The 72,089-nt window shown below is 32.7% G+C and overlaps 6 protein-coding genes across 10 annotated transcripts in view; 2 read left to right on the top strand and 4 right to left on the bottom strand.

Annotated features, from left to right (window-relative positions):
• Window positions 1–654, bottom strand: part of LOC106111791 — a 1,221-nt gene extending 567 nt beyond the window's left edge. Inside the window, exon 1 of the mRNA XM_013293945.1 lies at window positions 1–654. This exon is cut by the window's left edge and continues 567 nt beyond it. Within this exon, the coding sequence (XP_013149399.1) occupies window positions 1–654 (654 nt within the window).
• Window positions 655–6,481: 5,827 nt separating this feature from the next.
• LOC106111781 (transcriptional repressor scratch 2-like) lies at window positions 6,482–8,338 on the top strand. Its single transcript, XM_013293934.1, has 2 exons — window positions 6,482–6,521; window positions 6,905–8,338. The coding sequence occupies exons 1-2, from the start codon at window positions 6,482–6,484 to the stop codon at window positions 8,002–8,004; spliced, it is 1,140 nt and encodes a 379-aa protein (XP_013149388.1). The 3' UTR covers window positions 8,005–8,338.
• A 10,242-nt stretch (window positions 8,339–18,580) lies between these two features.
• Window positions 18,581–44,035, bottom strand: LOC106111983 (JNK-interacting protein 3). 3 transcript variants are annotated; one of them, XM_013294208.1, is made up of 23 exons: window positions 43,003–44,031; window positions 41,980–42,289; window positions 41,284–41,471; window positions 40,117–40,255; window positions 40,001–40,036; window positions 38,663–38,680; window positions 36,917–36,968; window positions 36,636–36,795; window positions 36,078–36,200; window positions 35,446–35,570; window positions 33,645–33,807; window positions 31,082–31,224; window positions 30,319–30,482; window positions 30,002–30,156; window positions 29,408–29,557; window positions 28,669–28,743; window positions 28,171–28,303; window positions 27,218–27,401; window positions 26,663–26,823; window positions 26,015–26,175; window positions 24,967–25,243; window positions 24,108–24,356; window positions 18,581–21,776 (listed from the first exon to the last, which is right to left on the bottom strand). In XM_013294208.1, exons 1-23 carry the CDS (start codon window positions 43,330–43,332, stop codon window positions 21,658–21,660), a joined length of 3,615 nt encoding a protein of 1,204 aa, XP_013149662.1. In that variant the 5' UTR covers window positions 43,333–44,031; the 3' UTR covers window positions 18,581–21,657. The 3 variants fall into 3 exon arrangements, with proteins under 3 accessions (XP_013149662.1, XP_013149664.1, XP_013149663.1); XM_013294210.1 differs by lacking the exon at window positions 43,003–44,031 and adding an exon at window positions 42,805–42,922; XM_013294209.1 differs by lacking the exon at window positions 18,581–21,776 and adding an exon at window positions 22,828–22,926 and having other exon boundaries at window positions 43,003–44,035.
• A 223-nt stretch (window positions 44,036–44,258) lies between these two features.
• LOC106111987 lies at window positions 44,259–45,654 on the top strand. Its single transcript, XM_013294220.1, has 3 exons — window positions 44,259–44,368; window positions 44,603–44,833; window positions 45,436–45,654. Exons 2-3 carry the CDS (start codon window positions 44,629–44,631, stop codon window positions 45,648–45,650), a joined length of 420 nt encoding a protein of 139 aa, XP_013149674.1. The 5' UTR covers window positions 44,259–44,368; window positions 44,603–44,628; the 3' UTR covers window positions 45,651–45,654.
• Window positions 45,655–50,412: 4,758 nt separating this feature from the next.
• On the bottom strand, window positions 50,413–62,684 carry LOC106099197 (activin receptor type-1C). Of its 2 annotated transcripts, none has more exons than XM_013277670.1 (10): window positions 62,326–62,684; window positions 58,990–59,107; window positions 57,629–57,747; window positions 55,925–56,155; window positions 54,109–54,339; window positions 53,698–53,865; window positions 53,428–53,600; window positions 52,979–53,212; window positions 52,135–52,274; window positions 50,413–51,698 (listed from the first exon to the last, which is right to left on the bottom strand). In XM_013277670.1, exons 1-9 carry the CDS (start codon window positions 62,423–62,425, stop codon window positions 52,149–52,151), a joined length of 1,500 nt encoding a protein of 499 aa, XP_013133124.1. In that variant the 5' UTR covers window positions 62,426–62,684; the 3' UTR covers window positions 50,413–51,698; window positions 52,135–52,148. The 2 variants fall into 2 exon arrangements, with proteins under 2 accessions (XP_013133124.1, XP_013133115.1); XM_013277661.1 differs by lacking the exon at window positions 57,629–57,747 and adding an exon at window positions 57,984–58,135 and having other exon boundaries at window positions 62,326–62,683.
• A 1,596-nt stretch (window positions 62,685–64,280) lies between these two features.
• The window catches only part of LOC106112028 (chitinase-like protein EN03), an 8,253-nt gene continuing 444 nt past the window's right edge, over window positions 64,281–72,089 (bottom strand). Inside the window, exons 2-10 of one of the 2 annotated variants that reach the window (XM_013294261.1) lie at window positions 68,169–68,419; window positions 67,840–67,972; window positions 67,483–67,653; window positions 66,444–66,612; window positions 65,785–65,915; window positions 65,391–65,516; window positions 65,186–65,227; window positions 64,865–64,964; window positions 64,281–64,604 (exon numbers count right to left, since the gene is read on the bottom strand). In XM_013294261.1, coding sequence (XP_013149715.1) covers window positions 64,493–64,604; window positions 64,865–64,964; window positions 65,186–65,227; window positions 65,391–65,516; window positions 65,785–65,915; window positions 66,444–66,612; window positions 67,483–67,653; window positions 67,840–67,972; window positions 68,169–68,419 — 1,235 coding nt within the window. In that variant the 3' untranslated portion in view covers window positions 64,281–64,492. The remainder of the gene's footprint in view (window positions 64,605–64,864; window positions 64,965–65,185; window positions 65,228–65,390; window positions 65,517–65,784; window positions 65,916–66,443; window positions 66,613–67,482; window positions 67,654–67,839; window positions 67,973–68,168; window positions 68,420–72,089) is intronic. The other variant, XM_013294269.1, reaches the window with a different exon arrangement.

Below are 72,089 nucleotides of genomic sequence, written 5' to 3'. Positions count from 1 at the left end.
CCGGTCTTTAGGGGACCGCAGTATTTTCTGTATTTGTGTCAGGGGTCGGAAAATGGTCCTGATGCTATATCTCCGGCGTAACAGGTGACCAATTCGGTCCGTTATCCCCCGCACGTACGGCAAGTATGCCGGGACACGCTCAACATCCTGTGGCCGTCCTTTGCTTGATGTGTTTGCAAGGCGGTAACTCTGCCGCCAATTATAGCCGTTGCTCTCTAACACCTGTCGTACGTGTGACAATTCCGACTCAATAAACTGTGGATCACACAACCGAAGCGCACGGTTGATCAAAGTGCGTGGTACTGACGACAGATGTGAGGGGTGATGGTGTGAGTCGGCTCTTAAGTAACGATCTGTGTTGGTCGGCTTTCTGTATACCGTATGTACAAGATTTCCAGTGGGTTCCCGCTTTACTAGAACATCCAAAAACGGAAGAGTTCCGTCCGTTTCCTCCTCCTTTGTAAATACAATCTTTGGATGTATACTGTTCAAATGGTCCAACAACAAGCTTAAGCCTTGTCTTGTAACAATGGCAAACACATCATCGACATATCTCCACCAGTATCTGGGTTTGATTGGAGCCGTTCGTAAAGCGTTATCCTCAAAATGTTCCATAAATATATTGGCCACAACCGGTGCTATTGGAGAGCCCATCGTCACTCCATCCACTTGCAGGTAGTAATCACCTCGCCTGTCGGTGCCTACACCGAATGTTATCACGTGAGTTTAGCCGTGTTATAATTTATATCATACAGCATCATTCATCTGTACTCTACTTGCAAAACAAAAAGGTATCAAAGTGTTAGCGTCAAAGTAATTCACTAACAAACAAAATTAAAAAGTGTAGTGAAAACAATTTGAATACGACAACGAAAACATGAACACTTCGGTAAAATCATAAAGCTGTATGGAGCCCTGAAGGCTTCAGTTCTGTAAATGCAGCCATTGTGAGAAGGCAAATACTTTTGAGGAACAAATGTTCAGAATTTCAAAGTTGCGGCATTTTATGTAAACAACATGTTGAACTTGCGAGACCGCGGTTCGCGCGGCGCGGCCCGACCGCTCAACTCAAATATTTATGTATAGGTACGTGTGCTAGACGAAAACCAATGTGAACTGCATTTACATTTTAAACAGGACTTTATATATGAATGTACTTGTTTAAAGGAAAGAGATTGTTTTTAAAACAAAATTTATATTTTTGCAGCGCTGTAAAAGAGGGTGTCTGAAATAAGGAATTTATACGAACTAGGTGGTACTAAACCTGAAAAAAAGTTATCATTCCGAAATAACCAAAATAAGATAGATATTCCTTCCAAGTAATTAGATATTTTTATATACACTTGTCTTCTCTTTATCTCGTATAAAAAATCGCACCACTTGAATTATTTAAATCTTAATCTCTAATGATTTAGATACAGTTAAAAAACAAATAGACAGATACCATCTTCTGCAGCATTATACATGGAAATTATTAAATACAACACTAGCTGTTCCCGTCCGATTGTGCGATTTCATCAGCATAAAATTATTTTATTGTTTACATGTGTCAAATTGTCAATTGCAAATGTCAAAATGACATGACATGACAAAACTTGTCAATCTTGTTTCCTTGATATTGGCAGCAACTTATGGTCCCAACATCAAGGAAACAAGATTGCCAAGCTTCCCACATTAGGGTTTTTATCCAAAATATTTACCCCCTAAGTTTAATGGCGTGAAAATATATAGCCTAAAGCATGAAGTAAGTTTTTTATAAAAAAAAAATATTCAAAAAGATGCTGTAATTGCTGACATCTTAGGCAACAAAGAAGTGTGTGTTTACGCTTTATTATAATAGTATAGATTATAATATCAGTATATAAGTATAATAAATAAAAAATGTAATATTATAACTACAATAATAGAGCTATAAGGCTTTTTTCCTTTGTAAGACAATGTTCAAATACTCGATATGAAACTACTCAATCCGACGGTTTGAAATTCAAAGACCTCACGTTCGAAATATGCAAATATAAAACTATGATAGGTTCTAGCAAACGCTGTCACTGTTCGTTTTTGTGAAATTGTACTACGTTATACCGAAGTTAGTTACGACCCGCGGTCACTAAAAAACCAATTGCAAAAGCAATATGCAGTTATGATTACAAAAAACCGAGTTGCGTCCAATTATGTTAGGGCCTTCCTATCGAAATGTGAAATACGAAAAAATCATTACTAGTACCATACGTGGTATTTTATATCTCTACACACAAACTACATACAGCCATATGTCAATTAATCTTTTTCAAAATTTGATTTAAAGAGTCCGACAAATAAAAAACTTACAACGCACGTACGTACGTACGTACTCGTACTGACCAATCAAATCAATTAACGTATCAAATATTGTAATACTTGTATTAGAACATTATTGATATCTATATTTTTAAAGAGAATGAGTAATAATGTTATTATAATACAAGTGTTACAACAGTGGAAACTCATCATTATGTTATTTGATAACAAAAAAATATGCAAACCGTTTAAAATTCCATAATTGATTTTCGATTGGCGAGGTCTGTCGACATGTGCTTCGCAAATTCATCAATTTAATTAATAAACACGATAGTTCCCAGAGTTTTTCAATTAAAACCACAATAGCTTTTCATTTAAACGTTTACGTTTGTACAACGCTTTTTCGACGCTGGTAGAGAATTAAGAGGGGATTCAAAGCGGAATGAAAATCATAATTTCATTCTCTCAAATTATTCTCAATTGTGAAACGGTTTATACAAAACAATTAACGCCTGCATGAACATAAGTTTAGATATTAGAAGGTTTAACTCAAAGACGAAATTCAAGTGTGAAGCGAACAAAGTAAGCGGGATTTGTGGCAAATTATTTTACATAAAGCCACCGGGAAAGCCGCTTACATTTGACGCGAGATAGAAATACCGCGCGGACACCTGCGAGACAAATGCATTGACACAGCTAACAAAGCTAGAAGTTTAACGTCCTAGATAAAGTTGTTACCACTACACAGGCAAGGGAATGAAACGACAGAATACAACAGAGTTTCGAGCAATAGCAGACAAAGCGATCCGAGGTCCGTTCCATTTCAAATTTTCCTTCTTTTCAACAAAAGTTTCGTTCATTTTTCATCAGGGTGAGCTCGATAAAAACGACTATTACGCTTAACCGCCTACTGAAAGGGCATTAGCCTGTCTTTTTTAGCTAAATTTGAAGAAAGTCCGACATCGTGAAATGTCTCTCACATAATATTGACAACGACGGACTTCAATTATTACTTTCTTGATATTAATTTTTGCCCCGATAATGTTTTTTGAGATATTCTAAAGATGATATTTTAAATTTACTTTGCTTAGGTGGAGTCGTTGTCAAGCTCTGGTTTAATAATGTAAAAAAAATTAAAAAAAATTATTTGTAGAAGTAAAAGGTAAAATTTACATTTTTTATTGTATATTTAACTATAATACTTGTGATGCCTGTTTTACCTAATCCTAGTAAAATGTAATATTTTTAATAAGCATAGGTGATTTTTACAATTTTCTACTGATGTTATTTACAATAAACATTATTGTTAATATGTCATCATCATCAGCTCACTATACGTCACCACTCTGTTGTGTATAATCATAAGCAAAATGGAATATGTAAATTATATTATCATAATTTCTTTGGGCATGGCCTATGCAGAAAATAGGAAGTACTGATAAATGACAATTTGGTTTTGAAAGCGGAATTATATGCGCTTGTAAAAAAATAAATGACGTTAGAAGGAAAACATATATAACCATCAACTCCCGCGACCCAGACAGTTTTAAAATTACAATTTTTTATTCAAATATGATTGTCCGTCGTGTGCCAATATCGTTGAATTAACATTTTGTGCAGCCGTGGCACAAATCATTGCTGTTCCTGTCAATATCAACCTCGTTTTAAATTCCAACAACCTAAATGCTCTTTAATGTTTAATAATCTGGTCCGGATATGTCCATCATCTAACGTATTCTGTAATGCCCTTTTGTGTAATACTTCGTATTTTGTATATGAAAGTAGTAACTCTTCAATTTCGCCGCATTGTTAACTGATCATTATGAACATAAGCGACTATTTAAGTTACCATTAAATGAATACGTGTAGCAGATAGTATAATTTAATTGTTTCCATGTGAACTTCTCTTGTTTTAATCTGCGGACGTTGAAAGGGTACAACGGCGAGAAATGGACAAAATACATTTACCCTATGCATTTCGAAAACAATACGATTAAATTTACGGCTGCGTTACAAATGCTCGCCGCGGTCTCGCTATTGGAATAAACAAGCGACACGGATTCCTGTTTATTATTCTATGAATTGCATTCGTGAATCAAAAGTGGTTTACAGATGTATTTATTTATTATTGTCCACTCACGATAGTCATAGCAATCGTAGATAATATGATATTTTTTTCTTTATAATTGAGTATTGATCAAATAGTATTTAAAGAAAATCATTAAAGGATTTTTAATTATTCTTTCATTGGTTATATTACATTCACGAATTAGGTTATTGTAGTGAATTATTTATTATTATTATTTATTAATAAGATAAATAATCAAAGTACATATTTATGTTTATATTTATAGGCGAAAAGGAACCAATTAGGCAAAAAAGCTATAAAAACATCGCGTAATTTTTTTGTAGATGGTACGGAAATATAATGCAAAATGTTTTATAACAAAGAGTTAAATTCTAAATTATTAATTAAATTTAATTTATGAAATCATAGTATCATGCTGTTAGTAACTAAAGTGGACTACATCAGTGCAATATCCAGCAATTTAGAAGCGATCGACGTTAAGTAGGGAGGGCAACGATTATATCGGGCGTCGCATCGACAAAATGTAGAGCCCGGGTAACAGGGCTCGTTTTCAATTAATTGAATGACGTCAATAAATTGAGACTAGCATCAGCTGATTTGTTTGAACACCAAATTGAACTAATGACGCGTTAAATCTATTTAGCAGTTACGGTTCATGTCCATAATACATATATGGTTTTCACAAATTTTACAGGACAATTTGTGAAATATTTTATTGAGTTATGTTAGATTTTATGACAGACGTTACTAGTATTTTTCAAAGCGGACGATAACGTTCCTTTGTGGGCGCTGGAGGCTTAGAAGAGGGCGGCAAGGGGCCAGAAAAATTGGGGGGCGCTGTGGTTTTAATAAATGTTAATAAAAGTTTAAAAAAAATAATTAAAATGTTATAACATTTACTTCATAACATCACTACAACACAATCAGAAATAACAAAATTAAAAAAAACAGCAAACATAACATACAGTAATTACAAAACAATAACATTGTACTCAAATAAAAAATATAATGAGCATTACAGTGCTGACCGGATTGGGTCCACGCTCAGCTTTGAATGCTGTCTGTTACTCACTGAAGTACCCAGGGCTGATCTTCCGCGAGTTAGACGACATGACTTTGGGAACTTTTTGTGAATATGATTTTGACATACTTGAGTGTTTAAACAAATGCCTTCATTTAGTGAAAGCTTGACATAGTTACAAAGTGTCAATTATATTTTGCAACAATAACAAATGAATATAACAAACCGTTTTTATTTAAAATTGCTTTGCATTTAGTATCAACATCAACTTGCAACTCTATGAGCCATTTCATTTGAAATAACTCCCTTTGTAAGCATATCCTATTTAACACAATCCATACTTTCTTCGGTCTTCCTTAACCATTATAACCATCTTTATTCATTCAATATATGCAAACATAAACATTTTAGAACGGTACAAGGTAAAGCGCTGCTATGTAACCTAGATTTTAGATATTATGTAATTTTCTCAAAAGTTGTGATATGTATTTTTAAACAAATATACTGTTGTACAGATGTGATCCGCGCACAAGATTATCTATCGTTCGTCGAAACGGTTTCCATTGCCTAATCCCCAGCTGGGGAGCGAGTTTCATTTACTTTATTCGCTCAGTTGTAATCTTCTCTATTCGCAAAGCTTATGTCATGACACTTGGATTTCTATTTATATATATTTTCCTTTATTATGTCGACGGGGTAAGTGCTTCGCCTGACGCTGGCTTAAGTGCTCACAACACAAGAGTGTTTGTTCATTCGCTAACGTAAGTCACTGACAATTCAGGTGGCTTTACATTTCACAATTTAAATTATATTTATTGTACTTTAGTTAATTGCAGTGTATAAAATGTTTAAATTACTCCGAAAAATTGGTTTGTAGAATTCGTTTTTTGTTTCAATTTTTAAACGCTCAGTTCTGACAGTTATAAGTATTCTAATCGTCAGTTGAACTGCTTAATTCAAGTTTTGCTTCCACACACACAGTTTTAACTGTTAGAACTGAGCGTCTGTACCGGGTTTACTATAATGGTTGTGATTTTGATATGTATATTGTAGCAATGATTTGGTCAGTACTAGTAATTGTGAAATGGGGAACAATGCCGTTGATTCATAAGGTGCGCTTGAGCGTAAAAGACGGTACGACCGTTATTATTTCTCTTCCGCACTTCACTTTTTGAAAGTGACTTGGTAGTTAGGGTATTGCAAGGAGCGCTACAGGTTGTGCGCTGCGCCACAGGTTGCCTGCAAGTTATTAACGAAGGCCGCGGACCTTCTGCCGCGCACCCCTCGCGTTCCCCCCGCGCGCGGCTTACGCCGGCAGCCCCGGTCCCCCAACGCCCCGACGCCCCAGCGCCTCACACCACTACTGAAGCAACCTTTACGAAATTTTAACGATTCGTTCATATTTTTGCGACAGCATTTTACAATATATTTTATAAAAGATTACTTTCCTACTTTAAGAAGAAATTATTGACTAAGAAAACGGCAGCACAGAAATTAATCAATTTATTTGTTTGCAGGATACACCGACGAGCAGCCTTCCACGCAATTTACGGCACAGCTTCCGTGCGAGGTGAGGCCGGTCTTCGGCCCCGGCACCGTCTTGCAGCCGGCGCCTCAGCCTGTCTCCTATGCCCTTCTGCACCTCTCTACATCCGATCCGTCTCAACCAACTTTCTTCCAAGTACAGCTCCAATCTTCGCCTATCTCCCCCCCTCCGCCACCGGCGAGCGGCACGTCTCTTTCCGTATGCTACACCAGTACGGGTGCAATATTGTCTTTGCCACCGAAAAAGAAAGATATTTATCGCCCCTACTGCCTCGGGGATCATGCGTTTCTACACCGTGCAGAGGAGGACCTCAACGCAGCACACGCGATACTGGATTTGAGTGCACACGCTGTATTTCTATCGACGCAGCCACGACCTGAGCCGGCGCCTCCCGAACCGCCGCCTGCACAGCCAGACCCTCCGATTCCGGAACCGCCGCCGGTCAAGCGGACTAGAAAGACCATCGCTTACACCTACGACGCTTTCTTCGTAAGTGACGGTCGCTCAAAGCGACGCAACGTTGTCAACGCCCCGGAGGAATGCGCCCAGCTGCCCGAGCAGAAGTCCAAGTACACGTGCAACGAGTGCGGAAAGCGGTACGCAACTTCTTCAAACCTCTCCAGACACAAGCAGACGCATCGTAGCCTAGACTCAGTGGCGGCCAAGCGTTGCGGTGAATGCGGCAAGGCATACGTTTCGATGCCCGCACTCGCAATGCACGTGCTTACACACCAACTGTCCCACGTGTGTGGCGTGTGTGGCAAACTGTTCTCGCGGCCCTGGCTGCTTCAGGGCCACCTGCGCTCCCACACCGGCGAGAAGCCATACGGCTGCGCTCATTGCGGTAAGGCGTTCGCCGATCGCTCCAATCTCCGTGCACACATGCAGACACATTCGTCAGATAAAAACTTCGAATGTTCGCGTTGCCATAAGACTTTCGCACTCAAGAGCTACCTCAACAAACACCAGGAAGCAACTTGCGTGCGCGAAGACGAGTCGGCGCGCGTGCTCGAAGAGGAGCCGGCGCCGGCCGCGGCCTTGCCCGATCTCTCCGACGCCGCTACCGAGTAGTGACCGCCTCACCACTCGAGACGCATCTTGGGACCGTAATCTCTGCCGTATGTTTTACATCTTAACGTAAAGTATTACAATATGAATTTAGCTTGTTAGAACTATATTAAATGTACAATTTGCAATAAGAAGAGGTCACGACCAGCGCTGCCGTCGATGAAGAAGGAGCAGCGCCGGCCGGGGACTCGCGATCGAGCAACGTTTCGCAAACAACGAATCACGTATGAACCCCGTAGCGCCGACAGCGGCGGCATTAGGCCGTAGCGACAGACGTCCGGATTAACATTTAGTTATGTATATAATTATCTATAAATTATACCCTTATATACATAGAAGTAATGGAATACGAATAAAACTAATATCTTTTGTAGGTGACTTTTACAACCGCAACGTAGGTTAGAGAGTATTACGGTGTAAGTTAAGCGTCTAGATGCGAGAGCCGAGCGCCGAGACCGTGCGGGTAGGGGCGGAGCGCTCGGGCGCACGCGTCATTTGTCTCGGTAAAGAACTTGCCAAAACTTTCCGTCCGAAGCTCCGCAGCGCCGCCGCCATAGCGTCGCCGTCGCGCCGCCATGGCGCCGCCGTCGTGCCGCCATCGCGCCGCATTCGCACCGCTAGCGCGTCGTTATCTGCAAATGTATGACAACACGCCGTATGACCTACGCGCGTCTACGGATACAGCTACGGTATCGCCTGAACTGCGTAGCAGCGACCTTGCTCTGGCCGCTCTGCTTGGGGAACTTTCGATATGAAAATAATTAATATAGGGTAGTAAATCCAAAATAAATAAAAACTCTATAATTGCGAATTTAGGTATGTATTTATTTTTCGATAGTTTACAGTATTTGTTATATGACTTTAAATTTGATATGTTCAATGTTACTTTTATATAAGTCCCATGAAATTGTAGAATTTCAGATTCAGATTATCATTTAACTAAATTACATAAAGTTTAAGACATTTGACTTTACTTATGACTTTAACAAACAAAACATAGCCGTGAAATTGTTTAGCTACAAACTTCGAAATGTCCCCAAGTTCATGACAGTGCCTTAACGGCGAGCAGTCAAAGGTACATACGTATAGGTCCCGGGACCGTCCCGCGCTACGTATTAATAATTTAGTATAAGAAAACCTCTTCCACCTAGCCGCCCTTACAAACAATCTAGGAATTCAATTGTAACACGCGATAGTTGAACACGATAAATGGCCATCTGTAACAAACCCTTTGTCAATAAGGCGAAAGTCACGAACGAATGCATAATAAATGACACGACATTACAAAAAAAATCGTTATAGCCTTGGCCTAAGTCAAGGATACGATTGAAGCAAACGATAAAATATTTCTTTTTTCATAAACACAATAAGAATCACAACTAAATAAACAATCGACTATTAAATTAAGAATGTTTCCAACACAATTGCAAATAAAGGCCGCTATAGACGCTCAGCTTTTACTGACTGTCTCAATAAAAAGGTATCTACTATTATTTTATTTTACCACAGTAGCTTATCGTCTAATGAGGAAATATATACACCATAGATAAAGTAATGTCAACAAAATGCGACATACTTCAACGACACGTGACTGGTCTTATAGAAACGTAGGCCACGAATACGCACAACGAACGCTTGATCGTCGCATCGCAAGCATTGTTGCATTTGTCGCTCATATATGACCACAGTCTGTAATAGCACTACATATTATACATAGTTATATAGTTATATTAATAGGGCGGCGTTTGGGACAGGTTGAACTGCATGAATCAATTAATAAGCCTTTAGTTTGTGCGAGTGTTTAGAGACAAGTCAAATATAACTGGCAATAATTTAACGTAATTTAAGATAGTGTTAATTCTAGGTTTAGGGAGACGAGCACGAGGTGTTCAGTAAGAAATGGGTATTCGAAAAAGCAATAATAAAGTAGATATTCAAGTCGCGCACTGCTGTCATGGAGACGCTGCAGACTTTTTCCTACCTTATCCTTAGAGTTCCCTAGTTCCAGTAGTTCTCACCCTATTCTCCCCGTTCTCCCTCCTTCTTGGAACACAATTCCCCATTCCCAACAGCACTCTTACTCTGACTTAGCTATAAATAGCGATAGATGGAATTACTTTCCTTGATCCGTCACTACGTCAACCTAGATAATTCCACAGTCAATTTATTAAGGAATTTAATTTCAATTGGTCAATTAAAAAAAATCCCTTTTATAATTATATTAACGATTAATTTATTAATTCGTTATTTTGGATTTCTAAATTGGTATTAGAATAGTTTTTTCGTAGTTAATTGGAATGCAATAATTATTGTCAATTTAAAAGGATAGCAATACGTAGTTGATGAAAGGGAGATTTCTCATTCCTAGTTATTATATTCCTCGAATGTCAAGTGATCCGACTCGACGTAGACGTAGTGCCACATAAACTTAACATAGTATTAAATAGCCTAACATTATATTCACAATAAAACAATGTATATTTACCAGACAATGGTTGCGCGTAATAAGCAATATTAGTGTAAGCAATACTTTAGGGTGAACGTAGTTTATGTTATTTTTTAATCTAATACATATTTTGGTAGATATAGAGGTTTTGGTGCTTGTGAGTACTTACTATATTTAAAATTTTTTGAAGTGAATCTAACATCGAATAATGTGTAAACAATTAAAATTGTGATAATTATTTTCAAAATTATGTAAATAATCTGTTAAAGGTAACTACTGAATGTTACAAACCCTTCAATTACGCATAAAAAAAATTCACGCGTTTATTAGATTTAAGACACTATTGTGTAGAAATTAGTTTATGTATCTACGGGGGGTGTTCAGAAAGTAATGGGAATCAAACATTTTATGCGATGTTTATGTTAAAATTCAATTTAATATTCTATCCTTATCTCCAAACAAGTCGATAAATTTAGTCCATTCTTTTTGTAATCGTAAAAACCACTCGAGAAAAATATTTTAAATCTGTCAAAAAGAGTTTATCACTACTAAAGTCATTTAAAGTCAATGATTTAAATATAAGTAGCCTGGGTACAGAATTACAGGTTGTGCGTTTGAACAATTCGAATCCTGCTTTTCAAATCACTGCTGTTACAATATCAGATTGTGCGTGGGCACATTTCTCTCGTCAAACAAGGGTTTAGTTCTCAATTTTCCTGTCCTTTTCATCTTTATTTCGCCTCTCTATAACTGTTGAAGGCTAACCATATGAAAGCCCAGTAATCTCAGCTAAAAATGATCATATGAACCGCTCAGATCAGCTAAAAGATGAAGGCTAAATGGGATACCACTCCTTCTTGTAGTTTTTTCAGTTTTTTTAGCGTTATAATAAAATGTAAAGTGAAAGCTTTGTACACTTTTTTAAGGAATTGCGCGAACGGATGAATGAACGAGAATTTTGACACAGTTAACGTTTATGAGAAGAAGATGTGTGTATTTGTAATCAAAAATAAAAAGAATAAAAAAATTATAACTTGAATTTCGATAATTGGGTGACCACTTTTTATTATAAATTCTCCATTACTTATTGATTGCTCCTTGTAGATATTTACTCCATCGCAAAATTCCCAGCGAGTCAATTTCTTGCTGCCCAAATTACACTAGTTGTCACATTATTTAAATTCTCAGTAGAAATTGTAAAAAAATGCTTTTAAGAAGTTCTGAGACAAATATATTCAAATATTTATACTAACGTTATGGTAATTGTAGGAATTATACAGTAACGATTAGTATTAAAGAAACCAACTTATATACAAAAACCTACATTTAAATGTAAATATTTCCCCGTGTACCAAGTTCCCTTCTTTACAATTTTTATAGACTTAGTATGTAACTAATAGTATCTTAATGAATAGCAAAATCATTATAATCTTAGATTTTAATGGAGAAAAAAAAACAATCTACTTTCATACATCCATACATTTGAAGCCGGCAAATAAATATAATTTAACAAATTCCATAATGCGGTTTTGCGAATTGGGACAAAGTTGAGTATTCTCTACGGTAGCCATTTGCGGTGACAGTTGGAAGGGAATATTAACCCGAAAATGAAGTTCATTTATGACCACACTTCCGTTTGTGCTGTCCAAATTTTCATGCAATTTATTTGCCCACGAATTTATACAAAATAATATCAACATTTGTTCCAAAAATTTCATTGAAATATATAAGATCCATGTGTCAACATACATATATGACAACCTGGTATGACACGAAAATAATCAATAAAACCACTCTATAATATAATCCATATCGAAAACTAAACTCTCAATAAAAAAACTAGCTATAAAAAAATTTTACAAAAATTTCGAAATTAAAATTTAAATATAATAAATTGTCCAAATAAGAAATCTATGAGCAATATTAAAATTAATGAATATTATTAATTAATAAATCAGTATTGAGCAATAAATTGATACGTATTGTTAAGATTAATAATTATATTACTGTAACGGAGAAGCAATAATTGTCATGGGTAGTCGGCGGCATTGTATAGGTAATAGAGACTGCAATCGAGTGATATATATGTATGTTAATACTGATATTATGAGGTAACTAAACACCCTGCGAGCCTCCACAAAGCTTAATATACATATAATATGCGTCCGTTCACAACAAACACAAATTTTTAATGTTCATATAATTTATTGTGTTATTTTTAACTTTACGCTCGTAAGTCATATGTGTTCTATGAATTGATTTTAGTTAAATTATCTAAGAAACATTTGCAGGCCTTTATATTACATTATTATAAAGAGATCTTTAATATTTTCTTGAAAAGAGCTTAGTCATTTTGGACACCAGATTACATAATATATTTCTTCCTTTATTAACTTCGGTTTTAAGCAAATTAAACTCAACTGTAATCTTGCTGTTTGTTTTGATAAATTCTGTCTTTAGGCTTATTGTGAGTAGGGAATAGTAGACGGCCTCGATGCGTCCACAAATCGTAGCAAATATTATACTTTTAACGAAATTTATTATACATAAGAATACATTGAATGTGTGAAAACTATCTATACACTAATACTTATAGATACACAAAATGTAAATGTTTTATTATAATTTATAGTACAGCTTATTGAATATTTAGATATTCATGATAACGAAGAAATTATGTGATACGAAATTAAAAGCAATAAATCAATTAAGCAATACAATCGTAATCGAATAACAACGAAACATTTTTTGATATTAATTCAAAGTTAATTTAAGTGATAGCTTTTATTGATGGCGTTTAAATATAAGCAAGTTTACATAGTTATAATATTGTTCGGAGATGACGGCGAAGCTATTTCGATAAGAATACTATTTTACCACATTCAGTTGTAATTTAAAAGATATTTTCAGAACCCCTTCCCTTACCTACTAATATAATTCGATTGTAATTAAATTCTATGTAAAATGTAAATAACATAACGTATGTAAAATAACTCACGTAATAACAAGACCAAATAAATAACTCCAATAGTTAATCAAGTAATCATTATGTATCATTTCATTTAAACATATTTGGTACTGTCTAAGTATCCAGAGGTGTATAAATCTAGTAATAATAAAGATTAGGCAATCTAGTCTGAACTTAGACTTGATATTTACACTAGATGTAGTCATGGGTTACGATAAAACATGTGATGCGTTGTAGTAGGTATGCGAGTGTGTAGAACGTATATTTAGAAAGAGATTTGTTTAGTAGACTAAGCACAGATAGGATCAGCGTGAAATCAACTTGGCCTTAATATTTTTTTGTACGGAATAAGCATTCGATATAAGATTCAGTGCATCGGTATGTTAAGAAGAGTCTATTCGAACGGTTTAGATCTAGTGTTTTTATTATATTCTGTAACTACATACTTTTAAAGTGAAAAAGTATATAATGCTTTTTATACATGAATGTAAGAATTGGATTTTTTGTATTTTCAATAATTAACAATAACTACATAAGACAACTTTATAGGTTCAATGTTACTTTACAGATACATCAAACTTAATTTTTTAAATATAATGTGTTCGTTTTTATATGTGGCTGCAATATTTTGTTATTTGATAATTTCACACTGTTGAAGTTTTGCAGTTTCTAACAAAATGGCATAGTATTGAAAATTGCTTAGTTAACATTCGAATATTTGTAACTTGTTTTCGCTTCAAACCTAATTTTGTATATAGTATAGTATGTATTGTATTATATAAATTACCCCATTTACATATATGCGTAGTACGTCAATTTTTTATTCAATTATTCCTTCCTAATAAATAACTATATACCAAAAGTACCTACAGACTTAGTAAGTTATATCCATTACCATATACATAGGATTAGAGTGAATACTGTAAGCCGTTATATAACGCATTCTCATATTTTGTTTGAAGCAAAATGTTCAATCGACGTCTATTGGAAAAATATTGTTCTACTTTGTGTAATGTTTTAATTTTGTTTTATATATTTTTACTAATCATATAAAAAGTAACATTTTATTGAAATTGTAGCGTTTCATCTTAACCAGAATACTGGATCAGTTCCTACAAATGTAATGCTAAATTTTAATCTTTTCTACTAATTGTTCGACGAAATTATTATTATCCGTAGACTATTACATATAATAGAAATAGAACTTTAATAAAATAACAATTTCGAATTCGACGAATGGAATTGCATAAATTAATTGCTTTTATTTAGTGAACATTTATTGCAAATTTGTAAACAACTTGACGTATTTTTGTCAAATATATAAGAATAACGATTTAAAATAGTGTTATTAAAGCTATAAGTACTAGGGTCCAGTGCGTTACGTTGTAATGTAGGTTTCGCCTAGGTAACTTAGATATACTGTACATTTGACGTTACATTGTCGTCATGATTATAAATGCATATTTAATTTTTCAATAAGTCACGCCGATTTGGATAAAAAAAAACAAACGATGTGCGACCTAAAAAAGTATGCTTGTGTCAATGACCTCGATCTATCAAATCGTTCTGAAAAATTACGCATTAATTTATTTTTTTCAACCCATAGATTCAGATTGGAAATAAATACTATTTTTTAAAAATCTTTGTACTGGTAATTGACATCTTTTTTTAATTTGTGAGCATGAACGTCACATAACGAGAGTTCATTCACCGTCTTATTTAAAACGTACATTGACGGTAAGATTTACCATTGCATGAACATGGGTCCGAAAACCAGCGGACATGTTATTTGAATGTCAAACAAGCCTTTTACGACTTTTTCTGTATCTCGAATATTTTTAAATATAATATAAATATCGATAAATCTAGACTATCGGTTTGCATATAACAAGATATTCAGCATTCAAAGAAATCAATGCTACTTAACAAAATCTTTTTCTGAATTATTTTTACTAAGTTAACGGAGGAAATATTTCGATGAAATGTTATGAAAAACGGATGATGTATTGTAGAAACTATACCTTATAAAAATGGCTCTGTAACGCCTCATTCAAGTATATATCGTAGAGTAAGTAGCGCACAAAACGTGTACAACTCGTGCACAATAACGTAAAACGCAAACCCACCTAACCAAGTGGGGTTATCTCATATTCATGTTAGCCTAACGAGATATATTTTGACACTGTGATGTGGCCCGGTGAGAGCTGTTATTGCGTCTAGTTCTGTCAGAAGACATAATGAAAACGAACAAGTCAAGACTGAGCTAAAGTCCGACAAGAATTGATAGGGTGCCGCTAATGAACTATTGGGATTTAGTTTCACTAATGTATCCACCGGGTCAGAGTTTCTCGATCTAAACATTTGTTTTCTAAGTTTATGTTTAAACGTGTACACAATAAAATAGACACGATTACGTCATCGAAATCAGGTATAATGTTATTGTGCACGAGTAATGAAAGATAATGTTAAGATAAATCATACCCAAAATGTTATGTATACCTAATGAACAATATTTAAAATGAAAACAAACATTAAATGCTTAGTCAATTTTTGTTTATTGTCAATTCTTAATTGATATATCAGTAACTGGAAAATAATACAAAATACCGTGAAAAAGTTCTATGAATGATGAAAAATATTTCCACGACTCGAAGCATACTGTGCAATATTGATATTTCTAAAAAACAAGTGTCAAAATTGTGAAACATTGAAATCTCTTTGCAATATTACTCTATAAATATTTCCGTTATTTTGCATTGTGTGTATTATTTAGCTTTAGAATTGTTTTTGCAAATGAACCATCAAATAAACAGTAATGTATATAATTGGTGTTTTATTTACATCTTAATTTATGTAATACTACCCAAGTAAGTATCCAATACTTGTTTATACCACAACAACAACAACAACAACAACAACAAAGAATAAAAATCAAGGTTTCGATATAAATTTCATAGCAGTGTAATTTCGTATTTAAGTGGCCCGTTGCAATTGTCTGTTCAAAGTAAAGGCTTTCCTTCAAGTGTCTACATGTCATGTGTTTATTCCCACAGTTGTTAAAGAAATTAATAAATCGACATACGTATATCCGTGCTTGAATTGAAGTTTTCACATTTAAATAGTCTGCATGTGATTAAAGTAATACCAATCGTCTTTTCTATCATAAAGGAATCGATTAAGTAATTACTAAGATATACTTATGACTACTTGTAAATTTTACATGAAATAATTACTAAATCTTACTTAGACATACTTCATAGTCATACAAATATTAGAAAATGCGAAAGTTTAGATGGAAGGATGTTTGTTAGAGCTTGTAGCCTAAACGGCTGAACGGTTTACAATGAAATTTGGTATAGATATAGAAAACAGTCTAGAAGACACATAGGCTAAACATTTTTTTTTAATTCCATGCGGAGGGAGTCGCGAGCGGAAGCTAGTAATATTATAAATGCGAAAATTGAAATGGATGGATGAATGTTATAGTTTGTAACCTAAACAGAACGGAACTCTTCGGAATTTGGCATAGATGAAGAAGACAGTCTGAAAGAACGCATAGGCTTTTTATTTTTTTTAAATTCTATATTGACAGATTAGCGGGTGAAAACTATTTTTTTAGATAAATGCATAGATAGATGGATGGATCCTTCTAGAATAAATAAATGAATCTCGCTGAAAATTATTTTTGATCGGCTTCCCAAAAGAAGAAGGTACTCAATTCATTTGTATGTTTTTTTTATATATATATTACACCCCAGATTATACAATACTTTACTAAGTTTTTACAGCGTGAATGAATTTTTAAAAAGTCTTGTAATAAAATTTACAAAATAAGGAAAAAAGTTATTTTTCTCGCATGTATTCGGTGAAATGTTTATTGCAACTGGGCCAACTGCTGAGGACAGGCTGAATAATTCTTTTGAAACAAAACATCGTATACATTTGCATCTTACATTGTAAGTTTTGTATCGGACATCAGAATGACACGTGACATCATTATCATGTACATCTATTAAAATAATTTTCAACATCTGATCTTTATGATAATGGGATATCGAAGAGGAAATTTCCACGATTCATATGGAAGTATTTCAGGGTATTTGTATTAAAAATAAATAAAAAAAAATCCTTTTATTTCCAGCAACTTAGTTTACATAACAATTTTTCTTTTAATTGACTACTTACACATTTAAAAGTTTTCGAACTAATTAAACTAACGATCTATGGATGTAAATTACATTAAAATTAAGTAGACTAGCTTTTTTTTATATCTTGGAAGTTGCGGGAACCTCTTTGCGAGTAAAGGCCTCCTCTAAAGGAAGTGTATACCAGAAAATAAATTTTTTATCTTTCCTTTTATTCTCTTTGAAATAGTAGACAACAAGAATATTCTACAGGTGTTTCAGTAGTGGAAATTCACGGTTACTAAGTATCTTACAACAGCTTAAAGTATCTGTTGCTGTTGCACAACATCGGATTCGGCTCGGTTGTAGTTGTGGAGGGAAAGAAATACTAGTGAAGGGCACTGTACACTGTTTTATGCAATAAACTTTAAAACTGCATACGAAGTAACTACTATCAAGGTTATGAATTATGTACAATATAGCGTTCGTTTTTGACACAAAAAAAGCCATAAAACAAAAAAAATAATTTTTAACAAGTTTGGTGTTATTTTCGCGCCTAATACAGCCATAACCTAACATAATCGCGTCTATAAAACTGCAAGCACGCTCATTGGACTTTACTACTAAAAGGTTAATAGGTAGGACATAGGGTTAGTCGCAAGGCTTCATTTATCCCTGTTCAAAAGAATTTAAACTTGAAGTAAGTTTAGAAAGTTCCTTAACCATTTTCCTAACTTTTTGAGTACAGCGCCATCTATTGGTACAAGAAATGTCACGTCTAAAACCGGTTCTAACTTTGTAACAGTATATAGTTTGCGTTTTTAGTAATTCCGACAATATTCAATAGATGTCGCTAATACCAATTTAGTTTTTACTTTAATTTCCAACTTTAAAAATTCAAGTTTTACTTTGAATTGACCTCTTTTTTTCCAAGAATAACTATGTACAAAGAATATTGGAACCAACGGTAAGGAATATAAATTTTCTGTGTGACGTTGTCATGTCGATCCAAATTATAGTGGGGTTAAAATAAAACTATCATTGCAGCAGCTTTAATTTATTTGATGCAGCAAGATTACAAACACGAAAACATTTATCGCTAGGAAAATAATGGAACATTGAAAAGAAGTATTTTAATAGCAGAACACAGATTTATAATCTATAGCTTATCCGAAGCCCAAAATCAAGGCAAAAAAGGCTTCCGGAGGCTTTCACTTGGAGAAAAATGACGTCACGCATACTTATGACATTTATAAAATCGACTTTTAAATAGATGTCATACTTCTACGAGACATTTTGTCCATAGATTATAAATGTATGGATTGCTACCTTTGTGTTCAAATTATAAACTGCTTGTGATGATTGTTTCAAATAAGTTAAAAGTTGACAAAACATTATAATTTGAGTTTGCACAATACATAAAATAACTGAAACTCTACTTTCACATAAAGATGATAAAAAAGTAAAATGTTCAAAGAAATAATAACATATTGTGTTGAAAGTATAAAAAGTATAAAGTAAATATAAATAGACAAAATAAGATATTCAAAGTTTACAATATTAACTATGCCTATATAACTATAGTATTTGGTTGATATTGCAAGCATTGCTAAACTGACTAAGCCTTATCGGGACCTTTCCTAAATAACATTTCCCCACGCAATGACATTTGTATGTGCTTGCTCTAAATTCACGTTTAATTTCATCAATCCATAGGCAATAGTGCATTAACTTTTCTAAAAAACATGTTACTATCCCTCAGTCTATCGAGAAACATGTTTCGCCTGTGAAAACTTTTACATCCTTCAGCAGCAAATCACATATTCGATGGCTCTTACGTAATCTATCGTAAGTAATATTTTTGGGATTTACTTCTAGTTTTATAATTTTAAAATTATCTGGATAAGCACTGATTTTTAAAGTTTTGATAAAAAGAACTTTAGATTTCGGTTGTGTATTTTATGTCCTTTGAAGCGTAATTAATAGTATTGAAAGTTTTGTCTTGAATGTGCATTTCAAACTTAGAATAGTTTACATAGGAGCCATCGATTAATTCTTACTATAATAATGCCCGCAACACCTTCGTTTTATGCATAAAGCAAACTGTGTAACATTCAGTAAATCTATCAGCAATTACTTAAATTAAAATCTAAATCGTTTCATTCTGACTAGGTCTTTGAAGAAACGCTGGTCAAAAGGCATTTTGATGTTTTGGAAATTGTGATGTTAATAAATCGAAATATTGCAAAAATAAAACTTATAATATAAGGTGACAGACGATCAATTGGCCGCTGTAATTCGACAAAATAGCGATCGACGATCGATCGCAGTACATCCAGTTGCGAAAGCCTAATTTTAATTAATAGAGGAAGGGACGCACAAAAAGAGGATGTTTTCCTTGCTTAAGCGTCCCATCCCCCGACTAATCCACTTCCGCTCTAAAGTCCAATAAACCGATGTAATTTTGAAATATAACACTTGTCTTTTAATTGGTCCTAAAACATATTTTCTACTCAACAGCAGAATTATATTGAAATACAACTGATAGTAAAATTATTTAAATCAACTTATATTTGATTTTTGTTTTATCATCCAATGCCTTCACCAGCTTCTAATCTAGACTTTGATTTATGGTTAATCAACTATACTTTTAAATAAAAAAAATATCTTAAAGTAAATAAATAAGCTATTCTATGTATATCAAACTATAAATTACTTGTTTATAGCACTGCAATAATTCATTATATTAAAATAAAATGTAACCTAAACTAAATTTGCACCATTGGTTATATTTAAAGTGATGAACCAAAAACGTGCTTTCGAAAAAAATAGTTGCCATATAAAAAAAAGAAAAACAATTCATGTTTAATTATTTTCTCAAAATTATTAATAGTTAATCTCATTCAAACTAAATAATTTTATAATTTGAAAATATACTTTTGTTAGAATATCTTTTCAATTCATAGCAAAATAAATAAACACGTTAAAACCTACATTATTATTCAAACAAAATTACAAAAAAATCATAACATCACTTCAAGTACAATCTTAAATTAAAGAAAAAAAACTAAATGTGTTGCAGATAAAAACCACAGCCCAAATTAAAAACGGGTAGGAGAATTCCTGCCATTTGAGATATCTTAATTGTATACTAACTTAACTACAGAAATGTATTATTTGGTGGTTACAAGTTGTACATTATTACTAGATGAGATAAAGCTTAAAAACTATACGATTGGTACATTGATACGCAATATCGTACTATAATACACAAAACACTATACGAGTAAGCAACCATAGAACTTACCATCACATATATTCTCATCCCTTTCGTTTTCTGCCACAAAACTGAGACAAATATACATGTGATAGCACTTTCATTCTAAGGTAAAATCCAGTTAGCTGCATAAAAATACATTTGCTAATCTTCTGAAATTTGTATTATAAATTTCGGTTTTAAAAATATGAATCCGTCTGTATCAGTTTGATCTTCCAATCTTGAATAGCATTAAAGGATACTTGCATATGTATATTTGCAAATGTATATTTATGCAACTGAGTGTACAATAACTACGGGAAGCACACATATATTGTGATTAATATGTAAAACTGTGTTTTAAAAGTCCATAATGCCGTGCACTGCTTCTATATTGGAGTCAGAATGATGCGCCGTTCGTATGAAATGTGAGAACACTTCGGCGAATATGAATCTAACCTTAATCCATAATATACATCGCAGTTAGCAAATGTATACTAAAGATTTCAGCTAAATCTGTGAATAGGAAGTGATTTTTGCAGGAAAAAATTTCAAAACCCTACTAAGAATTACAAATTTGAATTTGTGTAAAACTGTAATGAAAAAATTAATCTTTTATTGTATCAAGAATCACTACAAAAATCTCTTTCGTCACTGGTGATGTGAACATTATGAGAACGAGTTATTAGTTAAAAGGTGACTATTTAGATTGAAATGATGTAATTTGAAAAAACACATCGCCAGTATAAGACGACCTATTCACTGTAGCGACTTACGCGTTGTAAGGGGTCGCTGGTTTGGTTGACGTGCATACGTACACGTAATCTGACTCGGAATCGAAGCGTGGACGGCAGGCCTCACGTTAGGCGGTCGCCACTTGCCAAACTATCAAGTGGCTCTTGGAAGCCCTCTCCGCCAGAGAGCTGTGCCCACTAGACCCGTCCTCAGCGACCACAACACTGTCCTCCATTTCTGAATCCGCTGGAACAGAAACAATTAACGATATAACTAAAAAAAAATAAACACATTTTGAAAACAATTGCTAAAAGATTAGAAATACCACAATAAATATGGATTAAAAGAAATGTCGTTTTTCAAATTTTTTTGCAAATTAGATTATTACTAAAAAGAGCCTACTGTTAACATTTTTATATGAATAAAAGACACTAAGAAATTAAACGTGAAGCTTCGCGCTTAACTCATTTAAGCTAAAAAAATTCTAAACAGTAAGCTTTTCTAAGCAATAATAAAATCTTCCAAAAATTATGAAAAAGAACATTGTTTTGTTGACAATTTATGAAATATATATTATTAATTCTGTTAATCGATTTGTTTTTAAAATTCCGTTGATTGTTATTTATACATTATCTACAAAATTAAAGTTAAACACATTAGCGACAGTTTTTAAATATCGAAAACGAGTAGTTATTCATATTTTAATCAGTAAAAAGTACTGTTTGTTTATAAAGTCGGTTTATCGTAGATATTTTGACATGATAACGTGACTATCTAGCTTTTTCTACGCTCTCGCTCGCACGTGGCAATTAGTTTTGCATTTTCGTGCGTACAAACGTAAATTTAAACACAATTGATCACATCAAAATATGAATTTATACAAAAACAGTATGATCACAGATGATTAGCAATATACACATTGGCAGATATAATAAATTAACATGAAATAATTACATAATGTAAAGAAATGAAACTGTAGAACAAACTAGAACCAATTACAAAAGTCCAGGTGACGACCATGTTAATGAGAAAAACACACATCAAACCTTCACCCAGCTTGTTATGTTACAAATTAGGCTTTAAAGTTAAAACCACGTTCATTAAAGTAATGATTTATTAACATTCTCTGCCACTAGTAATCAAAGCGAGCAGATGGCACTGAAAGTGTTACAGTGTGCGTCAGTAAGAAGTTAGTTAGCTTATATTGTTAGAATTAGTTGTGTTACGAAGTGTCCCAAGCGCCAATACTCATTGTGTCAATATTGAAACTAAGACGTACCATTTCTTTGATAGTGTATTTTTTTTTTGCTTTATTATAACAGGTACGTTCAGCGTTGGCCTAGTACCTGCCAAGCTATGAGGTGGGAGCCAGTGTCCGGTTCATCGCCATGATCTTCTAATGGTCAATAAAAATATATAAAAAATGGTGTAAAGCCAAAAAGAAAGTTATCAAAATACGCACAATTAAGCTAAGGTTAATGCGTGTTATTAAAAATTATAGTCAAATAACTATTTTTAAGATTATTTAATGTATAGCCTGCTCTTTATGTTTGCGTTTAATGCATCTAATTTTTACAATTTCTCATTACAATAAAAGCGATATATTATCACTGTAAAATATGCATTATTTTTAGTGAATTTTGTTGTTAATTCTTAAGCTTTGATGAATAATGTGATGTTACTTGAGTAAGCAAGATTATTTTAATTTCAACCTCAAACCAACTTGTTAAAGTTACTTAGTAGATCTTGTGCTTGTGGTTTCCCTGTATTTTATGGTCTATTCTTCATCTGTTATTAACTATAACAGCAGACCGTAAACTTAATAACTTTAAGTGCATTATTTCGTGAATACATCGTTACTTAATGTCATGGATGAAGTTATGCTGGTTAAATAATTTCGTTAACACCTGGGACTATGTGAAATGGTTTTAGTAATGCACATAAGAACTGAATTTTTAAAATGCATATTGCTTTTCATTTTTTTTAATTTACTGAGACATTATAGACAAAGATATATCTCAAATATTATTCAATTAAATTTACATTGCAATAAAATCTTTAGTTATCATTATTCAGTAATACTTACATGGCCTTTCTTAATTTCCTAATACATAAAATAAACAATATTATACTTATTTTTTCGGAACACTTTTTGTGGACGAGTTCAGTGTTATTTTAAAATCATATTAATATTATAAATGCGAAAGTTTACATAGATGGATGTTTGTTAGAGTTTGTAACCTAAACAGACCTCAATGAAATTCGGCTCAGATGTAGAGCATATTCTGGAATCACACATAGGCTTTTTATCCTGGAAATAGTTACGGTTCCCATGTAATGTAACATTTTATATTTTATTGTTTACTCGATAATTCTGCAACGGGTCAACATATGATATTGAAATTTGGCACAGATATAAAACAAAGTCTGGAGTACACATGTGATAAGGTTTATCTCCAAAAAAGGCCCGGTTCCTAAGGGACACGTAGTTTTTTTGTTATTTACATAGGTCGTCTGCTTTCTAATACCACGCGGACGAAGTCGCGGGCAACAGCTAGTTATATAAATAATAATTACCTATTCTAAAGTCGATGTATCCTTCCCCACCGGACATGACCAGCATAGGTGATGCGGTCTTTTGCGGTGAGTCTGCGGTCTTTTGAGGGGAATCCGGAGAACGTGTTGGAGAGTTGGCGTTCCCTGGAACAGCTACGAAGAAGGTCACAGCATCACGATGCCCGTGGAAGCTCAGCTGAGCTTGTGCCATGGAACACCACGGGATAGAACCGGTAGGGCTGGTAGAGTCCGAACGTACACGGCCTGTAGCTGAAATGTAAATTGTAAATTCTTTTAAGTAATAAATTAGATTCATTTTAAATTTGTTACCTTTAAAATTTTAAAAGAATACTTATTTGATATTATACGGCTACTAAACGAAAGTATTTGTTTGGTTTATATAGTTTATTTGGAAATACAACAAAGTTTATAATAAATATATGCGCGTAGTAAGATCTCTTCATCGCCGTTACTTTTGGTTCTGATGTTTTTACGGTGTTGCCAGTGCCCGCGCGAACAGTATTTATAAAACTACATGAGAACAATTTCTTATTTATTTAATATTTATATTGATTTAGTTTTTAATAGTTTATTTCCGAATGTACTTAATCTAATAATTCTGTGCCCATAGATCTATAATAAATACATTTTCGTTACTTTACAGGACAAGTAATTAAATTATTAAGAAATATATCGCATTATGAGCAAAACAAAAGTTGAAACATAAAAATTATTATAATCTAATTATTGTTTAATACTGTAGAAATATTTAAATCAAAAGAACGAGTATTTTTTGGCGATTATATCTATATTAATGTCATACTAAGCAAAAATGTACTTACTATTTTTTGAATCTATGAGTTAAATAAGCATTATTTACCTGGTGTATTAGCGATTGCGGAATGCCTGCCACTACCACTGGAATCACGACTGGAGCCTTGAGTATCCGATAATGGTACGGAGATAACAACACCATTACTTGTACCGATCCACAAACGTCCTGAACTGATCAATAACGCAGTAATCCTGACGAAGGAGAAACCCAGTTTTCCAGTTCCAAGCATCTTGCTGACATACGGCTCGATATCTACATCACGTAGGTGCTGGTAAGTATGAGCGTGGTATAAACGCAACGCTGAATCCATTTTAATCGAAACCTAATGAAATAAATTAAATCAGTTAGGTATATTAATAATACGCAAGTATAATATTATGATTGTGTTTATGTAAACATTAGTGTATAAGAAACTGTGTTATCTGTTTTTATGACAACAAAGATTTTTTTTTATCATAGTAATATAAATTCGAAAGAAGATGGTTTGATGTTTGTTAGAATTTGTAGATTAAACTGCTGAACAGATCTGGATGAAATTTGGCATATATGTAGAATATAGTCTAAAAAAATACATTATTATAAATGCAAAAGTTTGTATGGATGGGCGAATGGTTCTTACATCTAAAACCGCTTAACAGATTTTGATGACATTGTCAGGCGGAAAAGGGATAAAAACTTTTCAAGCCAATACCTGCAAAGCAGCACCATGGTAACGGTAATTGTTAGCCAATGGCAAAGGCTTTCATTGTGATTTGGGCATTTGACAATTGCAATAGATAAATTTTACAAAGTAAACAAAACAACTTTACTGTTTACATTTGTTTAATTTAAAATGTCTTAATTCGAATGCACAAATGAAAACGAAGCCATTTAACATTGGGTAACAATCACCGTTGCTATGGCAACCGTGTATACTGGATGTTGGCAGCTTGTAATTTTGTCCCGTTCTCGCATACAGCCTAAACAGTCTCGTACTGGGGTATTATTTAAAAAGTTATTAAAAACATAGTGGTTGCTAATATCCTAAACCACGAAGTAATGTGTGTTAACGCTTTATTACATTAGTATTGATAGATATAGATAGTAAAGTTACCCAGACTCCGTCTCCGTCGCATGCCATCTGTCGCACTTGGCTCTCGTGCCGCGGGTGAGCCTCCAGCGAGTGCACCAGCGCGCCGGTGCGGGGCTCCACTACATGCACCTTGTTGCGGTACCCACACCACACGGTGTTGCCAACCACGCACAGGCAACGAACTAACAATTATATTAATTATTTATCCTATCTTAGTAATAATAATAATAAACTTTATTTCGAGATATATGTCTTTTTTTCTGACTATTATCCTAAAATGCTATATACAATTATCGCCTGCCACAACTTTATTCAGTAACTAATACATCTACAATCCAGTCTTACTTACTAATATTATAAATACGAAAATTTTAATGGACGTTTATGTCCAAAACCAAACGGATATCAATAAAATTTGACATTCAAAACATATAAAAGAATACATAAATACTTCCATTTCAAATGTAGAACATATCGAAGAATAGGTAGCTATTTAAATTTTTTTTTTAATTCCGCACAAGTAATGGATAAAATCAAATTGTGAAATGAGAATTATAGTTATTTTCCACTATTGTCTTAATGAATTGATGACTGTTATTATTGTTTAATCCTCTACCTACAGCTTAACATCATAAAATATTATGGTTTAAAATAAATATGAAAAAATACCTGAACACTTAGGGTCTCCTAGTGTAACTACTAAGTACTTCTTCAAATCCCACTGTCCGGTACCATCGCGTGCGAATATAGCGATAGTACCATCTGCCAACGCGACCAAACAGCGAGAAGAACAGGACACGATGGAGAGAATCGCATCATTCATCTTCACTCTGTCAACAAATATCAAGATAATTAAAAACATATAACTATAAATAACAATTTATATAACAGTATTGTAAAACAGTAAGAAATCATCATCTCTGCTTATACAACTGCCGTAACAAAATTATAGAACAGCAAAAAAAGTACACCAGTAAAAAAGTACGACAGTACAAATAGTACAACAGTAAAATAGTACAACAGTAAAAAGTACAACAGTAAAATTTGTACCATTGAGAAAACTTCTAAGAGAAAATTATATAATTATAATAGTACAACAGTTAAATTTGTACTATTATGAGAATTTCTAAGAGTAGGTCGAATAGGCTAGGGAGTAAGGGGACTAGCTAGTTGAGATCACTGTCAAGTTTATTAATAAAATAAAAAAAATAATCAAAAACTTACATTGTGATACATTTCTTGTAATCGACAACAGCGGAGTGTATGTATAAATTGCCGCTTTTAGTTCCAAGCCACATAGTAGGCATAATAGTAGAAGTTCTTGCTTCAAACACGGGACTGAGACGATATGTCTCATCATCGTACGCGGCAACGCCTTGTTCCGGTACATCTTCTTGTACCTCCACAACTGGAAAATTATAATAATAGATTTCAATATTAAATATCAATATTTTCAAAAACATAAAAAAGCAAGTTTCCATTAAATCATACTAATATTATAAATGAGAAAGTTTAGATGGATGGATGTTTGTTAGAGTTTGTAGCCTAAACTGCTGAACGAATCACACTGAAATTTGATATATATGTAGAGGATAGTCTAAAAGAACACATAAGTTAACCAAATTTGTTTTTTTTAATTCCTCATGAACGGAGTCGCGGGCGAAAGCTAGTTATTAATATTACAATACTTAACAAAGGACTAAACTTGAATAGTTATGTGTTGTTATAATCAATTTCATTTCTACTTCTGTAGTTTATAATGATTGAAATTTTTTATTGAAATATTATTAAATTCACATGTAGTACAAATTTCAGCATTTTTTATATGTTTATATAAGTTTTTGAAGGTTATTGACTAATTTAATACTGAAATACTGACAAACGGAAGAAATAACTTTAAGGGGCTGTCCCACCAAATTGTAAATTGTCTAAAAACAATCTAAAGTGTAAAAAATGTGATGGAAATATCGGATTTTGTTCTTATCTGACAATGACGTCATTTTTAAGCTATCTGAGCCTCTATCAGCCAGTGATGGGACAGGCTCTAAATGTCACTTCTTTGTTTATAGGTATTTTAGTGGTTAAGATTGCTTTTATAATATAATAAGTAGATAAAAAGATAATTAGCATTAATTTTTTTAAATACATTTCTTGTATACAAATACTTTCTTACTTACTTGTATTAGTAATAGGTGTAGAACTTAGAGGCGGGCTCTGCGAAGTCGAGCCAGTTTCTTCTACATCTTTTTCCTCGTTCTCTTTCTTCTCTTTCACCGGAGATTCAGGAGGAGACAGCAGAATAGAGTCCATCTGGAAAATACGTTTATTGAGTTATTTATAAAAATATCCAAGAAAAGGAAAATTAAAAGTTTGTTATGTCACTGACAATAGAACTAAAATTCTATAAATAAAAACAATATTACGCCATACAGTGACAAAACGAAATAGAAATCTACTAGCTTTTACTCGCAACTCCGTCCATGTGTATTTTTTTTTAATAAAAGAAAAAACAAAATTGAGTAGTAGCTCTTCCAGACTATCCTCTACGTCTATACCAAATTTCATCCAAATGTGTTTAGGCTACAAACTCTAACAAACTTCCATCTATCCATCTAAACTCTCGCATTTATGATATTAGTTTGAAGTATGAAAAATATAAATAAAGCGTTACTCACCATAATTTTTCTTCCAACCACAATTTTCTTCTCGCCATTTTCGTCTTCTTCCTCTTCTGGGCAATGGAACTGTGTCTGAAAGAAATATTTCAATTAATCTCCGACATACTAATATAAAATAAAAAAACCTAATCATGTGCACTTATAAGGATATAAAATAATTTAAGGCTTTGCGGTGATTTTTAAGTAAAAAGATTTCTGTATGACTAGTTTTAACCCGTGACTTGCTTCGCGAAATCAAAAAAAATAGTTAATAGCCTGTGTCCAGAATATGTTCTACATCTATGTCAAATTTCAAGACCAGTTATGTTTGGATATCCACAGTAACAAATATCCATCCACACAAACTTTCGTATACTAGGTTTCGCCCTCGACTCCTTCCGCGCGGAATTGAAAAAACAAAAGTGAGTGTTATATGTTTCTCCAGCCTATCCTGTACATCTGTACCAATTTTCATCCATCCATCCATCCATCCATCCATCCATCTATCCATCTAAAATTTCGCATTTATTATATTAGTATGATGTGTAAGTTTGGATGGACGGATGGATGGTTGTTTGTTAGAGTTTGTAGCCTAAACGGCTAAACGGATTTTGATGAAATTTGGTACAGATGTAGAGTATAGTCTGCAAAACATAGCCTACTCACTTTAATGATTTTTATTCCACGCGGACGGAGTCGCGGGCAAAACCTTTTTTATAATATTAGTACGATAAGAAGTAAGAAGTAATATTTATACCTTTCCATTATTTTTGAGTTCAGTATCACGTTGTTTGAACTCCCTGTAGTCCTCATCAGTTGCGCCTTGCACCGACGCTATACACAGTATATGCTTCTCATAAACAGTGAACGTCTCTATCACTGCCGCTGGATTATTAGCGTCGATAATCTGTTATATAAGTAATTCATTAAAAATATTAAACTTATTATTTTGACTAGTTATTAAGTAACCTATGTTTTTCCGGACCATGTTATTAATCTGTGCTTAATTGCATTGAGATAGGTAGTGCCATTTAGACATATTCTAACAAACATCCATCCATCCATCAAAACTTTTGCATTTTTAATATAACATTAACTTAATGTTTATTAACTATAAAGAACAAAATAAAATTATTTAGCAGTTCACGAATAGTGTGCTGTATAGAAATTGTTTCTGACACTTATTTTTAAAATTTGAATACTTTATTAGTAAATCTTCAGTCAAAACGTCTCACATATTTATAATACTCGTGGGAACCTCTCATTACGCTATAGTCTGGCAAATGTCTATTGACAAGCAATAAAACGAATTATAGTATAATGCTTTTAAATATATTTTTTTTAAACTTACCATAACAACCCCATCATTCTGAGTGCTAGAGCATATCCATACGAAGGAGGAAAGATTTTTCTCAGAGTGTTCGGGAACACGAGTCGACTGCAACTGTTGGTCGATCTGATTGATTTCAGGCGAGTGAACAGATTCCGCCTTAGTCATTTCATATGCTGTCGATGAAAACATTATTATCAATAAAGAGGATTTTAATACTAAGATTTAATTTTTAAATAAAAACTTTACACAACCCATCCCTACTAAACTGTGAAATGAATTGTCAAACTAACAATCTTATTTAGACAAACTATATAGGATAATTATTAATAGTTTACCTAAGCACATGGTGTTCTGTTCGTCATCATTATCGTCTTCGCTGTCATTTGGATAGAAGACACTGTCCCCGATCATACAACCGCCGTCTGAGGTTCGTCCACCGTTCAGATTGACTCCGGCAGCGCAGAGCAAACTCATACGAGGCTCGCCTTCTGCTATCGGTCTGTTAAACAGTTTAGTAGTAGAGCCCGTTATAAAAACTTTGCACTGTAGCGCCGACTCGCCTGGTACAATATCACGACCACACAGAAAACAGTCGTGAAGTGGGAGCAATTTCGCATTTCGTCTGATATGTGTGGTACTGGGGACCTAATTTTAATCCCTTTCCTTTTCCATCATTTTCTTATACGAAAAGGATGGTAAGGAAAAGTGTATTTGACAGTGGAGGAGACGCATAGGAAGGGGAAATATGCTCCCTATATGCGTCTCCTTCTCCGAAGGTTAAGGGTAGGCAACGCATCTGCCATTGCGGATGTCTATGGGCAGCAATCGCTTCGCTTTCTCGGTGATTTCCGGTGACCGCTTGCTGGTTTGCCACCTTATGGTATAAAAAACTTCCCTTTATCAGACTTTTTCTCGCCTGACATCCTTTCACACATAAAAATCGTATAGTACGAAATATATACACTTACGTTTCCGGACAAAACGAATGCGGTCGACTAAATCACTTGAAGTTTGGATTTATATAATTATTATGGTTACTAAGTATGTATATCGGTTTATTTTCAAGGAATTAGCTTATCCTTGAATTGTTTTACATACCTGCAGAATATAGGCACTGGTACTGGCACGCCTCCCGATGAAAGGGAAACACTTGGACCTTTCTGTCCCTGCACACTCTTTCCGGGCAAGCTCCAGCCGTAAGCTTGAGTACGTCCGTCTTCCTTCCGCACGTGAGCCCGCACCTAAACGTCGACATGTACGTCATTTTCTGTCTCTTTCTCACAATTATTAGGTAATACCACTAAATAGACGTGTATTATTTATGCAATTAAACGCTTCTAACTTTTTACATATTTCACCTATCTCAGGACACGAAAGCAATACTAATTTGCTAATAACATCGAACTTCTTCGTATAAATATACATGTCCTTTTATGTTTTTAATGTTGAAAATGATGTTTTAAAATTATCATATCCTATTAACCGTATCATTGACTCGTATTTAAAACTACACTTACTTTAAATTACTCCGCATATGTACAATTACATACCCATTTATACACAAATGAGTATATAAAATAGGACATATGTTGAAATACTCATAACACCTTGGTAATTTGTCATCCGTAAACTTTGGAGAAGCCTTATACTAATTAGGCTTATTAAAGTAGTCATATTCAACTTGAAAACATCTGTGTAAATTAGAGTTCTGTTTAAATAAGCCAGCTGGCTTTGAATCGTTTAATATTCGGTTTTACATAATATTTTATGTGATATTATTTTACATAACATATAATATTTATTTAAACATCCCAGGATAACATGGGTGACATTATTGTAAAGGTTAAAAACTTTAAATTCAAAAATATTTATTTATTTAAAGTACTTGGTGTAATGTATGTCGAAGGACTAAAAGTTTTAATATTTAAGTTGGCAATATCTTCAGCACCCATATATTTAGCACTTGTTTAATAATACTATGTCCCAAATTTCTATGAAAAAATGAATAGTTTGGTATTTGAATGTATAAAGTTAAAAGGGGATATTGTATTGATGACAAAAAAGGTGGTGGGCTGATGAAAGGTCTGGCTTGTTGCATTATGAAGATTCCAAATTATGTAAATATAATAAAAACGTGAAATACGAACAAAACCCAATTTTATTTAAGAGACAACACAAAATGTATACATAAATTTATAATTATACGAAATAAAACTACATAGAAATTTGTACCTAAATTACAACACATTTAAGCTTATAATTAATAAACTTCTAATCACAATCAATAAATATCTTTAGTTCAATTTACTGATTTTATTTTGATCTGATTTACTATTAAGTTCCACTCGCTGATTCAACTGAAAACAAAAAGGATATGGAATTATGTAAAGGGAAGGACAACACAAAAATACGATGAAAATGTAGGAAAAAAAAGCGTTAAAGTTTTATATGTATCACATGCAAATGGACAAAAACAATTATATTTTATTTTTACAACAATAGACGTACAGATTAAAACATGGCAGCAATAGCAAAAATGGATAAGATTTTTTACGTAATCCCCATCGAATATATTTGATTTAAGGGCCCTCACAAAGGAAAACAGACAAAGGTTTTATTATAGGCAATGGAAAAAATATATAAAGTAACGTGAATTAATGATTTTTGTGAAAAACCAAAGTTTTGTTTTTGTAGCCATGACAATAACACATATTTAGGACAAGGGAACAGAATGAATTTGAAATTAATGTAATTTTCAGTGCTATCGCCTTCAGAGTACTTCAATACTAAAAAATGTTGTGGCATAAAATATGTTAAGTAAAAAGAGCCTACTTTAAAGATATTAAACAGTCGTCTTTCCATTTTTTTTCACATCGCGAAACTATTTCTCTATTCTACCTTTATTATTTATATATACTCGTAGGCATTTCTAAATCGTACTTAATTTTAGTTAAAAAAATAGTTAGTAAACTAAAACCATCCTACAATTAGAACTTTCAGTTACATTGTGAATGTGGAAATAATATACATTAGATACACCAAAACTTTGTAAAACATAGCTCTTTCTGTCGTATGTAGTCATTTTCATATTTACCATCCGGAAATTCCATGCACACATTCACAACATTTACCAATCATACTAATATTATAAATGTGAAAGTTTAGATGGATGGATGTTTGTAGCCTAAACAGCTGAACGGATTTCTGAAAGTAGTCTGGAAGGACACATAAGATACAGAGTTGTTTTTTTTCCACGCGGACCGAGTCGCGGGCGAAAACTAGTTAAGTATATTTGTATAAGTATACTAGCTTTCACCCGCGATTCCGTCCGCGTGAATTTAATAAAAACAAAAGCAAGTAGCCTATGTGTTTTTCCAGACTATGCTCTACGTCTGTGCCAAATTACATCGAGATCCGTTCAGCAGTTAAGTCTACTAAGGGCCTGTCCCATCACTCGCTGATAGAGGCTCAGATAGCTTTAAAATGACGTCACTATAATATAGGGGAACAAAATTTGATATTTCCATCACATATTTTAGAAGTTGGATTGTTATCAGACAATTTACAATTTGGTGGGACAGCGCCGAACTAACAAACATCCATCCATCTAAACTTTCGCATTTATAATATTAGTAAGAAGTAAGACTAAGATTACATTTACCTGTCGGAACTGTTCGTTCCTATCCTGTCGCCTGTGATGCTGATCAGTCAGCTGAGTTTCCAAGAAGTCAACCTGAGTACGGGAATGACGTAACGCTGGCTGCGGTGCTGTCACAGCGCGTAGATGTGGGGTAGACAGAGGCCGCTGCGGACGCTCGCTAGGGCTGAAAACGTATATACACATTGATTATATACCGATATATATTGTTCCATATTAACTCAAATCTTGCACACACAAATGTCAGTTTAAAAGCAGTAAAACACTATCATTGAAAATGTAACCTAGTGAAGATTTACTAGAATGATTTTGTAATTCAAGATTCGTTGTGTAAAACATGAGGTGCATCTTTTTTTTAATATTATATATATTTTTTATAATAAGGCATTAATTTGGAACTGTAATGTGTACTTTATTGTACAAATTTCGGCCAATTTAAACCAATGCAATATAATTGCATCAACGCGAGCATCTTACAAACGCGTCTTAAAATAATTTTGCAATGTTCTTAATGTGCCAAGCGTTAGAAAATATACAAGACATATATAAATGAAAACACGACATAAATAAAAATAATAATTCGCGTCAAAATAGCGGTAAAAAAACACCTGTATTGAGTTTATAAAAATAATAAAAAAAAAATTAAAAAAGTCATGGGATTAAATTCATAGTTTACATGAAACAAAAAGCTAAAAATTCGCGCAAAAACTATAAGCATTTTAGAAGAGAAGTCGCAAAGTTGTATTACTTTATCATAGCAGTATAACAAACCGTGTTATTACTCGTAAAAAATATATAATCATAGATTACCCTGAAGTAAATAAGTTATAGAGAGATATAGAGTAAATATTGTAAATGTACTTGCTTAGCTTGCCGATGAAAACCACTTGAAATCGCTATTTTTTTTTTAAATAGCTTGAAAAACATCATATGGTTTAAAGAAGCAACGCTCAGCTATTTCTTACTAAAATCCTTTAATTCCCTCATGTTTAAACAATGGTTGCCATAGCAACATTATTGTACCAAGAGAGTAACTGTTTTCAAATTAAATTTTAATTCAAAAAATAAATGCATAGCCGCAGGCGATTCTTGCTGATCTGCACATTAAATGTTTATTGGAAATGACTAAAATAATTATGAATTATATTAAATTAACACTAAGGATGGTTATACAACAGATTTGGATTATCTCAGTTAGTATGTATTATATCAAATTATGTCTTGCCTCTCTCTTATGAAATTATTAACTTTCGCCCGCGACTCCATCCGCGCGGAAATTGAAAAAAAAAACAAAAGCAAATAGCCTATGTGTTCTTCCAGAATATCCTCTACATCTATGCCAAATTTCATAAAGATCTTTTCAGCCGTTTAGGCTACAAACTCTAACAAACATTCATCCAGCCCTTTAAACTTTCGCATTTACAATATTAGTAAGAAGTAAGATAGATTGGAATTTACAAGATCGATTGGTCTAATAATGTACAAAACTACACACTTTTGGTTATATTTTAACTAAATTGGTTTAAACATAATCTATTTAGATCATTATTTTTAAGAATTGACAAAGAGGCTGGAGGTCTAATTTTAGTTCCTTTCCCTTTCCGCCCTTTTCTTAAGAGGAAGGGACGGAAGGAAAATTGGATTTCACGGTGAGACGCATAGGAAGGGGAAATTAATTGTAACGCATCTGTGAATGCGAATGTCTATGGGCAGCGGTTGTTTCGCCATTTCGGCGAATTCCGGTTATGACATATAAAAAAATCAAAGCACTAAACAATAGTACGTATGGTAAATTTATATTTACTTGAGAAGGTTGCTAAAGAACTTCCAGATGCTCTGCTTACTCTTCTTGCCGGCGGAGGCGTCGCCGCGCGTCGCTCGCACCATCTCCGTCCAACGTACCGCGTCTTGTAACTCCATGAAACGTTCCTGAAATTGATAAATTATTACCTTTAGTACAAGCTAATACACATAATAATCCAATCCATCGTAACGACAACAAACCAATAATTTATACTATTAATTTAAAGATGAAAGATATATATTTTTTGTATGTATTGAAATAACTAAAAAACTATTGAGCCGATTTCTAAAATACTAACACCAATAAAAGCTACGTTATTAATGAGTAACAAAGGACATACTTTTTAAATTGACACAGACGAAGTCGCGAGCAACAGCTAGTATTTGTTAAGTTCACAATTTTATGACTTTAAAAATGTTTAAATTGGTGTTCTGTTAGAAACATTTTGCAAGGTTATTTACACAACATATCTATACTAATATTATAAAGAGGAAAACTCAGAAACCATTGAGCGGATTTCAAAAAAACCTACGTCATTAAAAAGCTATGTTATGAGTAAGTAGCATAGGCTATATTTTTTAATTTCACGGGAACAAAGTATCAAGCAACGACTAGTATTGAATAAATTATACCTTATATTGATTACGTTCCATAAGAACTCGTGCCATTTCCACTCGAGTGAATCTCCTTCTCTGCGCCATTGGAACATCAGCTTCGTCTTCATTTTCTCCACTTGTGGTGGAACTCACAGTTTCCTGGATTAAAGAAAATTTAAACATTATTTACAATTGCAATATTTACAAGAATGTAATGTTTTTCGTGTATAGTCTACATATGTTTTAATATCCGATTGATTATATGCATATTATAGTCGGGCTTATTACTTAGGCAGTTAAATAATTATAAAGTGTATCTACTTCGATTATGATAGGAAATAATACATTAACAATAATCATACTAATATTATAAATGCGAAAGTATAGATAGATGGATGGATGTTTTATAGTTTGTAGCCTAAACGGCTGAACGGATTTCTTTTTAATTCCATGCAGACGGAGTCGCGGGCGAAAGCTAGTTGTTAAATAAACCTGGATTTTTACCAAATAAATTGTGTAGAGAAAATAATTCCTTATATTATTATGAAACAAAAAACTTATGTTGAATAATGTAGACATTTTATATTTACTCACTTTCAGACGTCTGAGTTCGTCTTCCAGTTGATTAACGCGCTCTCTAAGAGTCTCCCGGGCCGCGTTGAGATTGGAAACTTCCTCTCTCAGTATCTCTTGCTCGCCGGTCAGTTCATCCACTTTAACTATCAAATCGTCTTTCACCACGTTCAGAGCGTTCCTAAAATACATAAACAAGATAAACATTTCGTGTGTTATACTTAAAAAAGATATCAAAATCTAATCTCTTAATGAGGACATGGTTTTCATTTCACACCTATTATAACACGATATAAACTCACTTTGTGGCCAACAGCTCATTGTTCTCCAAAATAAGATTCTCAACTTCTTTGCCTGTTGAATAATACAAAACATATTAAATTTTGAAATATTTAAACAACACTAAGCCATACTCTCTACAAGCTTTTTCACAGGCTTGAAATCATTAAAAAATGATCAAATAACATGGATATATAACATATAATAACATGATTTATAATAAACAAACAGAAACATTTACATGGTTAAAGCCAGGCATTAGGCCATTGCATTCCCACATAAATATCAGAAAAATCAACTTACGCTTACCGAAGTAGTTATCGTTAACTGTTTTGTTGAGCATCATAAGTTAGGAGGCGTGTAAATAGAACGAAAATTAGTTAGCCACATGTTACTTAGAAAAGGTTAAAAAGAAAAGATGCAATTAAAAAGCATTAATAATGTAACTATTGATTCTATTACTAGTGATTTATTGTATTATTTAATTATTCAATCAATAAGCGGATAACTAAAATAAAAAATGGAGATTTCCAGATAGTCATTTTCAATCACTCATAGAGTAAAAAATTTAGAATACTCCTATTCTTAAAAAGTGATTAAAGTTTTGATAGAGAATAACATTTACTGAAATTAAAAATCACAATTACTTTAATTAACGTTTTTGTTAAATCCCAAATTGTAAATACATCTTATTAGGGTACAGGACGCTAAAGTAATCTTATTAATAATATGAACGCGATATAATTTATAATTGTAAAAGAGTACAGCTTTGAGAATGTACTCAACTTTGAAACGACCCTTCACCTAAATCCCAATTCTCGTTAAAGTTTAACAGGAAATATGAGCAGTTAATCTCAACGCCTTATATAAACATACGAGATTTAAAGCAATTACTTATGTGGTTTGTTTCGTAAACACGATACATTACAAAACCAATATGTCGAAATATTTATCTAAATACCAAACATAACTCCACTTGAATTTTAACCATTAACAATTTTATCACATGATAAATAAATCTAACTCATTTGCCTTAAAATAGACCGATAATGGATTAATTATGTTCGATTGGATTAGAGACACATGACCAGACACGACAGGAGTATTAATAGATGACAGGTAGGGCCGGCGTCCCCGAAACGGATCGATGAATATGGACATAGCTATAATTATTCGTAATAGACCGCACACAGAAGGAAGCGTAGAAGCTTATAATCTGCGTAGGATTAATATTAATACACATAATCGGAAATTGTTATTGGAAAGCGATCACTTATAACTCAGACAATCGTCTTACTATTGTTCAGTTTAATGAGTAGTTTTGTATATCATGAGGAATTTACTTTATTTTTAATAACCTTGTAATTTCAATGTAACTTATAATGTTATAAGAAAAGGAAAAAACAAAATTTTCTTTAATTTATTACAATTGGCATGAGTAAAGTTGTCTTTGCCCAAACTGTCTTCAGAAATCATGCTGTAATTCCTAATTTACAAATATTTAGTATGGAATATTACGTTATATCAACTGTTATCTTTTATTTAACTAATCAATTACAGTTCAATTTCATTGAAATTCGTTTTCCCATTTCAGAGATTAGCGTACGCAAAGCAACACGACTTTTCTATGAACGTAGAACACGAAGTAATTTAAAACAAAGTTATCTATGTAATTGAATATTCAAAACCACTCAAGCCTCGTACAAAACTGAATTATAAAAGTACTTAAATAACTATGTTAATGCTTTTAACATGCAAAAGTTACTCACCAAAGTAGTTGTCGTTAACTGGTTGATGCAACGTAGGTTAGAACGCATGAAAATAGAATGAATAGCATTAGTTTTATCAAACAGCAACATAACATAAAACTGGTACAGCGTCCAGACACAGCGACATTCCATTATCGATATAACAAAATCGATTAAATTTGTCAAAATGTATCAACGCATGACAAACAAAATATATCGAATGTTACTTTGTCTAGGAATACATTATATATGACGCATGAAAAACTATCAATTTGTCTTGTTAAAATATCTAACTTGTAAACTTCATTTTAATAGCAATATTTACATATATTTCGTAACTACATTTAACCAGAACTAAACATTAAAATTCCTATGGGTTTTATTTATTTTTTGTATGTCATCTTCACGAATAATATAAAGAGGAATGATTTGATTTTTTGTATGTATTGAAATAGTTCAAAAACTACTGGGCCGATAACAAAAATTCTTACACCATTAAAAAGCTACGTCATCGATGAGTACAATAGGTTATATTTTTTAACTTCACGAAGACGAAGTCGTGAGGAACAGCTAGTTTTAAATATTTTGTATCAGAGACAAAATAAACATAACTAATAGACGGAAATATCTTGTTTTGACTCACGATTAAATATGTTTATTTACATAAGTAAACTAATGTGGACCCATTAAGGTTGTTCGTCGTTACAAACAACCATTAATGTTTGAATTTTAATTTGCCCTTGGAATATATTTAAAAAAAACATAGCCAGAACCGTGATGACATTTATAAAAATAAATGTATCATTTTAATACATAGAATATGACATTTCTTACATTCTGTATTGTAAGAATTAAAAATATTTTTTTTAAGTAAACAGTTTCAACAATTACTACACATATTTGTACATACATAAATATTTTGCGTAAAGAAATATATCTCAGTTGAAATTAATGAAAAAATATTAATATAACTGTTAAGCAATGTTCATTATTAACAAAAAACGATGCAATAAGGCAAAAAACATGTACACGCAAATTAATATTTGTTATCCATGTAAGCCATTCTAAAACTTCACACCTATCATCATTATCAGCCCTAAAAAGTATCTGCTAAATTAAATTGGCATTATTCTTTTCATAATAATGACTAGGAGCCAAGCATACAAGTAATTATAAATCACTTATCTCTAATAATATAAACATTACAAAACAAGGAATTACAAAATCTTGCAATGAATTCTTTCCACGCAAGTATTGCACAATGTACAACAGAAAAATTGCTGTAATATTTCCACTCAGTATAACAGTAACAAAGCATTCAACAATTTCTTACAAATAGGTAATTAAAATTATACTCACTCGATGAAGCATATTCACCGGGATGCACCCAATTGCCTGTAATATAAATTATATTTTTAAGAACCTATTTTTACACAATTATATTTTGGCACATTTTCTACAATATTATTCCATACCTGTAATATCAGTTTCATCTTCAACTATGGGATCTGAATCTTGGAAAGCCAGTTCTTGGTATAGTGTGTTTGCACTTCTTTTTTCACTCTTAGTATGGGATCTGCCAGCACTGGCCTGGGGAGCCACTGGCGATGTAGCCTACAAAATTTTAATACAATCTATTATATTTATTTCTCAAATATACTTGTAAATAAAAATACATACCTAAATTTATAAAGAAGTTAAATACTGGCCAGATAATATATATCAAAACTATTTAATTGCAACAAACAAAAAAGGAATATAATAAAAACAACAACACAAGTAATTGACATGTTTGACACATGACTAACTAGAATTTAAATCTAAAATGAAATTTATATTTATGTTAGTGTTGATAATTCTAATTAAGTCCAGAGTAATATGGATGTTAAAATGTTATCAGTGTACAACAACAGTTAACAGAGGATGCTTTTCATACAACCTTGACATCAAGCACTTGAAAGAATGTGTAAATAAAAGTGAACAAAGCCCAGTTTGCCGTTTAATATCACAAGTCCAGTTGTTCACCCCAGACAATGATATATCAATTATAAGAGAGTGCGCATACAAGCACGAACCTCTCGAAAACTGCGAACTATCAAAATTCAACAACATTCATTATTCATTATCTTGTGAATGCAACAATGATGGCTGCAATAAAACAAACAGACCTCAAATGTCTTATATTATATTAGTTATTGCAGTATGTTCTTCAATCGTTAAGTAATTATTACGAAAGGAAACGCCGATTTGTTATTTTAATTATTGCGAATTTGCAATTAATGTAGTTTTACGTGTTTATGTTCTTTGTTTAAGCCTCCAGTGTTTGAGGTCTCAATGCCAACGGAAATCGGATATACATTAAATGGTACATATTAACATGAACTGTTGTATTCTCTTTATTTGCTTGAATGGAAATGTTAGAAAATAAAAAAAAACAGAGGTGTATCACTTGTTACCATGCGGAATGTTTTTATTTATTAAAAATGTATTAAATGACAAACATGTCCAGATAAATATCTCAAAATATGATTAACTTATGGATACTTTAATTCATTAGGTTACTCTGCATTGCTCAGTATAAAATGTAACAGTAGCATTCTGTTTTGCAATAACAATGTCTATGTTCCTAGCAATTCACTTACTTGACTTTGCTGCCTGATGGGATCAGTTTGGTGGCTTTGTTCAGCGGTCCGGACAGCTGCTAGTTCAGATCCGATTGGTGGTGAAGGCGGTGAGGATGAAAGGCTCACAGGACTTCCGGGAATGCTCTCCGTTTGCTCCACAATATTCACTGAACCCTCCAGTGAGGCGAATCCGAAAGACATAGGCCCTAAATAAAGAAATGATAATTATATAACTAGACATACTGGCAACATTATTTATTTTAATGTCTTACTATCATAGTTATTAGGTTTCAGGTCTTTATAAGGCTGCATCCAAAACAAAATTGCCACAAAATAAGTGTTTTAACATTGCTAAGCAACATTGCTTGCTAAATTTGAGGAATAATCCAATTTATCTACTTATACAAGTTTTTTAAATCCAATTAGAAGGCTGGAAACACCTGTTACTAACAAAATGTATGTTTTTAATTGAAATGGACATTATAAATTGAATAGTACTTGTTTCCCTTTTTTATATTACTAGGTTTTTTTTTGTGACTTTGTCCACATAGTATAAAAAGTATATACTCAGTATAATACTACCACATAGTATAATACTCAGTGAAAACACAGCTTTTCAATGAAGTATTTTTGAAAGTGGTTCAGTAGTTTTTGACTTATTTCGCTATATACAAATATTTCATATTTATGTTAGTATAGATAAAAATAACTCACCACTTGATCTGCTAACATTGTTGAGATTGATTCTGCCACGAACTTCACCACCCCTATCATTAGCAGCTGTGCTGAGCAACAATTTTGTGCGTTCCATATAATCCATATGAGTCTTAAACAACTCTGTATATCTCTCGTGTAGTTTTGCATACTCTTTCTTTAGTTCATTCTCTCTTTCCTCCAGTCTACTGGCATGGTCTAAGGAGTTCTTGTGTTTTAATTCCAACATACGCACTATACTGTCCAAGGCCTCTAAGCGCCCGGTTAAATCTTTCCTTTCACCTTCAAAATGATCTTCAGCTTCAAGCAGCTATTAAAAATAAAAAGATTTATTTGAGTTCATTACAAAGCGATTAAAAGATGTTTTAAGAGGGCGGTAATTATTATATATGTCTAAAATAGTACTTTTTGGAGTTAGCTATATCAGTTATTGAGGCCATATTTGGAAGAATGAGAATTAAATCTCTTTTAGTTTATATCTTGATACAAAGATTTATTTTTAAATAGATAGAGGCATTAAAGTGATAAATTTGCTTTTTGTCTATATCCAAAATTTTATATTGTTAATGGAAATAGAGAAAATAACTTCATTTTAATTCTACCACTAAAACATTTAAATCTGTATGTATCTGTATCTTATCAGATATGATTTTAAAAATAAGACTGAATTGCTATGATACATTTTACATTCATGTTACATAGATCATTTTTAAGATTTTTTAATTTACACAACAATACCCAATACCCAAAGGTAACATTAACATTCAAATAGATGGCAAAAAATGTACATAGTAATTTCTACTTATTCCAGTCTAGATTATTTACCTTGTGTCTCACGTAGCAAAATGGGTCACACATACTTAAATATTTAACACAAATTGTAGTGTAAATTTACAAACAACAAATAATACATTCTTCATGTTTAAAGTCAAATAATGGACTAAAATTGCACTAACAGCCTTGTGAAATGAAACAAAGGAAATTGAATCAAGGTCTTTAGATAGAAAAGTATTGGAGGCTTACTTTTTGTTCAGAATGCTTCCTCGCTGCCTTCTCGCGCTCGTATTGCGTCACCAGCTGTTCGTTATCCTCCCGCAGCAACTCCAACTCCACTTCATGCTCCTGATTGGTCTGGTATGCAGAGTCTAAACACTCCAACACATTCACGAGCAGCGGCATCAATGTCTTCACAACATCTTCGTCGTAACGCGCGATCATACGCTCAAATTCTTGATAAATACTGCCAGCCAGAGATTGCACCTTTTCTGACATCACGGCATGGGAATCTTCGTGAGTCCCATATATGGTCTCGTTTGTGACATAGCCACTACTGGAGCTATTTTCGAAATTCATTGTGAAAAAACGTATTGCGACGATGTAATTGTCACTATTTCTCAACAGTTAGTTTAATGAATTTTAGACGAAAACATGATGATTAATTTTGTGTACAATATTGAATGATATCGTGATTAATGGTACCAGAAAATGTTATCTACTTCATAAATCATCGCAACAAGAGATGGAAAAAGAGCAAATTAGCAATATTCTCGGATATAAATATGCAGTTAAAAGTGGGAAAGAATAAAAAACTACTTCACACCATCGCTTCGATTGACGCATTCAATTTGATTGACATTGACAGTAAGGAAGGAAATGTAGGAAAGGAAAAAAAACGGAAATCTATTTCCGGTTATAGCCGAAAAATGTTTTGGTAGCTTACTTAACGAGATAGGATTGCAACCCTACAAAACGCGAGTGGTTGGTGATGGTGGTGGTGGTTGGTGAAAAAAGTTGCGTTTATCACAGCTTTGTCTCCATTTTAACTGAAAATTGCCAAAAATACAAAATGTGATGGAATGGATCTATTATGGCATAAGGTGACAAGCGAGAAGAAATAACAAATGCTATTTCATCCGACGCCCATGAACATCTACAACGCTAGAGGAACCGAAGATGCGTTGCCGGCCTTTAAGCGAGTACGTTCATTTCTTAAAGAGTTTAAACCACTACCGGAAAAAATAGAAACCCTCGCCACGTTGCGGAAAAAGTTACCGAAATAATATCTTACAATGGCAACAATAATCATTAAGAGGACATAAAATGATACTGACATTGTTGATTGTCAAATTGTGAAAGAGTTTTTTTAAAATCAGAATGTAATTATTTAATACTGTAAAACATTAATAACGGCGGAGAAAAAAAGTCTAAAATCTGGTTATATTTTTTATCTTGTGTTGGCAGTTTTTTGAATTGTGTAGGTGACAGGTGACATTGATAGTCATGTACATTTGACAAATATTTTTGTTAGGTTGGTATTGGTACGTAATCATTTGTAAAAGCGTCGTTGTTTGTACGTAAAAACGGTTTTTGATCAAATTTTAACTTATAGGTACGTGTTTATTTTAATTATTACTTTTCTGATTAACAATAGTTTTATAGGAATAAGTAAATACGTAAGAAAAATCTTGTGTAGTATATTACATAGTACTAAACATGACTATGGTCCACGCCCTAAATTAATGGTCACGAAACTTTAGAAAACTTTATGAATGCATGGCTAAATATGTTTAAATATGCAGATGCAGTTTATTTAAATTCTTGACTTGATGTTTTTCTTCGGCAGGTCGGAACTTTTACTTATAAGAAAAAATGTCATCATATGAAAGTCACGGTTACTTTACAGAGAACGGTACATTTAAAGATTTAAATCCGTTAACGACCGGAACAGTTGGTGATTTTACACCATTTTATATTACAATTGCGATCTGTACAATCCTGTTGACGTTTATGATAATTCTAAACATTATTTGCTGCTGCTCCAAGTACTCGGATTATTGGCTAGATCGTCACACCGGTTAGTGTTTCTGTTATTGTAAAACTTGTTATAACTAATTAAAAAAAAATTATTATCCAAATTGTTTTTATACCAAATTGACACTTACATATTTACTTTGTTTCAATGTTAAATGGAATATTTTTATTATGTGAAGCTTACTATATAAGTTAGCCTATTATAATGTTTTTAGATACCAACATTATGTGCAAGATACACTTGAGTTTGTTGTACTTATGGACAAACTTTTTAATCATAAATTACAACTTCAATTGAATAGAATTGCAAAGATAACTCAAACAAAATAATTTGTTAAATACAATGTATAACATGATTATTACTATGACTTTTACAAAGAAAGAACATGTTAGGCAACTTAATGCCAATGAATTAGTTAACTATGAACCTTGTATGTTAAGTAGACAAAGATTACTCGCTCAACCCAAGAAGTTTTAGTGCCCAGTTAGTTTTATAGTTTGGTTTCAAATTAATTTCTTATTATTCAAAAATTCCAAGGTTTGTTCAAGTGCTATTGTGCCCTTTTGCTTCAAGGAGGTATTCCGACTTCTTACTTGTTTTACTTGAATATTTTTATCATTTATTTTATTATCTTTTATTCACAGGTAATCGTTGGATAGTATCTATATGGGCAGCCACTCCTCACCGTCAGCCGCCACTTGATTTCACTGAGATTCAAGTCCACGGTCAAACTTTTCAATTTGCACCATATCCTTCTAAAGATTATCAAGAGGTTCGTAAAAGTGAGTCAGTTGTTCCGTCAATTTCACAACAACCTTTGACATATCAAGATCTACACGAAAGAGAGAGTGACATATAATAATGGCCTTTTTAATACTATATCCTGCAATAGCTGCGTTGGCAATGTTTGTGTTGACTGTTATTATATTGATACTGAGATTTGGTGCACAATGGTGTAAATTACGTCATACAACCTTTGCTGATCAAGATTATTACAATGAAGACGATGCATATGAACAAAAAGTGTCTTATGCCTAAATTACCTGGATTATAAACATACTGCTAACATTCATACAAATACATTTTATACCTTTCATTCTCTTTCACAATGCAAATCAAAATTACAGCTAATAATAAGGATAATCCCTTTTTTAATAAGGTTTAGAGCTTACAAATCTTAAACAAATGAATCTCTAAATTTTGAAGTTTTAATTGTTTTATTTATAATTGCAAAGTGGCCATTAATGTTTGTTTTTAAGTTGATTAAGAACTTTCAATCTTTATTTTATCATATCAATTATAAGCAGCTTGTTAATAGACTTATTGAAGACTGACATATTGAAGTTAAAATGAATTTTTTTTTTCATTTCTCTAGTTTTCGTTTGAAAATGTTAATTTGATTTGAACCTAATTTTATTTTTGTGTAACTTACAATATGATGATTGTTGAAATGTTTCATTCCAGTTTTTGTTTATTGTGATATTGTGTTTATTTGAAATACCGTCTTTCCCAATGATGGCATTTTATATTTTATCTTTTACATAGCAGTTAAGAAATTTTAACTACATTGTTTTGTCTAGTAAAGTTACAGATAGTTTTAAATTTCTTAATGATCATCTATGTCCATTTTTTTTTAACTTTTTTGGTAGCCAGTATTATTTGTGCAATCAGCAAAAATGCATAAAATAGGCAATCTAAATGTTTCTCACAACTATTGTTAAATATTCCACATACTTTAAGGTACTTTTGTGTAGTCCGTCCACATTAATTAAACATTATAGTGATTACAATTACAATTAAGTTTTATAACATAGCATAATTTTTATATTAAAATTTTAAAATGTTGTATAAGGCAATTGCACTTGATGTCAATTATATTAATAAATATTAAGATGATTTTATTATAATTTTTTATCCGTCCAATAAAGTGTTCGAATTTTAGAATAAAATGTGTTTTTGTTCTATTCCTCAATTTCTTAATTATCTAAGCAACTATAACAAATCGTTAAACACTTCTTTGTTGTTTAGGATGTCATCTATCACTGCATATTTTTAAATTAGTTCCTTATTGTTGAAAAGCCTTACGCCTTACGACGCGAGTCATATAGCAATTTGCTTTCATGATACTAATCATGGGGGGAGAGTAAATTGAAAAATAGCTCTATGAGAAAGAGACAAAAACTACAAACCAGTAGCAGCAAAGATGCAGGGTTGCCATACTTAAATTGTCATCCAATGGAAAAGGCCTTTGTCGTAAATTGAAATTTAACATTTTCAATTGATTTTTTTTTTATTATAATTTTATGCGGATGAAGCTGAATGAGAAGATAGTCCAAAACACTCCGAAATCGAGTTCTTAAATAAATAGACAAAGGAAAGACAAATAAAACGAATGGTTATAAAAACACTTGTTTATTAATTAATTCACTCCATAACCAGTACGTTAAACTTATATAATGGGATAATTAAATAATGGTATGTACATAAAATTCATATTTGGAATAAATCATCGAATTCGTATGATTTCGTGATATGACACTGCCTTTGACCGCATAAGTTATTGCATTTAAGTAATTACATTACTTGTACTCTCTCGGTATTGCTCATCAAATCATTTCAAACCTAGAGTTTGATGCTTGTACATTCATTGTTTGCCATTCATTTGAACGTTATAACTAATCTAATAAGTCTAACACTTTCCTCTCATTTTTTAAATAATCTATATACAAAACTATTTGTATATATCTCCCGTAATTAGAAATCTAGATAAATTTTAGTGAAAAAAAAAGACTACGGTGGAAATGTTATATTTAAAATGTCTTTATAAGATACCGGTCTCAGGTGCATGCATACGCGTGTTGGATGACCAAGAAAAATGTTTGTTTAATGTTACAAAAACATGTTTTTTCTCGGACAACAACGAGAACGTACTTCTAGTGTAAAATCTAACAACAAACGAGGCTTAACTTAACACACTTATACTAATTCACTAACATTGATTTCCGATTTCATTATCTACTCCTAGACATACCTGAACTATTTAACAAGAGATAGGAGGGGAGTTCTAACGGGCTTCACGGAAAGACTGGGTAGATATTTAAATTGCTTTTCCACTAAGACACATGCTAATTCTGACAGTAGCCGCAATTCGGAAATGGTACAAACATTGCCCAAAAAATTAGCGGCCAACATAGATTCAGTTAGAAGAGCTTGTGGAAGTCTTAGTAGTGATTACAGTCATTCTTGATCTAGTCATTTTCTAGTGCGTCTACTAGGTCCAACTTCGTTATAAGTCAATAATGTTTTGAGGCAGATGTATAATTTTAACAGTTCCAAATAACTGGACGTTATCGGTATTTAAAGACCTAGTGATTTTCTTGACAGAAGAAAAATTTCGTTAACTATGAATTCAATAAAGGATTTTTAGTTCCTACAGCGAGGAATGTATTTTTATGCCCTCTTCATTATTTCTATCACTATTCATGTGCATTTCTTAACATTAATACAAAAGAAATGATTATTTATAATATGAAATTAGCCTGTTTTATATTGATAGTACGCATTAAATGATTTTACATCCAAAAATAATTACATAACTTCTATTTGGTATAACTCTTACTGAAAGTGAGTACTAGAAATTGTATATATACATTTATTATAATTATTCTAAAAGAACTCAAAACTTATAAAATAAGATGATAATGGTATACAAAAACACCCCACATACAAGTGTTAGAAAAAACAGTTACATATAAAGTTCTATTTCAAATTTCCTTACAAAATTAATTAATTTAATTAATATTTAAATAAAAGGGTCGTAGCAAAGCATATCCCGGTACATTATACCACAAGTTAACACCAATAAAAATGATGTTCACAAATTTAGTATCACAATACTATTGCTTACTACAATTAGAGGTAATTTAGCCATTGAATAATCTTCCAAACTGACACTTTTGCTGTGGAATACATTTATTCGTAATATATTTATAATCAATCTTCAATATCTATTCAACATTATAAATGGATCTTGTTTACTCTATAAATATATATTTATCATTTATTATAACAATCATATGTTATCCATAAACATTATATTATATCAAATATATGCGATTTCCAATTAATTATTATTATTTCTATATATTTGTTTAACAAAATAAATGATTCCACAACAAAAAACAACATCAACACCGTATATAAAATTACTCGGAGAAACGTTCATATGTTAATATATGCCATACTATGCTTTAATGTAAATCAGTCTATTTTAGTGCTACCGAATGTCAATTCAATTATGTACAAAGATATTGTCCAGCAAAAGTCAAATAGCCTTTATAAATATATGATTACATACTGTTAGATATGTGTTCCGACTAAACATTAGTAGGCTTATTGTACCTCGCACATTGATACTTCATTTTCCCCATAATGCAGGCCACACACGTTAGATCAAACTCGTCACGCTAAACCTAACGTGTGTGGACTGCATTAGATACATTACATCGAAGGAGAGATAATTAACGTTAATCTATACAATCAATTTTTCAAATATACAATAGATATCTCAACTTTTATAATTAAAACTTATGAAAGATAAATTGTAAATTCCACAAAGACATTTTTTCTTTGGATAGTTTTACTGGTATAAATACAATTATGGTGTTTAACTTCACTAATAGCATCACAAAACTCTTTTTTTTTTCTTTTTTTGTATATAAACTTATTTATTGCACAGAATTCAGCATTACTAATTTAAAGAATATTCATATTTTAAAAACATTCAGCCTTAAATCACAATCTCGATCAGCTATTTGCAACAAATTACAGTATTTATTACGCACTATTATACCAATGGAATATAACTTTAAAAAACTAAAAAACAACGTTATGTTACACTTCATACATTTTTTAATTACTGACAATTTAATTTTAAAAATGGTCTTCCATTATCGTCTGCAATCAAAAGGGTCACAAGAGTAAATTTCAAAAATATTAATTACAAAAAGTATTGAAAAAATTTGTCCTTATCAAAGTTGATCGAATATTTTTTTTGGACTAGATAGGTGATGTTGAAAAAAAACTTTAACCTAAAAATAAATTACAAAAATCTAAATGTGAATAAATATTAATAGTTACATCTAAAAGCAATTATTCGTTAATCGAAAACTTGTATTTTTATACAAACCTTCCTTTATTTTTTTAATTATTTTTTTAAGGGAAGTGGATGTGAAGTTTTCTTAAAGCTAAACAATTTCGAATGTCAGTGATTTGAGGTAGAATATTGTGGGATAAACACATATATGTGTGAAGTGTTACACAACACGATTCTGTTAAAAATTATTGCACATAAACAACACTTTTCTAACAATTTTAAAAGTTAAATGTGAATGTATTTGTAATATTTCGAATATCTACTTAATATTAAGCTGCTAATATCGTACTATTTCTATAACTATAACACTAACTTGCTTGCTGTACTGTAATATGGAAAAAAATGGGAAATCCTATCAATAAATATTATAACAAATAAAACGTAAACGATTATTGAATAATTGCATTAAAATACACACATAATATATATACAAAATAAAAATAACATCTAGAAGCTAAATCTGTATTAAAAAAATTACAGAATTTGCTCCTACACGCCTTGTAAATAAAAAAACTTTAGTCGAAATATTTTGAAAAGCAGTTACTCGGCGCTTAGTAACTTTGTATGAATAGTATCGTATACATTCTCTATCAGATAGGTATGTCAAAATTCCTGTACAAACATATGTAGGATATTACAATGTTTGTACAAGTACATGGCAACCCACGGCACGATACAAATAATCTCTAACACAACAACCTCTGTTAGTCTATAAACACACGCGTCCTAACAACTATAAATATTACTAATATAAACAGTAAACGAATATCAATATAATGATCACAGATCTATTAATGATTTGAAGTCAGATTATAAATAATAATTAACAACGAACGATAAAATCGGGCGACGAGCAATTCATAAAAAGATCTGTCAACATTTATAGCAATGATTATAACGATGATATTTTTTTAGACTAAATTTGATATATTTAACAAGTCATCTATAGAATAGTTTTAAATTTATCAGTTGTGTTCAGGTTTGCCGATGGGCAGGCGAGCGTGGGACCTAATCGATGTTATGGGAGGGGAATTAATCGGCAAACCTGCACACGGCTAATAATTAAATTTCATTATTAATTATTTTTACATTTAGAATCAAATTTGTTTTAATGTGCATAAAAACGTGAGAAACAAATGACGTCATAGGGTATAGCAAAAAAAGTTTCCCATGTAAAACGATAGAATAAGAATAACTCATTTAGTTAATAATAATTAAAGTATCCTTACGAATGCGGGTATAACACATTACGCTAGGCTCGTGATATAGACTGTTAGTATTAAAATATCACATTTTTCATTGGATACGATAAAATGTCCTAATTAAAAAAAAAACTCAAATAGGTGACACACGAGTATGGGGCATGGGTGATATCCCACAACACCTCATCCCCATACATAAAAACAACACACTTGTAACCAATTGGTTATTAATCAATAGCAAAATTGAGAATAGCTGCGATTTTTGCTTTATATCACAGTAATATAGCTTTATAAAAGTAAAAACCCCCAAAACTAAGTTTAGTTTACGATATGCACAATAATATTAAAACGATAAACGGAATAGCCTTAATAAAACTTAAATCTACGTACTTGGTAACAAAACAATATCACTACGAATGTGCCAATGTAAAATTTTAGTAAAATAAATGCTCCATTGTGATATTACTCCAATTTAAATCTACGAGGTAGGGTCGGAATCCTTTACGTGAACCATCGCACACTAACACATAGTAGTGATGACGTCGGAAATCTGTGGAAAAGTGAGTACGTTTTATTCATACATTTGTATATTTAAATAGTAAGCATATGTAATACGAAAAAAAGTCAATTAGTAAATTCAATTTAAAGATTATCGTTTTCTTCTATTCTATCGTTTAAATTATATCTAGTCATATAACTCGTGGTCACCCAAACATTAGAATTCGACCACATTCCATAGTCAAATATTATTTTTTTATCTAGAGATTTATATGACTACTAGCTTTCGCGCGCGACTCCATCCGCGTGGAATTAAATAAAAACAGAATTGAATAGCCTATGTGTTCTTCCAGTCTATCCTCTACATCTATATGAAATTTCATCGAAATCCGTTCAGCCGTTTAGACTACAAACTCTAACAAACATCCATCCATCTAAACTTTCGCATTTATAATATTAGTAAGATTAACAAGTTAAGAATATATGACCTTATTGGGAGCGTTCATAGTTTGATATGATCAGCGGTAGCGATGTTGGCCAATGTCTTCTTGATCCGTAGCGCCGTGAGCCGAGCCGCCGGGTTCTGGTACCAGCATTCTTTCATCACCTTCGATATCGCTGACAATACCTAAAAATACAAGAAATCTTCATTTGTACTAATATAATAAAACGTAAATAAGCGTTACTTAGTTATGTATGATCCCAACAATCACAGTATATTTTTAATTAGTCTTCATATTAAACTTGAGGAGCAAATAATTTGGGCAATTACGGGAAAGAGACGAAAACCACAAGCTGACATCAAGGCATTGCTGCCATGGTAACGGTAATTGTCATCCAATGTCAAAGGTCTGTGTTGTCATTTGTGCATTTAAATTGCAATTGAAAATTTCACAAACGTAATCAGAAAAAAAAAGTTTTTATAATTTCCTGTGAATAAAACTGCACGGGAACGGCTCGTAATTATAATAATTCGAATCGTTTCAAGTATAAATAGCTCATTACATTATTAATTAACCGAGACAAAGCGATAAATGTAAAAATATGTACCACGCTCTATAAATACAAATATCAAATGGTACGATCCTCTTGACCAGTGAACTGTCACCTTACAGAAGACAACCGTAAAATATATTCAACATTTCCTTCAATAAACGGTGATATCCAAAATATGTCCACTTACAGAGAGAAGTTTTTTTTAAAGGGGATGAAAAAATTTCAAAGGAAAAGAATAATGTACACATGGAAGTATCGATTATAGCAGATGTGTAGGCGCAATAACCTCTGCACCTCTATTATTTAATACTATTATATAAAAATAATAGTACTTACAATATCCGAGTGCCATCTATTAGGGACATTGGGTCTCCTTTTTTCCAAGCAAACGACGCGTCGCATATCATCAAGGCTGGGGTCCGGAGGTACGCAGTCGTAGTATGGAGGTTGATATTCGTCCGGCATTATGCCACATCTACGTGCCATCTCCCACAAAACCAAACCAAAGGAATACACATCCGATCGTTTGTATGGATCAAACTGCCGAGAATCCATACTTTCGTCCAAAACCTGGAAAATACGTATGTCACGTTGTTACTGACGGGTAGGTATTAAAATTACAGTGTCTGTACGTAATATGGAAAATAAAGATTTCGCGAAGTTGTATTTGCATTGCTGATAAAGAAAATCGCATTCGAAATTTTTTTGTGTTCAATCTGTCTGTTCGCAAGCCGCTTCAGTGATAGATTGTCAATAAATATATATTTTTTTAAAAATTGCATTACCTCTGGTGCCATGTAACGTTTAGTGCCGACTCTATTAGTAGAGGGTACATCCACAGAGTCACTGGCAACATTGTGCCTCACCGCCAATCCGAGATCCCCAATCACACACGACAAGTTACTTTTCACAAGGATATTTTTCGACTTTAGATCCCTGTGCGCTATTGCTGGTTTACCTGAAAATAAAGTCACATTAAAAATAAATTAGCTTTTATAGTCGACATTATTAAAAGAACTCTCTCGAATAATAGCAGAAATCATAGTAATAGTTACCTTTAGTGCCAACGATGTCCATATGAAGATGAGCTAATCCTGTCGCGATAGAAAGCGACATCTTAATCAAAGTGTTGGAGTCTATAGTGCGCGATGTAAGGAAGTCGAAGAGGGAGCCATTCTCATGATAATCTGTTATTAGCCAGAGTTGAGTCCACGTTCCGTTATCTGAAATACATATTAATATTTAAATTAACTGACACACAAGTTAAAAGTTACAAGATTTTAAAGAATAAGATGGCACCAATCGTTACACTTTCTATTCTTGATGGTATGGTATGGTATGGTATAATACAAATTGTCGAATATATTGCTTTTAAAAAACATTATTAACCTCATTTTTCCAATTCATACACACAATGATAACTATGTAAAACTTATAATAGAAGGAAACAGAACGAAAATGCTAACCTTTATTATCAGCAGCAATAAACCCAAGGATGTTTTCATGTCGCAACATGACAGTTTGATATATTTCAGCCTCACGGAACCATGAGCACTCTTCTCTTGATGAAAATATTTTCACTGCGACATTCTCGCCCCTCCAACGACCCCGCCATACCTCCCCAAAGCGACCCTTGCCAATAATGTCCACTAGTTGGATCTGTCGCGCAATAGATCGTTGCACAAGTAAAGGTAAGCCTACAAAAGAAATAAAAAAACTTCGTTTTTCGCTTACAATTCTGTAAGTAGTATTTCAGATGGTTGTGCTCATTAAATTGCTGATTTTTTTCCAAATAATGGTATTTTATTACTGCAAGAAACAGGAGTTTAGACGAGGTAACTTATTTCAATTTTTTTGCTACTTAACTACATGAATCTAAAAATATTTTTTTGTATTCTAAAGATCCTCTATAAATGCTGAAAAGATAAACGTGTCATTGAAACGAGATCTCATGAAATTTAAATAGGGGCCACGTTATTTTTAATCAAGTACACGTGTCTGTATCTATACATCTAACTTGTGAAAATAGAAGATGCCTTAAAGACTTATGTTTGATGCTTGTAAAAATTATTAACTAACTACATTATAACTACAATGTCCGAGAGATTATCACAGGGTTGTCCTAAGTTCGTGCAGATCTTCGGTAGGTAGGGTAAGAAAGAGCCTGATTTTATATAATAATATTGAAAACATGTAACTTGACAACATAATCTAAAAGCGAATAATTTCAGCTATAATTGGAAAAAGGTTTGGTCACGATTTGTCAATTCATAAGAGTTATATATGCCATGGTTCATGGTATCAAATATAGTGCATTACAGGCGTTTTTGCGTTTCCTTTCCTAATAGCAAAAAATGCCACATAATCCGCAAATAGTATATGCACTGTTTGTGACGAATATGCTGTAGTTAAAAGAACAGTTCAAATGTTAATGTTCAGCTTTGTTAAAGGCATAAAATTTCGACCTTGAAGATAAAGAATTACTAGGATACACCGTCTGTAACAATATAAGTTCATAACAAACGGAATATTAACCAATCAGAACATTACGTAAATCATCTGGAACGATAAATAAATCATATATCAACCGCATTTACGGCCATACTGTGAAGCTTGGCTACGTAAACCGTCTTGAAGTATGTCCGCACTATAGATGGAGCGACGTCTGTTGGATCGTAACTTCATTTGGCATTGCTTCAAAATCTCAACGAGCAGACACCATTTCTGAAGCAATTAGTGATGGGGTATGAAAAATGTATAACATATAACAGACTTAAAACAGCAATCGAACAAAAACGTCTAGAAACTGCGAATCGGAAAGGCATTCCATTAGAACAATGCCCAATACCATAAGTCTTTGACGACTCGACAAAAATTGTTGCAGGTTGTGTTATTTTACCCCATTCCTCACATTGTCCAGACCATTCGAGATATCGGATTTCGACATTTTCATTCATTAAGCTCTTTAGTTGAGATAAATATACCTTTAGAGTTTTATTTGCCTAGAAACCTAAGAAAAATGGTAGGAAGGAATTCTCGAGATGCACGAAAGATGGAGACGGGTTGTAAAATAGAATGGTATATAATAATTAAATAATAGTTGATCAACATTTACGAGCAGGAGCAGGATTTAAATTTTCCTTAAAAATCGGCACGACTTTATCGGACAACCCAATAAATACTAATGAAATGATTGCAAAGATGTTACATTAATTTAAAAAAAAAATTATTGTAGACGTTTTTGTATTACAGAAAGCGAAAAAATGTAAAGGGAAAACTCACCTGAGCCAGAGCCGGAGGTCGTGAGTTCAATCATGTCTCGTATGGTAGCGGTGATCGGATGTCGGGTTTCGCACAGCGATTCTTCAACTGGATAGAGCGGCCGGGCACCTCTGTCCTTCTCCTTGCTCGACCGCTTTGCCCACCAGAAACTTATAGCCGCGCACACACCGAGCACCATCAGACCCATAAGCCATGGCACCAGTTGCCATGCCGACGCTGACGTACCCGTCTCTTTGATTCAGAATTACATTTGTCACATCTCATTTTGCAATGTATTTTGTAAAGCATTTACATAAATCTGATTGTAATTAAATACCCGTCGATTCCATGTACCATAAATATTTTTACAAGCCCTTCACCAGTTGACATTACCATGAATAAATAAGCACAAATTTTACAATGTATGATATCGATATACATGAAAATGTAAATTAAATCATTTATTGAAAGTAGCTTTATGCACTTTTTCTCCACATTAACTATAACTGTGTCAAATTTCACGTTCATCCAGTCGCGCAATTTCTTTAATAACGGGTACAAAGTTTCGCTTCACGTGATAACATTTAAAGATACTACTACTAATAGCTACTTGCTTTAATGATAACATGGCTACCAAAAAGTTACCGAAATCAACGGTGTAAATTGTATTCATATAGCTTTGCATGGTTCTTAGCACCGATGTACTCCAATAGTAACACGAAAACTATCATATAGAATCGGTAGCGTGTAAATAAGTGAAAATAGTCAATCAAAAGTCATCACATTCAACTTAATAACAAGTAGATACGAAAACAGCAAGCTTCATGCAGCAAATAAAAACAAACAAAAAGCAATTACATTATTAATCAATTTTATTGTACATTTAATTGAATAAGTTATTTACAGTTCAATCATTGCAATTAAGGTCGATCCATCACCGTTATATCACCTTCAATAATAATCTTATAAGTTATGAATCTCATGTAATGATTTAAACCTCTCATGTCTATAATAGTGCATCTTTAATATAAAAGCAAGTTTAAAATCTGTTAAAAAGTGATTGTAGAATTGCATGCAATTAGTATTAATATAGAAAAGCTAAACGATAGTAAAATACCGGCTTATGATCACGTATAAATGTCGACTTGTGGAACATTCCATGATCGCTGTATCGTCGAATGACATGAGGTCTACGCAATCATCTCATTGTGTACAGATCATACCCGTACCCCTGTCGCAGCGTCCAATCTCTCTTCTGAATTATTTAACATTATAGTAATCGATTAAATTATAATAGTAATTAAGTATTTTTTTTATTCTTACTATAATTTAAACCCTCAGTACGAATTTAAAAAAGCACTCTTCTATTTATACACTCAAATTCGTATACATTTTTTAAATTGTAGTAGTTGACTCTTGATACATTTTTTTATTGTTAAAACGTTACTTTAATAGTAATTTAATATCAAAATATTAATTCAATTAATTTATTTTATTCGTACGTTTAGATTTATCCCAATCGTAACATTCTCATGCAATTTTATAATGCACTCTTTGTATTGTGTTGCTTAATTGTTAAATTCCCGGTTGTATGATTGAGATTTATTAATCTACGGCGCGAGAGCGAGGCGAGCATGTCGATAAATGTTGCTTACGCAGACGTCACATAACAAAGCTACCCTGACAGGCTCCCTGACGGTGACACATTCCCAACGTGTTCCGTACCTGTAAAGATGTCAACATTACAGAAGTCCGTGTCGCAGCAATACATATCGGCGCTTTCGGCTTCGCGACACCAAATAGGCCTGTCCCCAGGAGGGAATATCGTTTCTTGGGGCCAACATCTACATCACAAATCAGAGCGTTAGGCAATCGTAACAACGCGTCGTACTACACAAATACGATGATCAATGCCGGTCTACGGAGAAGAAAACTTAGTAATATTAGAACAAAAACATAATCGTAGATATATTAGCCATGCGGGACTACTGGGGTCTGATATTATTGGGTATCGGTGGCAAGAAGCTAGAGTGCTCAGCTTAGTGAGACATCGAGGGCACTACCGCCTCTTCGCTCCTACCTGCCGGCTTCTTATGGATCTCCAGGCGCAGGTCACGATTGCACATGTCATGTGACTTACAACACTCTATCACCACCGATTCATTTCTAGTTCTTGTCGTGGAGCAACTGAAGGGGTGCTCGATGGGTATCAGTGATTTCAACTCGATACAGCTGCGCCGCAAGTGGAACCAGCAGACATTACGTTTTAGTAGGTTAAAGCGAAACCAATGCACACTCGGCAAATAGTCTTTGTTAACATTACGGCACATCATTCAAACATACGAATTAATTATCTCCGGCCTACGGTCGAGCCGTCGCCTTTATCGCTTAGTAGGTACATATTCAAATCACTAAATCATAAGCGATATTGTTAGAATATTGGCATCTCAACACAAAACTTACTGGAAGAAGTGGCAATGCAATTATATTCTAATAGTACATCAAACAAACTCAAAATTTGCATTGTCAAGTAGGTATCACACGCCCACAAGTGCAGAACATCTTACCCATGATCGTGGTATGTACCATTGTGTTTAATATTTCTTGGGATATCCCATCAGAATTGCAGTAATCTTTAAAACAGCAATAATATCTTGGCTGCGTGCATAAGATTGGATAGCCTTCTCGATAGAAGGCTTGGCTCGTGTTCATACACCTTAAGGCCAGCACTCTATAACTAATTGTTTCATAAAATTGATTAAAAATGTTGCAAAATATTCAAATTTATTATCAAGCCGTTAGATTGCAGATTTGTGTTGAATATTTGCCAATTGTTGAGACTATTCTTATGTAAATAATGCATCACAACCATTTAAAGGAATAATAAAATAAATATGTACCTTCGCAGTACCATAAAATATCTGATCGTTTATTTCAAGTTACTAGTGAGTTTGTTTTTTTTTTTCAATAAAACCTATGAAGATATCGTTAGAAATTTGTATTAAAATATAGTCATAAAAACAGTAAATAAAAATGAAAAACTAACATAACAGAAATTATGCCACAACACAGAGAAGCTCACTTACTGGTATGAATATTTCTGTACTCCATTTTCCAATGTTGTTGATGCATAACAGAATCCATCTGTCTCGCATGTTGAGTTAGGGCAGCTCGGGCTATCGCTGTTGCAGTAACACTTCAGACCTGCAAATATATTACTATATTTATATTTTAAGTATGAAAGTTTAGTTGTGTCTATGGCACATTTACTTAAGAACCATGCTCATAAAGGTAGGGATCTGGACCATTATATGTGATATTTTTAAAGTGAAGTAAAACATAGTGAAAAATCCAGTGTAATGAAATTTAAAGAAGAACTGGGGTACCAAGGAAGATAATCGCAGGTATAAAGCACCATACTTCATACTAATATTTTTCATTGTCAATGTTTACATGGATGGATGGATGGATGGTTGTTAGAAGGTATCTCCAGAAAGTCTCAAAAAATCTCTATGAAATCTAGGACAGATCTAGAAGAAAATATGCTCCTTAATAAGATTCATATATTTACATGCAGACAGAGTGGTGAGCAAAAGCTAGTATGTTATTGCTAACAAAGAACTGTAGATGGATAAACAGTAGCTACCTAGTAGCCTAAATATTTACATTAGTACTATAAATATGCCTGTCGACAACATTGATTTTAAATAACAATGGTAAAATAATGTCTATATAAATCATCAAGGGACTAATTCAAAACAACTCCCTTTATCTGTAACACTAAATGTTGACATAAACTATACATAGTCACAACCTATGGTAATAATAATTTAAACAATGGCGCTTCATCTGTAATTAAACATACAAATAGTGGAGTTACAGACCTACAAAGATCATATGGCCGTTGGCAATTTAGTGAACTAACTATGTCATCTTCATCATCATCACCAGCTCAAAATATGTCCCCACTGAACGGCTCGGAGCCTACCATAACTTAAGGAGACTAGGCCATAGTTAACCACTCTAGCCTGCTGCGGGGTTGTCATCTCAAAAGAATCATTTTTTAACTAATGAGGAAGCGGCAACTGCACAGGTGTATGTCGCCAATTGTAATCTCAAAATTCCACTAAAATATCACATGTGGAAATATAACATGTAATTTTATTAATTGAAGGGCCATATACATGATGTTAACGAACAATTACTCCCTATTGTTAATTCCGAACAAAAAGTATAAAGCCATCCTTGTCTGTGCTTAAATAATCCTAAGTTATATCAATTTAAATAGAAAACTGCGGGCGATCAGGTCATAACTTACAAATTCTTAGAATATTCATTGGTTTTATTTTTAACATGCGATAATTTGAAAAGTTGGGAATTTTGCTTACTGGCAACTCTATAAGCTAGCAGAAGCCACATTGTCAATATCAAAAAGTGCCATAAGATCCATATAAGTCCATACAACTGTATAGGCTATTTTTAAATGGAGCGATTAAGTTGACACGCAAATATCAAATTTCAAAATAATGTCTGCATTCCTTGTATTGTTTTGTGTATCGGTAACATGTTTGTTAAATCATAACATTTGTATTTGTATAAAGCTGCTTAGTCTAATGTTACAACTTTTTAACACTAAACTAACCGAACATTTTCATTAACTAATTGAAAATATATTTTTTCAATACATTTGAGTTATCTTAAATCTTTTTTTTTCCATTGTCTGTAATAGCTTAATATGTTCTATTCCTTTTTAAATATGAACGTTTGTAGTTTTTAATGATAAACAACCAGTAAAGGTAACACACAAAACATCATTTTAGTTAGTGTTATTGAATAAATAATAGCCATTTGTAATGGTATGTGTACATTAGAGGAAGTTTGAAAGTACCGCCAGTGGTGGAGAAATTGAGAAGCCAAAGGTTAGCGTGGTGAGGAAGACCGAATAAATTATGGATGGACTGTGTGAAAAAGGATATGCTTAAGAAAGGAGTGGTGATCAGGTCAGATATAATGGCTGATAGAGATGTACCGAAGAGCAGGACATACTGTGCCGACCCTCCGAAAAGGATAAGGGCATGTGGATGATGATGAATAGACCTTAGGAATGCTTTTTTTATACAATAATCCTTAAAATATGGATTAACTTTTGGAATAAATGCATATTAATTTGTATAATTTAAAGATATTTATATTAAGAATAAGACCTTTCCGAATGTGATAAAAAAATATTGTAATTATACACATAATATTGTATATTTGTGACATACTACTACATAACAGTAGTTTTTAAGCAATTCACTGAAAAATACACATTCATTGTACAAATATTCAAACTTGTGGCACATAACAAAATAACTCAAGATAAATTATTTGTTATCTATACTTTATCAAAACAGTGATGATGTTTTAGAATAATAACTGAATAATACATAAACATTACATCACTGGTCATAAAAGGAATTTTTATGAAATCCTTTAATTGTTTATTTTGGTGATTGAGGTAAAAGTATGATAAATTATTTCTTATTTAATAATTAAAGCTGTGGTTAATACGAAGCGATGAGGAGAAAGTTAACATTGTATTGTCATATTTTACAGAGAAAAAAATGGTTAATAAAGTTTTAAAAGAAAGAGGATAGGATGTCAGAACAGAAAACTCTTCTTTATTAGATTTTATGTTGCAGTAATACAGTTTTTTCTTAAATCAAATCTAGTTGACATGTTGAAGTAGGTGGTGGTTATTCAGTTAACATTTTCTAATAATTGTAACATTCCATATCACATTTTGATTCAAAAAGTTTAGAAACTGGTTAATGAATTTTATGTCTCTTTTATTAATAATAACTGGACACTGTAATTCTCTAAATATTTGTATATCAAAAATAATTTTAATTTTGAAGACTACTTCAAAAGATTATTTTCATTGAAATTAAATTAATAAAACTAGTTAAAAACTTGGGATCCATATAAAAAACAAATTACAATAATAATAACTATTTTTAGTATTAGCATTGTCAGTCCGCGAATTTTTATATTTATTGTTATTGTGTCAGCAACATTGTTTCATAATTAATTTATTGCTATCATGACTGAAACTAAACACCAAAGCAGATTACGAAATATTTACTAAACAATCTTTTGTTGTTTACATTAAACCCAAGGCATAATGTCCTTAACGATATGTTGTTCTTATAGATTAGAATTTAATGGCTTAGTTTATAAAGTTAATTGAAGTACTTGAGTTTTGTAAAAGTGATAATAATATTTTATAATTCTTTTTCATCAAATATACTACCCAATTAATGTAGGAAAAGTTTAGTCTTGAACGATTTAATTTCCCCCTATGTTTTAATTGAAAACTTTTATCTATAATACACTTGTGCAAATCGTAAGAACTAAAATCTAACTATCAAATAACTTACCATTGACAAGGTCTAGCTTCCGCCACACAATAGTTATCAACAATAACAGCCATTTCTTTCGTTGAAAAGTATCCATCGTCACATTATTAAATACAACCATTGCAAATTACAGTCCCAACACAACTAAACACTTATTGACACTCAAATAGCACGGCCATTGCAGTGTTCGCATAATAAATGACATTTTCACTTATAACTAAATAATCGTGCATATAACTCTAAATCTGAATACTACAAATGTGTGTAAAGTACTTCTAAGTAGACTGTAAAGAAAATCAATGTAATATATTAAAAATAAAGTTCCCTCCGCTCCGCCTCCGACATACGATAGAATAAATAACTTCGTTCGCGTGAGAGGACGTCACAGATAAAAATTAAAATAATATGTTGCCATAAATTATGATAATATTGCTATACTAATCGGTATGAAAATCGATAAACAAGTTGTTTTGAACAATTTTTTCGGCCAGTTTGAGTCCGTCCGAGTCCCGTCAAAATCGGTTCACCCGTTTTGGAGATTATCCGGAACAAACACGGACTTGCGGACGGATAGACAAACAGACAAAAAAAATCAAATGCTATTGTTATTGTCAGCTACACAAATATGGTATTTCATTACAGATTTTTTTTTCGATGTTACAAATAGATACTACATTTTTAATTACTGTATACCTATAATAATTTTCGGCCATTATTACAAACGTAATTAATTCACATTTGCCGGTGATTATTTTTAATGCAACCTTAATACCGGTAAACGTTAATAAAAAACAAACTGGCTGGTTAGGTTGATAACAAATCGGATATGTTAAGGTAGCTTTAGATAATATTAAAAAAAGTTACAATATTAGATTTGGAACATTAAACAATTAAAAACTATCAAGTGAATATTTCTCTTCTTTCACCAATAAGAGTAAAATATAGATAACAAGTAATTTATCTTGAATTATTTTGTTATGTGCTACAAGATTTATGTTTTATAATAAAAACGGGTAAGAGTGATAAAATTAAATTTTCCCATTTATGTATAAACGAAATACATTAATAATTTTTAACAAACCACGTATACCGTATCATATATTTCAATAAACTTTTCGTCTTTAGCTTAGGTACAAATCCCTGATGCCATCAGCACTGAATTGCGGAATATCTTTCTGGAACCGGACGGTTATCTCTATCAATTACTTAAAGCTTAAGTACTAGACACACGGACTTCTATTGAAAACAAATTGTCGCATTTTTTATTTTTTATATTATAAGGTGGCAAACGAGCAAGCGACCACCTGCATCTACCGAAAAGGCAAAGCGACCACTGCCCATAGTCATCCTCAATTGCAGATGCGTTGCCTACCCTTAATCGACGGTAGCGGATACGCACATATGATATTTCCTCTTCCTTAGCGTCTCCTCTATTGTCATATTCAATTTTCTTTCCCATCCTTTCCTCTTAAGAAAATATTGAAAAGGGAAAGGGACTAAAATTAGACCTGCGGCACCACACTCTTCTGACGAAAACGACGCCTGTCTTCTGTGTGGTCGTGGTATTGCACCGGGCGAGCCGGCCCAGTCCCATATTAAAGTTATGTGGAGGACAAAAACATGTTGCGCCGACCTTACGGGAGTAGAATAAGGAGGAAGAAGATTTTGAGATGAATATTACTATGGCATAATTTGTCTCTTCGTCATATCAAGCACAACGAAATGTTCCACAAAGAAATATAGATGTAACTGCAGTTGATTTTATTCTGATAAATGAGTTTCCTGGACGATTTTCTCAGTTTTGTTAAAAAAAATCAAGTGCCGTTGTTATTTTACTGGTTATTTCTATTATTTTTGCCTCCTACCAAAATAAATTGGCAAACTGATTTTTATAAACGAATCTATTTGGTACAAATGAGCTAGGAGTTATTGGTGAGGAGTTAAGACATCAAAGGCTTTGATTTAAAAAAAAACAATGTTATCAGGATAAGTTTATTAAAATTTATTATTTATAAACACTTTTCTTAAATGTATGCATTTTCCTGAATCGAGATGAGTGCCTGATTTACTATGACAAATATACGAATCAGTGCAATAAACATTCATTATTATGGAGATCTTATTGTATTTATGACATTAGAGTTATATGCTCTTAACTTAGTCTAAAACGCGTCTTTAAAAAAATAACTTAAAGGCGGTATTTAGCAGCGCGGAGTATTGGATATTTGTCGCTGGTGCAAAGACCGCGGAAATCGTCCATTGAAAGATCGACGATCGAAACACCTCCCAAACCTCTGGACCTGGTGGAAAAGTAGAATAAGTAAAAAAATCACATAATTTTTTCAGTACCCTGGTTGTTAAATAATATAGACAAAACAAAAAACAAAAGTAAGTAGTCTACGTGTTCTTCCAGACTATGCTCTACATCTATTCCCATCGTGATCCGTTCAGCAGTTTATGCTACAAATTCTAACAAACATCCATCCATCTAAATTTTCGCATTTATAATATTAGTATGATCAGATAATTAATAAATATAAATGAAAAGTGAATAACTTACTTGACGAAAGCCGCCTTTTGTGCGGCCGTGTCTGGATCTTCGTAGCTCACCCAGAATCCACCTTCGCCGTTGTCATCAGGAACGCGGAATGCGTAAGTTCCTGTAGACAAATAAAACATATCAATTAACATTCAGTACACTTAGGTTTAGCTACAATATTAGTTAATAATAGAGATAAATATGATTATTAATGTAATAATTAGAAACAAGGTTTTAGAAAGACAAGCCGCGTTTCATAAGCTTGATGGACTGTTATTTTTGTTATATATTAAACGGTATTAAGCTATAAGCAGCACTCCAAGCTTATAAATGAGTACCAACCAAATATATATGACAAATCTTCATCCTTGGTTAAGCCCTTTTCTGAAAATTTAAAGACAGCTGCTAATTCCCAATTATTTTAGTAAAAAGCGCATAAGAACTATGATAATATAATTTTTTTCTCTTGGCAATAAAGCATTATTTTGGGGCTTGTTAATTTCATAATCTGTATCTGGTGTGGTAAAGTATTATTATTATTATTTACCGAATCGTTTGCTGGGATCAGTAACCTTCCTCAGGTGAGGGCGCATGCCCTTATGGTGGTTAGGGTTGATCAGCTTAGCGCACACTTCAGGGTAGCTAAGTAGTCCTTCAGTTTTCGTGTAAGGTCCTATAAAAGACAGATAAACATGTAATGACAATTAAATTATAACTATACAAATGCATTTTCGCTTAGTTACATATGAATTTGTTGTAATTACTTACAACGGGTGTACAAAAGACAAAATTTCACAGTCGTCGATATACGATATAACAATTACCACTTGAACTATTGCAATAGTTTACAGTTGACTAACACGCGGGGAACAAGCGTACTTATCTGTTCCATGTGCCAATTCAAGGGGAGGCACTAAGTAAGGTGTCAAAGATAAACAAACCTGCTTCACCGGGGCCGTTAGCGTGGATTGGTGGAACTCCAGCTATTTCACTGTCGGAGTCAAGAGCCCAAGTGCGACCGAATGTAGCGATGCCAACAACGATCTTATAAGCAGGAGCGCCGGCTTGAGTGCTGTAATAGAAATATGCTGTAATACGACATGTAATACTAGGAGTATATAATTTCTGAGGAACCGCTAGATGTGAGAAAAAGTGAGCGTTACATTATTTCACCTTTTTTTATTCTTTTTCCTAACACAAGTAGCTTTATTTTCAGCTCACCGCGCCGACACGGTGGAATTAAAAAAATCCAGTAAAATATTGAACCGTACAAGAATTATCAGGTAAATGTGAATAAAACGGAAATTAATGTATTCAACGAGAATCGTACTTAATTCCGACATCAAAATAGCCTATATTATGTTCTTTTTTATAGACTATCTTCTACGTCTATGCCAAATTTCATAGAGATCCATTCAGCCGTTTAGGCAACAAGCTCTAACGATCATCCATTCAAACTTTCACGTTTATAATATTAGTAAGAAGTAACGTAGTTGCCCTAATGATCGTGAAACTTCGAAAGAATAGCATTTTAAGAAGAATAATTAAGATACATCGTATGCCGGAGCTAGACGGCTTAGCTTGTATGTGTCATACTTACAAATAATTAACAGCAGCATTGGCGTTAAGTAACTCGTTTCTGTTCTGTGGTGTGTATATCGGCGCGGTGTAGTCGGCTTCCTTCGGATTCCTCTGGGGAGTGGTGTAGTCGAAGGACTCCAAGTTCACGAAATCGACGTGGTTAATTATAGCAGGGACATCGATATAAACTAAAAGTAAAACATTTTTTTTCTTGAGTAATGAAATATTATGTTTCTGCGTGTGGCAGCTTCTTAACCTTCATTAATATAGATGTTAAATTTAGAAATTACGGTAGCAACATTGCTTGTAGTGTAAGTTAGTTTAGTAGTGGTCTAAATCCCTATTTTCTAGATCTCCTTCCAAGAGTGAAACATTTCACATGAGATATTTGAATTTCATACCAACCAAGTCATAGGTTATCTCGTTCTAATGTAACGTTCTTGCTCTATTTAGCTACATTATACCTAAACGTAAATATTTTACAAAGTTTTACATGTTGTCCTAGAATCTACGGTAATGCTTATTTCCTAGTTGCAAATAAACATTTCATCTTTCCCCTACAAATATTTAAGCGATAAACAACACATATTGCACAATTTATTTGCATATGATGCAAATACCTGCACATATGTACTTGACTTCAATAAGAATTGTATTCGTCAGCATTTGTTTCTAGAACGCGCAAAAGGTTGCATTTTATGTGTCGTAACTATATTACGTTAGCAACAGCCTTATTTATTATTTCTCTCAACAATACATCATCGTTTTCTATAACTTTAATTTTATTTTGACGTAAATAGAAATATATAAAGTTAAAAAAAATCCAGCATGTTGTGCTTTGTTATCTGATGGGTATAAAAGTACCGCTTCAGTCAAAACTTTAGTTTTTTAAACTATACCTATACCATAAAAGCTTTTTAAAAATAAGATATTTGGATTGAAGCATGTTAGCGTTTATACCCCTTCTAATATTTGACTTAGGTCTTTTTTCATGTTTTTATTTCAAGCAAAATTTTACATCCACATTAATGAGAAATGTATTCATCATAATTACTTACTGGAGGCATTGACATTAGGCAGGATTGTAACAGACAGTTGCATGTTGGGTTTGAGGCTGAGAGCTTGCTTCATTTCACGCACGAGAGCCGTGAAACCTTCACGATGTTCAGTTTCTTTGTCGTCAACTGGTGTTGTGGCGAAAGTTTTCTTGATGCCATGCCAGATTGATCCTAAAGAATAAAAAAAATATATTAAAAAAAGGTTTTTAAACATTTTGAACATTATAACATACAATATGGCTTAAAACATAGTTAGGTATTAGAACTACGGGTAATGTTGTCATCGTAGTTAGGTACTTATGTTCACCGCTAATCGTACTTCTTTACGATAGAATAACGTAAAAGGATAATACATACCCCATGTAGAGCGGATCTTCTTTGGCTTAATCTTAGGGAACTGCCAAGCGAGGTCAATACCCTCGAAGCCGTGTTGCTCGGCCAAAAGAACGGCAGAGTTTACAAAGGCAGTACGAGCTTGCGGTGATTCCAGCTACATTAAAAACATAAAATTAAGTCAAGATATAAGCGTTTGCCTTTTCTATCAACCTTAAAATCATGGAATACAGTGAAATTTTTGAACCACTTTCGGGCGTTAAGTATATAACAATCAATAATGTAGGTAAGATGGATCATCGTATTTCTATATAACATGTAAACAGTTTGAATAGAGTAAAAAATGAACTCACCAATAAGTTATACTTTTGAGGATCTTCGGTATCGACGTCACCACCAACAGCCAGCATAGGTTTCAAAGACGGATATTTTCCTTTGAAATTGGTGATAGCTCGGTAGTTGGCGTGTGTGCGGTCCACATCGAGGTTCTCATTAAGGGGCACCATCTTGTACGTGTCTGGATGTACTCCGGCATATCCGTACATCAAGTGGGTGCAGAACGACAGAGCCGGGTCCAAGTCCAACGGCAGCATACGGGCTTGAGCTGGATAAATGCATCCTTCAACTATATTATGATGTAGCAATTATCAATGTGAAAAAATAAATAAAAGAATCACTTTATTAATTTCCCCTATGGACAGGGGAATTGTGTCCAAAGTAGGGTGGCACCCTATGTGATGGTTCACCAGGCCAAAGTTGTTTTTATAACTTGTAATATAAGAGGTGTGATTGTAACGAGGAAGGCAATGCCTATCGCTAAAGATTACTTGATATAAAATGAGGTTGTCCTACGAATCATTAAAATGATAATATTCAAATCTTTATTAAAATGTTTCTTCATTTAACCTATTTTTATCGAATAACACAACGTAGGCAGAAAAGTGAAACAATAAGTAGGTAGTTAACATTAATTCTGCTAGACCTAGTTACGTGGCTACATGTAGGCATTTTATCCATAACGTCGACTATTAAATTTCTTAAATGCGATTAACTATTATTTCATGTGTGGTAAATCAATTACCACTGTACCTTTGTTACTACGCATTACTGTTTTATTCGTCCTATTAAAATGAACTGCAGATCGAAGTATAGTTTACTAAGATAGGCATTATTATAGTGGAAATTAGCAAATAATAGTTTATCCCACGAAAATTGTAAAATATTATAAATTGCAAAGTATTATTTAAAGTGTAACGTTTGACCATAAAGAGTTGTCAGAGCGTAGTGTGGCATGTAAAGCCGCGTGATACAGCTAGTATCGTTAGTAACAAACACAATATGGTTAATTCGTAACACAACACCGTATAGCATGGTCGATTGTTTAATCATGCGTGGGTTAGAGAGATCACGTGTACATCTTCCATTGTTTCCTTCAAATTAACCACTTACATAACTAAGTGTTCGCGAAATGTGAACTAAAAACAATGTTTTACAAAGACAAGGATGTGCACCCTGTATATGATGGTATGAGCGAACTCACTATGTTATTGTAAAAATTAAAAATCTAATATAACCTATACTATTACTTTTTGTAGCGTGTCAGGAAAAACCCGCAATTGGTTTTATAGGCGTTTTTATTTAATTTTGTATTTTGAACTGTGTTTGATAAATAAATAAAAAAGCGTTTCCAAAACAATAATATTATCAAAGGCAAATCTTTTCTCATTAAAATATTAATACCTATAGTTAACATTCATTATTATTCTAGAACATTTTAAATTGTTTGTTTTGTTTGTCACTAAAAGATACGATATAAAGGTCATGTGTCATTGTTGTTCTAAGTAACTGATAGTCTATCGCTGTTACTAATAACTTATTAACTACTTTACATAAATTATCTCTCAAAGGCCAAGTAAGGTAAATAACAACTTAAGTTTAATGATGAGTGAAAAGAGGATATTTTTAACAAATTAAATGTTGTACATAGAAATACTGCCATTCCGCTCATTTTCATCGAACAAAATAGAGATAATGAATGTTGTCAGTATAGTTCAGAATAACTTTTTAAAATTCATATTCAGTCGTAATTATTACATACAGGCCAATTATATGACTTGTTGCTTTTGACGTTATTTTACCAAAAACACATTTAACTAATAAATACTAGCTTTCGCCCACGACTCCGCGAAGATAAAAAACAAAAGCAATTAGCCTACGTGTTCTTCCAGACTATGCTCTAAATCTATGTAAAATGTCACCTGGATCCATTGAGCCGTTTAGGCTAAAACTCTAATAAACATCAATCCATCCAACCATCTATACGCATTTATAATAACTATTAGTAAGTTTGATATGTATGTACATTTAAATTTTGCTGTAGTTATACATAAAATCAGTCAATGATCATCTACACAGTGACGAGGCCAAGGCAAACGATTCTAAATTAAAACAAAATTCGTTGTAAAGGAAAAAAATGTATACATTTGCTGACCTCATCTGTAGATGAATGTGAAGGTCCTATTCCATAATGACTAAGCCAAGTAGACCTGTTCTTTGTATACAGGGAACTGTTTCAATTTCGCAACTAAAATACTAACATATTTACTCCTATCTTTATCTTTAGTAATATTACAAAGAAAGATTTGTATTTATGTATTAAAATAACTGAAAAACTACTGAGCGGATTTAAAATTCTTTCACTGTTAGACATGTAATTTATTTATGAGTAACATATTTTAATCTCTTGCGGGCGAAGTCGCGAGCAATAGCTAGTCTTTCAATAAAGAGTGATTTATCCGTTCGAAGATACCTAACTGATCTTATACTCATCATAACACGAACTTAAGATTTTTGGTTAAGGTAACAACTCTCGAAAAAAATTGTAAAGTATTTTTTTTAAAGCTTTTAATATTAAAGTAAAATATCTCGTATATTGATGGTAATGATTACCAGTTTTTTTTAATGATTTATGGAGATTATTATGATGTTTTAACGACAACATAAAACAACAAACAGATTTAGTTTCGTCATAACTTTTTGTAATAGATCGAGACTGTGATTATTTTTTGCGATCTTCTTGCCTTCACCTTCACTTCTTTGCCACACTTCGAATATGACTGCCGTATTTATTTATCATACAAGGAAAATACATTTAAAACCATTGTATAAATACAGGGCAGTGATAGACGCAGGCAAATACCTACCTACTAATTATTTTATCTAGTTTGTCTACAACAGAATTTAATAAGTACCTTCAAATTGATCTAGTTGTCTCTAAGTTATATAGTTTCTGATAAATTATCACTAAATCAAGCTTTGTCTATGCTGTGGGTTGTTTTTGGAGGCAAAGAACGTTATTTTCCTCAAATAAAGATGGACTACACTAACACCGGCTCGGCTATTATTACCTAATCGTTATAAATGCGTCGTCTGTAGAAAAAAATCAAATAATTTGTCGTTAGCAAACTATCAAGGTCGGCGAAATACAGCCATTTATTTTATATTAGGTATGTTATAACAAACACTATAATAAATCTAGAATTTTCTTATAGTAATAAAACTTAGGTAGTACGTATTGAGACTTGCTCTTTACCAAGACAACTATATAAAAAAATCTTTTTATTTCCATTAACATGTTTTTAATGTGACTTATTGTTTATTTTAAATAACTTTAATTGCAAAATTTTTGAGGTTGCGAGTTGAGCCTGTTATTGTTCAAATCAAAAATATGATAATCATTTTATGTGTCGGCTCAAATGTTATGTAAGCCAAACTAGTTATGTAAGTAATTTGTAAGATATAGTCAATTGTTTGTAAAGGTAGGCAAAGATTATGTGCAAAGATTATCCATCATTGGTTCTCGGACTTGGACTATGATTGTCCTATTTATTAACACTTTACAAGTAGTTTAACCTTACACTCAATAAACCTATAATAATGTTAAAAAATGTTCATTGTCCCTTCTTCCACTTCTAGAAACTTCTGCATACAATTACAATATTAACAGTAAACTGTTTGTAATTGTCAAATTCTAAAAAACTCAATTATTTATTTTTATGTTTACTTAGAAAGTAACGTTACTGTGGCATTGGTAAAATTTTTAAGCAAAACGCCGGATCAACTTTCTCCGGTAAATCACACCAAAAATTTATCCTCGAAAGATTTTCTGGCTAAAAGAAGAAATTAATGTTGGATTAAAATAATTATTTAAATAAGTTACTTCATTTCAATGAAATGAAATCATAAACAATCATATTTTCGACTCATTCGGAATC

This window comes from Papilio polytes, unplaced genomic scaffold, assembly GCF_000836215.1.
Source record: "Papilio polytes unplaced genomic scaffold, Ppol_1.0 DF824381.1, whole genome shotgun sequence".
NCBI classification, from domain to species: domain Eukaryota; kingdom Metazoa; phylum Arthropoda; class Insecta; order Lepidoptera; family Papilionidae; genus Papilio; species Papilio polytes.
The sequence above is the reverse complement of the archived record's forward strand: the minus strand, read 5'-3'. Positions and strand labels throughout refer to the sequence as shown.

Excerpts from the sequence above, each read along its gene's own strand:
- LOC106111781 (XM_013293934.1), top strand. The coding sequence starts at position 6,482 with ATGCCGTTGATTCATAAGGTGCGCTTGAGCGTAAAAGACG. Across the intron at positions 6,522-6,904 it reads GCGCTTGAGCGTAAAAGACG|GATACACCGACGAGCAGCCT; the intron begins GTACGACCGTTA and ends ATTTGTTTGCAG.
- LOC106111983 (XM_013294208.1), bottom strand. The coding sequence starts at position 43,332 with ATGAATTTCGAAAATAGCTCCAGTAGTGGCTATGTCACAAACGAGACC. Across the intron at positions 42,290-43,002 it reads GGAAGCATTCTGAACAAAAA|CTGCTTGAAGCTGAAGATCA; the intron begins GTAAGCCTCCAA and ends TATTTTTAATAG. Across the intron at positions 36,201-36,635 it reads ACGAACTCAGACGTCTGAAA|GAAACTGTGAGTTCCACCAC; the intron begins GTGAGTAAATAT and ends TCTTTAATCCAG.
- LOC106111987 (XM_013294220.1), top strand. The coding sequence starts at position 44,629 with ATGTCATCATATGAAAGTCACGGTTACTTTACAGAGAACGGTACATTT. Across the intron at positions 44,834-45,435 it reads TTGGCTAGATCGTCACACCG|GTAATCGTTGGATAGTATCT; the intron begins GTTAGTGTTTCT and ends TTTTATTCACAG.
- LOC106099197 (XM_013277661.1), bottom strand. The coding sequence starts at position 62,425 with ATGGTTGTATTTAATAATGTGACGATGGATACTTTTCAACGAAAGAAA. Across the intron at positions 56,156-57,983 it reads GATCCATAAGAAGCCGGCAG|AGACGGGTACGTCAGCGTCG; the intron begins GTAGGAGCGAAG and ends TCTGAATCAAAG. Across the intron at positions 53,866-54,108 it reads TATTGCTGCTGATAATAAAG|ATAACGGAACGTGGACTCAA; the intron begins GTTAGCATTTTC and ends TATGTATTTCAG.